The sequence below is a fragment of the Salarias fasciatus genome, chromosome 19, assembly GCF_902148845.1.
Source record: "Salarias fasciatus chromosome 19, fSalaFa1.1, whole genome shotgun sequence".
NCBI lineage: Eukaryota > Metazoa > Chordata > Actinopteri > Blenniiformes > Blenniidae > Salarias > Salarias fasciatus.
Genome location: NC_043763.1, coordinates 24,936,834 through 25,002,814, shown reverse-complemented (window position 1 = coordinate 25,002,814; position 65,981 = coordinate 24,936,834). Strand labels below are relative to the sequence as shown.

At 45.7% G+C, this 65,981-nt stretch overlaps 6 protein-coding genes and 1 non-coding gene across 16 annotated transcripts; 2 read left to right on the top strand and 5 right to left on the bottom strand.

Annotated features, from left to right (window-relative positions):
* Window positions 1-1,942: 1,942 nt before the first annotated feature.
* asmt2 (acetylserotonin O-methyltransferase 2) lies at window positions 1,943-3,975 on the bottom strand. The gene is made up of 8 exons (XM_030116292.1): window positions 3,873-3,975; window positions 3,519-3,693; window positions 3,298-3,427; window positions 3,159-3,227; window positions 2,951-3,069; window positions 2,545-2,682; window positions 2,310-2,432; window positions 1,943-2,156 (listed from the first exon to the last, which is right to left on the bottom strand). Exons 1-8 carry the CDS (start codon window positions 3,951-3,953, stop codon window positions 1,945-1,947), a joined length of 1,047 nt encoding a protein of 348 aa, XP_029972152.1. The 5' UTR covers window positions 3,954-3,975; the 3' UTR covers window positions 1,943-1,944.
* Window positions 3,976-7,297: 3,322 nt separating this feature from the next.
* On the bottom strand, window positions 7,298-12,338 carry pgrmc2 (progesterone receptor membrane component 2). Its single transcript, XM_030116291.1, has 3 exons — window positions 11,976-12,338; window positions 7,982-8,137; window positions 7,298-7,530 (listed from the first exon to the last, which is right to left on the bottom strand). Exons 1-3 carry the CDS (start codon window positions 12,316-12,318, stop codon window positions 7,433-7,435), a joined length of 597 nt encoding a protein of 198 aa, XP_029972151.1. The 5' UTR covers window positions 12,319-12,338; the 3' UTR covers window positions 7,298-7,432.
* A 2,583-nt stretch (window positions 12,339-14,921) lies between these two features.
* Window positions 14,922-39,478, bottom strand: larp1b (La ribonucleoprotein 1B). Of its 5 annotated transcripts, none has more exons than XM_030116282.1 (19): window positions 38,711-39,478; window positions 34,781-34,842; window positions 32,350-32,406; window positions 31,695-31,923; window positions 30,607-30,786; window positions 30,141-30,266; window positions 29,894-30,056; window positions 27,756-27,900; window positions 27,498-27,675; window positions 26,405-26,565; window positions 23,535-23,891; window positions 19,982-20,096; window positions 19,667-19,836; window positions 19,489-19,595; window positions 19,002-19,162; window positions 18,761-18,905; window positions 17,810-17,919; window positions 15,641-15,768; window positions 14,922-15,496 (listed from the first exon to the last, which is right to left on the bottom strand). In XM_030116282.1, exons 1-19 carry the CDS (start codon window positions 39,060-39,062, stop codon window positions 15,227-15,229), a joined length of 3,216 nt encoding a protein of 1,071 aa, XP_029972142.1. In that variant the 5' UTR covers window positions 39,063-39,478; the 3' UTR covers window positions 14,922-15,226. The 5 variants fall into 5 exon arrangements, with proteins under 5 accessions (XP_029972142.1, XP_029972146.1, XP_029972144.1 ...); XM_030116286.1 differs by having other exon boundaries at window positions 19,002-19,159; XM_030116284.1 differs by having other exon boundaries at window positions 19,982-20,093.
* Window positions 16,921-17,057, bottom strand: LOC115407358 (small nucleolar RNA SNORA5). The gene has a single exon (XR_003933629.1). It is a non-coding gene; the product is annotated as a small nucleolar RNA SNORA5 (small nucleolar RNA).
* A 1,450-nt stretch (window positions 39,479-40,928) lies between the features above and the next one.
* On the top strand, window positions 40,929-43,463 carry LOC115406980 (dr1-associated corepressor). The gene is made up of 6 exons (XM_030117283.1): window positions 40,929-41,078; window positions 41,780-41,852; window positions 42,033-42,126; window positions 42,306-42,422; window positions 43,062-43,161; window positions 43,411-43,463. Exons 1-6 carry the CDS (start codon window positions 41,037-41,039, stop codon window positions 43,435-43,437), a joined length of 453 nt encoding a protein of 150 aa, XP_029973143.1. The 5' UTR covers window positions 40,929-41,036; the 3' UTR covers window positions 43,438-43,463.
* A 965-nt stretch (window positions 43,464-44,428) lies between these two features.
* On the bottom strand, window positions 44,429-50,911 carry LOC115407099 (activator of 90 kDa heat shock protein ATPase homolog 1). The gene is made up of 9 exons (XM_030117460.1): window positions 50,697-50,911; window positions 48,442-48,632; window positions 48,142-48,224; window positions 47,953-48,070; window positions 47,056-47,147; window positions 46,838-46,969; window positions 46,651-46,752; window positions 46,399-46,450; window positions 44,429-45,229 (listed from the first exon to the last, which is right to left on the bottom strand). Exons 1-9 carry the CDS (start codon window positions 50,774-50,776, stop codon window positions 45,057-45,059), a joined length of 1,023 nt encoding a protein of 340 aa, XP_029973320.1. The 5' UTR covers window positions 50,777-50,911; the 3' UTR covers window positions 44,429-45,056.
* Window positions 50,912-57,386: 6,475 nt separating this feature from the next.
* On the top strand, window positions 57,387-64,251 carry cdca4 (cell division cycle associated 4). Of its 6 annotated transcripts, XM_030116807.1 has the most exons (4): window positions 57,387-57,582; window positions 57,662-57,738; window positions 61,872-62,012; window positions 63,039-64,251. In XM_030116807.1, exon 4 carries the CDS (start codon window positions 63,051-63,053, stop codon window positions 63,969-63,971), a length of 921 nt encoding a protein of 306 aa, XP_029972667.1. In that variant the 5' UTR covers window positions 57,387-57,582; window positions 57,662-57,738; window positions 61,872-62,012; window positions 63,039-63,050; the 3' UTR covers window positions 63,972-64,251. The 6 variants fall into 6 exon arrangements, with proteins under 6 accessions (XP_029972667.1, XP_029972666.1, XP_029972663.1 ...); XM_030116806.1 differs by lacking the exon at window positions 57,662-57,738; XM_030116803.1 differs by lacking the exons at window positions 57,662-57,738; window positions 61,872-62,012 and having other exon boundaries at window positions 57,388-57,582; window positions 63,042-64,251.
* The last annotated feature ends 1,730 nt before the right edge of the window (window positions 64,252-65,981 follow it).

Below are 65,981 nucleotides of genomic sequence, written 5' to 3'. Positions count from 1 at the left end.
CTGGTCTTTGGAAAAGAACCTTTGTTTTTGGAAATATTTATTTAGATAACCTAATACTTGAATGTGGTTTGACACCGTTTCCAGACTCCTCAGAGGAACACAGAAAAGTTGCACCTGTACATGTTCCTCCTCCTCCTTTTCCCCGTCCTTTCCTGCAGAGTCATCTCTTTCTCTGCCTTTTTCTTCTGCTCCTCTCCCCATTTCTCTTCTTTGTTTTTTGTGCCTAATTTAGGTGAAATGTGACTTTCTAAACATGAGTATTATGGTATAGTATTGGAAACGTAACACCTTTTCAGGAGCAGGTATCTCTTCGTTCTGGTTGATCTAAAGCCGCACAGCTTCAAAACAAGCTCAATTTTTGACACAAGACCTCCAACAGTTTCTCACATTCTCATTATAATTATTCAGACACATGGAAGGAAAGAGAACAGGAAGTTTCCACAGAACTGCAGGACGAACTCAGCTGCAGATTTCTTATTTATTATGACACAGCAGATTCACCTCAAGCTACTTTTTTAGGCAGGGTGCACAAGTTTATCTGTTAAAAAGGCAAGGTATTATCACTAAGAAATGACGAATGATCCCCCTGCGGTCAAAGCCCCCCTCGCCACGCATGCTTTCTTTTCTGAACAGGCACACGAGGGGCAGACTCAGGGGCCCGGAGGGGCAGAGGCCCCACACTGACTCAAATAACAGCAAGAAGACACACAATGTTCAGCAGGTACTGAGAACAAGCAAAAAAGACAGAAAGGAACAGAAAAAAGGAAGAAAACACCCAAAACAAAACGCAAAAAGACAAAAATCCATAACGCTTTTCACAACACAGACAGAGAGGTTAAAGTAGTTTTTATTGTTAAAGACTAAGCTTGAATTAAAAAAACTAAAATGTTTAATAAAAAACAAGCTCTTACAGTAAAAAAAATGCAAAGACAGATATAGACTGAGAACTTAAACACTGTTTCAGTAGTTTTTGACCTAAAAATGCTCCTTGAACACCCTGAAACTGGAGAGACATGCATGAGTTTTTAATTATATACACTAAAAAAAATCAGGATTTAAAATATGAATACACTTTTAAAGGAAATAAATATGTGAAGGGAAGAGTTAGAGTTTCGCCTTCTGACCCAGAAAAGAACGTTCTCTGAAGTTTCTGAGGTTTTTTTTAATATTACATCTCCACACTGACACGTTAAAAATAGGAATTCCAGGTTCTTCTTTTCAACTCATCAGCGGCTTCTCACTGCTGAGATGATTTCTAAAAGTTTCTACAGCATCAAAAAGTGAACACCATAAAGAAAAATCACCTGTAAATCAGCATAAATGAACAGATGCTTCAAGTGAAATGGATAAACTGAGAAATGTTGGGCTTCACTGAGGAAAATGCTTCGCTTTTGTTTCAGGAAAGGTTCACATTTACATGGCGACGGTCGACTGGCGGCAGATTACAGATGCAGTACGAGTTTGGATTTCTGTGACTTTTTCCTGCAGCCGCTTCAGGACAGACGAGACGCCGTGTTTACTGGACAGGCTGCGGCTCGCGGGTCAGACCTTCACTGTGTGCATTTGCTAATTTCTTTTAAAGGTTTGGAGCAAGCGATGATGTCATAAAAGACAAGATAATCATTTTAGCCATTTTAGATGTAATGAAAAAAAACATTTTGACAATAAATTGAATTAAACAAAGTTGGTTATTTCATTGTTGAAGCGGCATTAAAAATGCTTTGAATGTGTAATAACTGCCACCTAGAATGGAATCATACATAAACAAGATGGGATGTGATGACAATAATAAAGTGTTAACTGAGGTTAAATACTAAGCGTCATTGTTTTTTTTTTCTCTATTTCATTAGATCATTGGCAGGTTATGACATTTATAATGGCCAAAATGAAAACGCTCCTGGTGGTTGGTGCGAGTCGCGGTTTGACCCCCTGACCTCCAGCAGCTCATCTGGTGGCCAGGATGGCGTCGTAGGACTTCCCGGTGCGGCACAGCTGCACGCTGCCGAAGCCGCTCCTCTGCAGCAGGCGGGTGTACTGGGAGGGGGGGCGCTCGCGGCCCTCCGTCTGCACCAGCATGTTGAGGGAGAAGATCTGCGCCGTGACGGGCCCCCGCCGGTTCTCCAGCAGCATGGCCTCCACCAGCAGGACGCCGCCGCCTGAGGGCCGACAAACTGACCTTTATTTATGTTTGCTTCCTGGTTCCTGGAATATTTGACTCAAATAAGCCCATTTTTTAACAGTTAGCAAAACATTTTCTGTGTATTTATAAGAGAAACTCCTTCATTTCTGCCCCCCCGGTGTGAACTGGCCTGGTGGGCAGGCATCGTGGATCTTCTTCAGCAGCAGCTCACACTTCTCCTCGGACCAGTCGTGAATGATCCGAGCCAGAACAAACAGGTCCGCCGCAGGAATTTCCCCGCTGAAGAAATCGCCTGCACACACACACACACACACACACACACACACACACACACACGCTGGCGATGTCAGAAACTCACTCACAGCGACACACAGCCAGCGGCTGAGTGGACGTGTTGGGGTCACCAGCTTGAAAGTCGATGCGATCGTTCTCCTGAGCGAAGTGCTTCCGAGCCGTCTCCACCACCTGCGGAAGGTCGAACACCACGACGGAGGACGACGGGTACGCCTTCGCCATCTCCCGGGCCAGAGCCCCGGTGCATCCTGGGAGAGGTTCAGCAAACACTTTAGAACCTCACACAAAATGTGTGTGTGTGTGTGTGTGTGTGTGTTTGTCTCTGTGTTTTGGTGCAAACCCTTTTAATATCCTTCAAATGTTTCATGAGTCAGAGACAGAAGAAGAAAGTGAAGCTGTAGTTGAGATTCTCCTTCTCTTGCTGTGTAGAACCTTCAGAACACAGCCGTCTACGTCTTTCAGGAAATGCTGACCAGCGAGTGAAGAGGGGATGAGAGAGGATGTTAAAGGCTTCACCTCCCAGATCCACGATGGTCCGAAAGCCGGAGAGGTTGAACGCCGTCACGATGTCGTGTCCGTCGAGAACCCAGGAGGAGTTCATCAGACCCATGAACTTCAGCATCTCCTCCTCGGACCTGTCAGGAAATCACCAGCTGAGTGCGTCCGTCCTGAGGGGCGGGGCTCTGGCCGGGTCGAACCGCTCCTTTCAAACATGACCACCAACCTGTACATGGCCTGGAAAACCTCCTCCGCCGGCAGCCCGAACGTCTTCTCATTCTGGTTCTTCCCCTCTCTGCAGAGAGCGGGACCGTGAGGCGCCTGGGAGCTTTCCCTCATTCCCCCCGCCGTGTGAAAGCACTGACCTGACGGCGTCCACCATGTTGTTCCACAGCGGGTAGATGGTCTGCGACTGGTAGATGATCATGTCGTGGAGCGACTTGGCGCTGCCCTTGGCCAGGTACAGGTTGGCCACATCGGTGCTGCTGTACAGCGCTGTGGAGCAGAGCATCGACCACGGAGAGGATCATGGGACGGGGTGATCCACGCCGGCAGCAGCAGCCGGGTGGAGGCGTGACGTGCTCACCCGTGCCGTCCCTCTGCTCCACCTCCAGGATCTCGATGCCCACCAGCGCGTCCAGCAGCCTCTCCATCCCGTCCTGGCTGGTGCTCAGCTCCCGGGCCACGTGCACGGCGCTCAGGGGCTCGGCGGAGGTCAGCAGGAGGTCAAACACTCCCAGCTCGCAGGCTGAGAAGATCACCTGCAGGGAGACGCAACAGAGCTGCAGCACAACCTGAACATCAGGAACCGGGGGGGGGGGGGGGGGGGGGGGGGGGACGTCTGTGGATGCAACTGGGATTTCAGAAAGTCAAGAACTTTTCTGAGAGTTCTGCTGCGGGCCGAACCTCGTGCGCGACACCAGCTGTGGGGAAGACTCACCTTCGACACCCTGAAGCCGTTGAAATACTCCAGAAGTTTGAAGGGGTAGTCCAGCTCGCTCTGGGACAAATGCTCTGCCATGATGCTCTGCACAGAAGCCAGGAGCGCGTCACCGTGCGGGAATGCGCGTGAAGACGCGTCTCGCTCCGGATCCTTCTCCTCTTTACTCACCCGGTGCGGTCCACGCCAAAGACCTCCGACCCGAAGACCCCGCCGCTCCGGCTGCTCCTCCGGAAGCCCAGTCCGCGGAGCTCAGCGTGGCTTTCTCCCCGGAGAGAAGCCAAGATGTCGGAGGCGCTGATGCGGCTGCAGCCGGGATGAAGTGAGCGGTCGGCGGAGGAGACGCGTCTGAGTCCGGATGAGAGTGAAAGTGACGGAGAGGAGCGCGAGAGAGGGGGACGCACGCGCACACGCACGCACGCAACACTCACAGAGGCACATACACACACACAGACACACATGGTGCAGTACCGGGAGCGGCCGCAGAGAGCGGGGGCGCTGTGGAGCTGCAGAGTGAGAGAAGCGACAGAGCAAGAACGAGTGTGCGTGTGCGTGTGCGCGCGCCCGTGAAACAACAATTCAAAACAATTGGAGTCATGCAAACATTTTGATTCACGAAGAACAGAGCAATTTAAAAATATATATATTTAAAGTGAAATGTTTTTTCTCCTCCACCTATTACTACTACTACTACTTCTACTACTACTAATAATGAATAATAATAATAATAACAATAATAATAATAATAGTCATAATACATTATATGTAGATTACACAGTGAACATGTCAGAGACAGCTGAAAATGTAACAGAAACAGTAACAACATAAGACAACAATAATTTTGAGTTGAAAAATAATTTACAAAATATAAATTAAATGAGATTAAAAAGCTACATTAAGATAATAGTAATTTTTGTCTGGTTTTTACTCATAACAATGTTAATCGTTTTTGGGAGTCATAATGAGCAAAAAGTAAATCAAGCAACAAATATTTAACCGTTTCTCACTTAATTGCTATAACTTTGGCTCATAACAAATATATTCAATGTAAAATATTATATAAGTTTTGTGACATGCAAGGAACAAGAAAAAAATTGTAAAAAAAAAAATGTAGTTATAGTTTCTGGAATATGATTTGGTTAAACGTAAAAATAATTTGGTGAGGCGTAAACAACTAAATAATTAAAAATATTCACTTGCCCAGTTTTCTTTTACAATGAATTCATCAGTTATCGACAAAAAAATTACTTCACTTTTTTAATGTTTTTTGTGGGGGATCATAGCAGAAATAATATTTCTTTGTAAGTCAAAAATATATGTTATTTGTGATCTTTTTTTTTTTTTTTGACAGTGTGGAAAAAGGTCAGACGCTTCTTTTGGAGAGTAGCTCAAAGCTTGAGCATCTTTACCGGTGAGAACGGCTCCAGGCCACTGACTGGTGGTGAGGAGTTTGCATGTTTTTCCTGTGTATTTTCTCTTGCTCCTCTGGTTCCCTCCAAACATCCACTTGAGGCTAAATGCTTCAGCTTCCAGAGGATTGAAAACTGAAAATGAATTCCAAGCTGTTGGAAGTTTTCAAAGGAAGGAATTCCAGACGTCATTCTGCAGAAGTTGAGCAGATCTAGGTCAGAATTCCACAGATGATTTTCAGAGGTGGAGATGTGAAACCCAGGGCAGAACCTGAGCGGCTTTCTGGGCTGAACTTCTAAAATTAGAGCAGGAATTCAGAGTTTAAAGTCTAAAACTAGGAAATCCCAAAGGCTTAATGTATTTCTTCCTTCTATTTTTAAACTGGTGAGAAACAAATGCCTATGTACAACAGTGAGGGAGGGAAAAGGTTTTTCTTTTGACGGGATCATTGTCTTTAATGACTAATTAATGCCGAGGTGAAATCCTGGAGGCTTGACTCCGTTTAATCCTGGCGACGAGATTCAGTCGCCGCTCGTCCCGCCTTGCAGGTAGCGATCAAATCACGCCGCCTCTGAAGGCAAATAAAGCCCAGACGTCTTCAATTATTAACCAAATCGATTTATTATGCATGAACAAATCCCTTCCTGCCTCGGTCACGCAGACACGCACACACACACACACACCCAACATTTAAATACATGATGTGGTGGGAATTCGGCATAGCTCACTTTGTTGTTGCACATGCTTTTAATAAAAGATAGATATATTTACAGGAAAAGCAATGTCTCCGAAAAACAGAAGGAAAAAAAAAAAATAACAGCTCCCGGTCCCGCCCTGCAGCACTTTCAGAAACACTCCTATTTTTTGTCTTTTTCTTTTTTCAGTTTTCTTTATTTGGAAATTCACCCACGTTTAAAAAGAAGTTCAGAACTGAAGGGGAAAGGAAACACGAACAGTCGGGGGTTTGGCCAATACGACAGTACCATTATACGTATATGGAGTTCATCAACTACATAAATATGGCAGTAACACTGAGTAATTGATACGGTCTATTTACAGAGTGAAGTGGGGAGATCTGACAGTCTGCTGGACGACTGACACCTTTTCCTTCTCTACTGTTTAAAAGTCTGGGGGTGTGGGGGTGTGGGGGGTGGAGTCTGTGAGAAAATAACCGACGCCGCCGTCCCTCCGCTTGCGCCGCCGCTAGACCGCTCGCCACTGACGCAACAAACAAAATAAGGCACAATTAATACTTGGACCATTTTCCGGGGGAATCTACAGACTTGCAGCCGGCTTGTGAGGCATGTAAACAATTGAGTCGATTGATTGGGACTGACCTCTCACCTTTCCCTTTTGGATTCCCGATCAGTCCGTCTGATGTGATTCAAAACAGGTTTCATATGGCAAAGGACCCCTGGAGCCCCCCTAACGCCCCCCTCCCGGCCCCCCCGCCCTCTATGCTACTCAACAAGTACAATCACATGGTGACAAACGAAGAAAACTAGTAGTGCATACACTACAGAACACCGGAGGAGGAAGCCACGCCCCCCCGCCGCCTGTGGTTCGGCCTCAGCTCCGCCCCTTTTGACGGGAGGGGAGGGGGGGCAAAGACTGGAACAAAAAAATACGAACGAACAAAAACAAAAAAAAAAGAAAAACACGAGTGATTGATTGATTGACAAGCTGTCCGAAGCTGAAGCAGTTTCCTTTGCGATGTGACTAAACCAGAGATAAAAGAGAGAAATCCGCTTCCCGTCCCGATCCCGTCCGATCCGCCGCTGGTCTCAGACCAAGTGTCCCTCCGACCGGCCGCACGCCGGCCGCGCCCCCCCTCGCCTCCGCAACGCTTTAAATATTTTAGGGTTTAGTTTCACGTAGAGCTAATGGCAGCAGCCCCTCTGCGCCCCCCTCCCCTCCCCTCCCCTCCTCGTCCGGGGCGTCGGGACCGCCAGTCTTCCAGGGATGAAGAGGGAGGGAGGTCCGGACGGCGCGGAGACCCGAGTCCCGCCCCCCTGTCGTCCGTCCGAACGGCCGCGGCACCGGACAGTCTGTGGGGGAGTGGTGTGGGCGGGGGCGGGGCAGGAGGGGGAGGGGGGGCGGGTGTGGGGCCGGTCCGGCGCTCCCGGCTTTGGTCGGTGTGGTGGAGCCGCTCAGTCGTGCTTCAGGTGGTCCTTGATGTCCTCCTCGTCCGTGTACTCCGACGGCTCGTCCCCGGGCTTCAGCAACCGCCCCACGTAGTCGTATTTTTCTGCAAGGGAGGCAGAGACGCACAGGTCAGGGTTCAGGGTCATCGGAGGTCACGTTTCATCTGGCCGGGTTCCAGCAGGGTTCCTCTGAAAGCCAGTGAAACATCAAGAACCGAGGAGGAATTCCAGGCTTTTAAAGCCCCGCCCACTGGAGACTGAAAGTTTGAAAGCCCCGCCCACCTGGCTTCAGAATTCCAAACTTTCCTCTCTGTAGAAGTTGTAAACACTGAAGTTGGAATTTGAAGAATTTTTTGAGACATTGAATCTGAACTTCTTAAACTGTTAAAAGACCCTCTGATGTCCACATCCTGAGATAAAATCCAAAATGAAGACCAGAATTCCAAAACATCTCCAAACATCATTTTAAAATATCGCCCAAATATGGCATCTAACATTTATTTTGAAAAGGTGTGTTCCAGCTGTGATTCTGAGGACGAGGCGCGTCGGCCCTACCCATGAACTGCATCTCCCACTCCCGGACGCTCTCCATCTGCACGGCGTTCAGGTCCGACAGGTCGTCGTACTCGTCCCTCAGGGCGTCTTTCTCCAGGCAGAAGGTGGCCAGGCCTCTCGAGGCATCCCGGCCCGCGAAAATGCCGTAAGGACCATCTGAGAGAGAGACAGACGGAGTCAGACAGTCAGATCTGCTACGGAAGGAAAGAAGCATTTTTCAGGCATTTCAAGGCTTCACAAGACAAAACCAAGAGCAGGAAGAGAAGTTTTGAGCTTGAGATGCAGATCTGAAGCATTTTAATCCTTCACTGTTCAGAAAGCGCTGCTGTAGCGCCACCTACAGACCAGAACAGCCTGCACCGCTCAGGACGTGCACGGATCATGTCTCTGATCCCCCCAGACCTCGCGGGACCTGGACCGTCCAGGAACACGGCGAGTCTGAAGACGCCGCGCTGAGCGATGACAAAGCGCTGTGCATTTTGAAGAATGTGAGCCGAGAGGCGCTTCCTGTCGTTACGCGATTGATAAGGGTTTATTGAGCTTCAGAGGGGGCCGGTGTGTGACACATCTTCCCCGGCCAAGTCCTCTGACTTTCTGGGATCATCTGACGAGCATGTGAAGACTCTGCAGCGCCACAGGCTCCTCTTCCTCCTCCTCTTCCTCGTCTGTCACCGGTGCAGCCAGAGGCAGAGAGAACTCAGCGGTTCCCGTTGAACGAGCTGTGAAATCATCCATGAAGCACCTTATCGCCTCAGATTAGATGTGCTCTCACTCCGCACAACTGACACACATCTGACAGATAAGGAACGTCACTCGGCACCGCCAGCGGAGGGCGGCCGGGACGCCGGATCTCACAACCACGGTGCCTTGATTCCACGTCCTGAATCAGGAGTCTGCGGGGGGAAAGACCCCCGAGCCACAGGGGGGGGGGGGCCCGCAGTCAGCTGTGAGGGACAGCTGCAGCGGGATTCGAACCGCAGACCGAGGAGTCTAGACTCCAGATCACCGCCAGGGTTGATCTCAACATTTCACACATAATCTGAATGAGCAGAACAGCAAAAATTCATCCTCATTAATCACAAAATCTCCTCAGATCAATATGTTTCCTGATTTCATGCATTCATGGTGCAGAGGTTTGCTACCGTGACCTCTGTGAGTCAATCAGAGCAGTAATCTGATTACTTATTGAGTAAGTGGTGACGGTGTGAGCTCGAAGTCCAGCTGGAGGTGTGGGATTCGGTGACGGCGTGCTAACGCGGCCTCGACACACGAGCCAGCCCTGCGCCAATAATTATAGTTTATTACCGAGTTTGGCAGGAGGCAGAAATGCTGAGCGGCAGGCTAGACGGGCTTTCACAGAAATCGAAAAGAAAAGAAAAGAAAAGAAAAGAAAAGAAAAGAAAAGAAAAGAAAAGAAAGCGCTGCGGGAGGAGAGAGATGGAGAGCTGAAGGATTCCTGCACAATATTCTACACTGAAGCATCTGTCCTTCCAGTTCTTTCATAATAATGTTCATCTGTCACCCTGGCTTCCTGTTGGAACACATGTTGTGATTTGACTTGAGTTTGTCTGAGAAGATCTGTAAACCTCTTCGCTTCATTGATTGACTCTGAATTTATTCTATAATCATCCAGGAGAATTTGAAAAGGTTCAAAGGAAGCAGATGTTGAGAGGTTATGGTGACGATGAGCTGCGTATCTTCTCCAGCGTCTCGGGGGAAACGATGTCGAATCAGCAGTTAGCGACCACGGCTAAGAGCAACGTGACAATTCTTCAGCCTTTTGCATAAATAAAACTCACAATCTGAATAAAAGCTCTAGAGATCGACTAAACGTTCAATCTGTTAATCAACTAATCAAGATTCAGTAGAAACAGCTGTTAGCTGGAAAACAGCAGGAGATTAGCATAAAATCCTTTTAGCTGGATCCACACAGAAAGGTTTGGAGGAAAACTTCACATTTCAGATCAATTCTACAGATATATTAAGGCTTTACTTAAAAAATCTTCAATACTAAAGCAGCACCACTACACACAGTCTGCAACGAAGAGCCCAAAACTAATACAGCAACCAACAAAACTTATTTTGTCGAGTTGCAGTACTTAAAGATGAAATTAGTTTATAATGAATGGTTTACAAATGAAAATACTACAAATATCAGCATTTTTAGGAAGATATGGAGATTTTATTCACATTATAATGTCATGATAAACATTATTTACAGCTGATGTTGAGTAAAATCCATTGTAAACTGTCAAATTAAGCGAAGACACATTTTTAACCTTCTAGCTTTAAAAAGTTTCAAATGGTTTATTTCACACTGCATTTCTCAACACTGATATCCTTTACAGGTGTTAATAAACGGGTGTGAATCTGCAATTATACTTTTAATCTATGGACTTACTGTTCTAGTTTTTATAAATGTGCATCAGGAGTTAAATTAATATAAATTTGAGTCATAAATTGTGTTTTCTGATACGCCAAACAATGTGCTACAAATACTACATTTAACCAAAACCACAGGTTGGTTCTGAGCTGGAAAACTTTCTAAAAAGGACAAATTTCACTGTTTCCTCCATCCTGTTAACCAGCTGATTCACTGAGTTCATGTGCAGTTGACTGGAAGACTCAGATGCTCTGAATCTAACAAAAAAGCCAAAACTACCACAGTGTTTGTGCTGCTACGTGGTGTTTAAAGCATCTGAAGACTTGAATGTTTCCCTGTGGCTGTTGTGTCACATGTCTGATAAAAAGGTCAGAAACAAATACTTTTGTGTAACTTTGTGTTTCAGTGATTCAATCGACCTGCGCAGAAAATAAAACAAGGCGGTTTTTGTTGCGAAAGTGTTTCCAAGCTGCGATAAAACTCAGATCAGGCCGCAGCAGTGTTGGAAATCAATGAACAACACAAGAAGTAAAAGGTTCTCTTCATTTCACACATCGCTCATTTGAAGCACTTTTACACCACTTTGGTCTTTTAGATTCACTTTTACATTGAAGGACTTGTACAGTAAACATATCCACATTTACACACATCTCAGTAACCTGTGACTTTTTTTCTATTTCTTTCAATCTAACAACAGTGAGAAGTGTGTGAAGTAAAATATGCCTTACCTCTGTCAATATGTACATTATGTCTACAATCTATGAACATTTCTCAAAAAGATCCTGACATCTCTTCTTGTTTACTCTTCAAATGATAATAATTTTAGGGGAAAGGATCTTCAATTTGTGGGATTCTTTAAAGAATAATCAACTTAACTGGGACTTTTACTTGCATAAATCAAGTAAAAAAAAAAGTTTGTATATAAATATTTGAAGCCATAAAACTGAGTGAAGTGAGAGTTTAATCAGTTATACAACATCCACGTGACTTCATTGAGAAAAAAGTCACATTGTGGTGTTAGTTAACAGTAAATACGTGTTGAAAGGATTTTATTATAAACCCAGGAACAGATTTTAGACTTTATTGCACTGTAACTGATATTCTGATGTTATTCTCTGCTAACTTTACAAAGTTCACAGAAATAAGCGTTGATACGGTTAGTATCATCAGCCCAGAGTTGTATTTTGATGATATTGGGAGTTAATGCTGAGATGTGGAGGTTTTCAGGGGGGTCTACCGGGTGTAAACAAGCGGCGGCTCCGGACCACGTCCAGCCGCTAACAGGCTAACATTAGCCGGCTGGATCCTTCAAATCCTCCCGCTGCCGCATCTGGGCAACTTGAACCTCTGGAGAGAAGCGGCGGTTGCACACTGAAGTCCAGGTAACGCTGACATAACGGACGGGGCAGCTCTAACGGTGGCCAGGCTAGTTAGCTCGCAGCCTAGCATCCCATTGAAAAGCACAGACAAAGCCCCGCGGAGCTAAAGCTAACCGGAACGGTTTGCGCCCAAATGTTGATCCGGGACAGCTCACCACAAAGCCGGGGACGCGCGGCTGCCTCCCCGCCGCCGCCACGCCGCCGTCCCGCCCCGCACACGGCGCGCGCTCACCTTTTCCGTAAAACTTTCTGCCGCTGGTCACGTCGAACACCTTCATGTTGACGGCCATGAGGATGCGGGGGTTCTGGAGCCCGTCGTACTCCCGCAGCTGCTCCAGACTGAAGTCCCGTCTCCGCATCTTGGGAAGCGCCGAGGCCGCGTCGCCCTGGGCCGCGTCGGAGCCGAGCCGCCTGCCCCACCGCCGGTACGCCGCCAGACACACCGCCACCACCACAACCAGAAAGCCGATATTCAGCAACATCCCGCCGAGGCCCAGCCCGTCCGACTCCTCCGCTGCCCCTTGCCCGCCGCTGGCGTCCACTGGTCCGCTCGAACTGTCTCCATCGTCCGCCATACTGCTCGCTTAGCGCCTACCCGCCCCTGGACGTGCTGCGTTCAGGGCCTGTCGGAAAACACCACCCACCAGTTGAAAGGGAGGATTCACCACAGTTCACTGTCTTAACGCACTATTCTCGCCCAGTCATCTCCCTGGGAGTAGCGTCTTGCTCAAGGACACTTCGACAGATGGACAAGAGGAGACGGGGAAATGAACCTGCAACCTTCCAATTGAGCCAAGCCACATGAAGAATATACAGTTAATTTCTTATATTGTAAACACTTTTTTTCACGTAATTGTTTTGTACTTCATAATTTATTGTCATTTAATATTTCTTGTTCTTATTTTCTTGCAATGTGGAACTGTTTTGAATGTGCATCTGGTTACTGAAATGTAATATCTTACCCTATTTTTTAACAAAATCGTTTTATACATTTTGGATGATACAACACAACCCACCTGCATCATACATTTAATGGCATCAGCTGTATCGAGGCTTTATTACACTCCATTGCACTCAAATAGTTTAATTTATAAATAAGATCGCATTTAAATTATAAAGATTCTTACATTAACTTGTGCTGCTGCAACATTATGGAATAAGGATTTATTAGAACATGTAGGTTTACCTGATTTTAACTTTTATTAAAATGTCCAGCATAAACTGTAACGTACATTTTTAAACCAAATTTAGCCATGTAGCACTCCAAGATTAACCAATAAAATCTATGTAAACACAAACTTTTCTCTATTTTTTGACTGTCTGATGGTCTTAGAAAGAAAAGTACATGAAAAGTTGACATTTCCGAGGGAACCTGAAAGCGTCTAAACAACCGCCTGTTACGTTTCAATTCGCGACTTGGTATTTTTGGTCCCTCTCGGGATCCGTAGCACACAATGCACAGGGAAAGCAGCAATTACACGTTTAATATATTATTTTTAACATTTTTTTCCCTCAAATACGTTTACATAAACATTGAACTTTTTGTTGTGTCATAATATCTATTTTACCTGAAATATATCTTTACTTTTACCTCTTACTTGATGTTTGACCATTTACAAAAAATATTGGTAACATTTCAGAAAAAAAAAACATTTTCTAGAACATGATCACCCGTTGAGAATTAACGCTGCTTTAAAGAGTGCAGCTTAAAGTATCCAGAACAACATTAGTGTATGTTTATACTTTTTAGAGAAACCTACTTTAAAGTTTCAGTAGAAAATAGACTCCAGTCCTAGTTTAGGATATCTGGATCTCGTCTGAAAGGTTCGGGTCCATTTTCAGAAGTCTGGGTCTTGCTTAGAAATTTCTGGTCTGTGTTCATAAGTCTCGGTTTGTCCTAAAGAGTTTGAATCTAGTTCAGAGACCAGGACTGGTTTAATCGCTGTGGATTGGTCAAGTTTTAAGAATCCTTTTTCTTTTTTAAGAGATCGACCATTTGAAGCGTCCAGGTCTCGCTGAAAGCCTCTGGTGGTGTTGAACGCCGAGTCTGTTTGTCCCGTCTGCTCCGTTCCCCACGGTTCTGCCTGCGATAAGCTGTTTACACTGCGGCGAGGCCACACGTGCGTCTCAGAGCAGAAAGATGCAGTTTCACGCCCGGGCTCGGATCCGTCGCAGCTGTTTCCAGGAGGAATAAAACCTGCTGATCAGGCTGGATGGCTTCCATCCCGCAGCAACGCCCAAACAGAAGAAGTGCAGAAGCAGGACAGACCACACCAACACAACTCCTTACAATCAACTGGTGTTTTATATTTTTTTGCATTTTTACAATTCTTTAACATGCATTGCGTTAACCTAAAACACACTGAAAACCACACTACCGATAAATCACTTCTTAAAATCAAAAGAATTGAATAGCAAATGATTTTTTATAGTATTTACATTTTTTTCTTTAAATTCAACTCTAAAACCTCTCTTAAGTTCATTGAAGAAGGAAAGTTAACGATTAAAGTGCTCTAAAGCACCAAGCCTCAAACATAAAAGTAAACTTCAAGCTAAAATATACTGTAGTTTTATGATGCTAGCTCACACCCATTATTCCAGCAGAAACATCTTTTTTTTTTTCATTATATTCAACAGCAAAAAAAAGCCTTTAACAACTGCAATGATTATCTAAGACTATTCCATCAATCAAGTAAATGGTAGATAAAAATAAAAATAAAACAATAAATTATACGACCTCGGGGTGTAAAAGAGGACTTAAAGCTTCCCAGATATAACTCATCATTTCTACAGACTTTTTTTTTTCTTTTTGAATTTTAAATTAGAAACGGTTTGTAGCTGCAACATCAGACTGGAAAACATCTGATCCGGAGCCTCGGAGGGGAGGAGAGTCCAAATTTACCACTTTGATTGTCGCCATGGAAACGGAGCATGTTTAGGTGGCGGGAGGCCGGCGGGCTGCGTGCCGCTTCGCTTCAAACCCCGAACCATCAATTGGGAAGACTTGAACTGGGAGCATAAAGCAGAATTTGGACTTTCGTTTTTGTCTTTTCGGTGGCTGATTCCGACCTGAACCAGGTTAAGGCACACGAGACGGCCTGCAGCATCTCTTTTTCTTGGCAGAGGAGGATCACAGTTCAGCGGCTCCCGGCAGGCCCGGAGGCAGTGGAGGCTTCGCTCCATTTAAAATCATGAAGCCGCGTCGCCGAGGAGTTTGGCATCCGAGTGAAAAGGCAAAATGCAGGGAATGCATTTCTTTTTTTTTTTGTGTGTTTTTCTGTAAACGCTACGAGCCGTCAGGCCGCTCGCTGCCTACGCTTTGCTTTAGAATGAAATGCACTGATAAGAAGGATCAAATTAAGTCGACCTGGCTCAGCCTGCCTTCATCCTCTGAAGAAGACTGCAGCTGAGCTGAGAGCTGCCGCCTCGCCTCGCTTCGCCTCGCCTCTTCGCATCTACACACACGCCCAGCGGAGGGCCGCTTCATTTATTCGTGGCGCCGCCGTCCTTCTTGGCGGCCCGGGCGTCGCTCTTCTTGCCCTGGGTGGGCGGAGCCGCTGCCTTCTGGGCGTTGTCTTTGGGCGTAGTCTGTGCGGCGTCGCTGGAGGAGGCGGCGGCGGCGGCCATGCTGGAGGATTTGGAGGCTTGTGAGGACTTTGAGGTAGTGTTGGAAGGATGTCTCCGACGCCGCCCGTCGTCCCCGGCCGAGGATGAGTGGCGTCTCCTCCTGCCGCCTTCCTCTCCCATCGGCGGCTGCACACACACACACACACACGCAGACACACACACATTAACACAGCGTTAATGTCTGACCAGAAGCCCCGATGTTTCCAGAAAGTGGCGTTTCCCCCGTTCACACGACAACAGAGCGTTTTTTTAAAACGTGTGGAATCTCACCACCACCCTGAAGTCCTCCAGGTTCTTGAACTGGGAGAGGTGCTCCTGCAGTTTGGGCTCGATGGGCTGGTTCTTCATCTTGGAATACTTCAGGAAGGCCCAGAACTTCTCCAGACCGTACAGCTGACCTGCAGGGCCCCGTCAGAAAACCACACACCTCAATCCACAGTTTCTCACATTCATAAAGAAAACCTGGAATGTGAATAAAAAGCGCTGGAATCCATCTCATCTGCGTGCAAGTCTTTCTAAAGAAGATTATTTTCAATCCGTTTGAATAATGCCATAACTTCTGAGTTCTATCAGAACCAGATTTCAGAAGATTCATGATCTCAGACAACATGAATTCAGTGGGCTGAATCCAAACGGTTTTTCTGGTGATAAATTGAAGTGTTAAATCATAAATGACGGAGAGATTAAATAATGTGATTTCAGCAAAATAATCTCACAACTGCAATGGAAAACTCTTTGTCCGTTAGCGTACTGTACTGGTAGTGACAATAAAAAGTCTTGATGTTTGCAGTAACTTTTTGAGGTGGAAAAACACGCAAGTGTCACAAAATAACAAAAAAATGAGTAAAATAGAAACGAGTTTAAATATTACTGAAAAATAAGCAGCTCTTTTTACACTCATTTATAAAGTATGACGTTTTGTTGGAGCATTTTTTGAAAGGTCGTTGTGATAATATAATATTAAAGACTAAAAATTAAAGATCAAAATGATAAACTGAAACAAGAAGGGTTTGAAATATTCCAGAGTCTGTTTCAGGGAGATAAACCTCACGGTAGTTTGATTGGGAACATGAATTCCTCCACTGTGACCTCCCCTTTTCTCTTGGTTTTAAATTGAAACTTTTGGAGGATTCTGGTCTTTCTTCCTCCACATTTCTCTGCCAGATGTTCTCCGGTCAGAAGGAGAAACGCTCAGCTGGAGGTAAACGGCTGAAGTAGGTGAAGGAATCCACGTCAATCCTTAGTTTCATTTCTTTCTTCAGACAGTCGGAGGGGAATAACGAACCTTTCAGTCGGGATATGAAGGTTTCAAACACTGGAATTGTTTAAACTGTGTAGATACAGAAGGAAAGAGATGAGAGGAGAGCTGTAAATAGCTATCATCAGTCTGATCTGCAGCTGGAGGAGCGTTTCACTCAATGTATCCGGGCACTTTGTGTCTTTTTGCTTAAATGTTCATAAAAACTGCCTTTCTGAAAGAAGGGAATGATGTTCAGAGGAGAACTGAGCCTTAACCAGGGGCCCCATGTGTGAGCCCTGAGGGACGCCGTGCGTGTGTGCAGTGCATGCTTATCCCCGGCAGTGACGGAGGCGCACGGCGGGGCCCATGAACTGCAGCTTCGCTGTGGCAGCCGGTTGGGCCAGTGGCGTCCACCAAGCAGGACGCACTGAATTTGACAAGGCTGCGATGTGCGGCGACGTGCTCGCTCTGCTGCCGGGAGAAACTCCAGCCGGCTGCGCTCTGGGCTTTAATGTGTCCCGGTTGAACATGTGCTTGAAGTGAGGTGAGACGGGGGATTCTGAGCGCGGCGTCGCGGTCTGATCAGGACGGTTTGAGAGGAGGCCGAACACGAGGTCAGATCCTGGAGATGGAATCCGACATGGTCCCGAGAGCCTCCACGGAGTCCGGAGGACACCAGAACTTTCTCACGGATGACACACAGCTCGGTTACTAATCCATTAAACTCCCGTTGGACGTCCACGAGGAGCTGATTTCTACGGTGGCCTGCCAGGGTCACCTCGATGGGAGGCTGTTGTGCCGTTAGCTTTTAGTCTTAGCATTAGCATTAACGCAGGGTCATCCCTTCACGATGAGGCTTTAGCATCTGGGTCCTGGACGGTGGCATGTTGTGGTTTTCAGCCTTCATGCTGACACTGTTTAACCCTGCCGACCTCTGCATTCATATTTTGGGGCTTTCAGCGTTCTGAAGAGGAACGCAGCATCGGCGTTCGGATCTCTGCGTCCAGAAAACCTTCACTTCCGCTCAAAGCTGCTTTTGTTCATGAAGACAGAGAAAAGAAAACCTTTTATTTTCACTGTGTAGATATGGATGTGTCAAGATGTTGAGTTCTGGATGTTGCTGGAGGGACAGATGAAGCTTGGGGTGGCTCTGATCGTGTGTGTGTGTGTGTGTGTGTGTGTGTGTGTGTGTTAATTACCTCTCTCGAAGTCTCTGAGGGTTTCCTCCTGGAAGTCCTTGAACAGATCTAACCTGAATCTCTTCTCCAAACCGTAGCTGTAGTATCTGAAGAGGCACTCCAGTCCGTACCTGCAGGGAGAGCGACGCCGTGACGCCGTTGACTCAAACACACTCGTTTGTTTATTCGCCGCGACAGGAAGTGAGGAGCTGGAATCGTTTCATCTGCCTTTTCACCAGATTGGATTTTAGCGCCATGAAGCGCTGAGGCGGACCGGAGGGACCGGTGTGTGTGAGCAGCTATATAAACAGCTCATGGTTCTCACACACACACACACACACTCTTATTGATAATGACTGAGCCAAACAGGATATTTACATGATTTTGTTTATTATTTTATCTTAAATGTGTACTGTCGAGGGTAATTAGAAAATTAATAAATCTAATTTCTATTCCTTTTATCAATAATTTTGTAATGTATGTATTGTTACGGTTATTTCTCGTTATATTTGTCTAAAATAGTTTTTTTTTTTAGTTTTACCTTCCCGTCAGCCCTTATATCGTTACTATCCTTTGTTTTTCCATTCTTTGGTGTCTTTTTTGGTTTTATTAATATTTTTTAAACAATTTATATATATATATGTGTGTGTGTGTGTATGTATGTATGTATGTGTGTATGTATATATATACACACACACACACACACAATATTCATCTATTCAATTTATTCTTCATTGTAGCTTTATCGACCAAATTTCCTGTGATTTCTCATTTCTTGACATGATATTCTGTTTATTGTGAGAATGCAGCATTGATGCTGGTGTCAAATGACAAGACACTAGCTTCCAGCACATGACCGTTGAGCCTTTAGATCTCACAGGCAGAATGAGCTGCATGTGTGTGTGTGTGTGTGTGTGTGTGTGTGTGTGTGTGTGTGTGTGTGTGTGTGTGTGTGCGCGCGCGTTTCCTCACCTGTAGTTATCTTTGGCGTCTTCCAGCGCGTACTGTTTGAACTCCTCGTACATCTTCCTGTTGAAGTTGTCCCTGAGGAAGAAGGACCAGAACCTGAAGAGAGTGTTCATCTCCTGAGACTGTCCGATCCCCAACCGTTTCCTCTCTGAAACGACAGCGGCAGCAGGTCAGTTCCGTGCTTTGCGGCCCGGCGTGCAGCCCGGAGTGTAGCGGCGCGGCGCGGCGCGGCGCGGCGGCCCACCGTTGAGGCACCGTCGGCGGTACTTGTGGTATCCCTGCTGGGTGAAGCCGTTGTCCCTCAGCAGCTCGTGGGAGGGGTGCCAGAACTTGGGCAGAGACTGCGGCGTGCAGCCGTAGCTGCCCGTCAGCGGAGCGCCTTCGGACGGAGACGCGTTGGAGCTGCTGCGGCGGGACGAGACGACAAACACAGTGAGCAACACGGCAGGATTCAACGGCTCTGGCCACGGACGCAGGACCAGACAAAACTCCACAAACATGGTGAGAAGCCATGAGGTGAGGGTAACTCGTCTACGGAGGCCTGGACGGGACACAAAGGAGGAGCTCACTCAGGAGTTCTGTCTCCTCGCAGAATCCGTCCTTTTTTCCTCACCCATTAATTTGTTCCATCGCTAAACGCAGCGGAGTTCCAGGATACTGCAGAGTTTGGTTCTGCTGCTTCTCGCTCCGTCAGAAAGTTAAAGAGCGACGTTAACGGCGGCCGGTCGTACCTGATGGACGCCGAGCGCGGCCGGTGCTCACGGGAGTCCATCACCCAGCCGATGTGGGCCTCCTGAGGGGGGTTGGAACTGTGGCGGGTCTTCTTCTTCCTGGGCATCTGGAACAGACGCCACGAGGTGTTTGGATCTCTAGAACCAGCAGGAGACACCGCCCCGCCCCCCTGCTCACCTGTCCGTCGATGGCGCCGCTCTCCTTCATGACGGGGTAGAAACGCGGCGTCTTGTTGGGGTCCTGGCGTCCGGGGGTGCGGGGCGTCCGGGGGGTCCGGGGCTGCTGGGAGCTGGGCGACTCGGGGACCGTTTTAGGGAGAGAACGAGCCATTTCAGCTCCGCTGTCCACTGAGAGAAACAATAAAAACACACACAAAAAAAAACAAAAAAAAACAAACATATCCACTTATTACAACATCAAAGTGTCTCTGCGCGATGAGATCTTTGACCTACTCAAAAGGTCAAGGGTCAAATCCAGCAAACAGAAGCTGACCTGTCATGGGAGGGAGCGGGACTTCCTGGCTGGAGTCGACGGGCACTTTGGGGGCGAGGGTGTCGAACTCGTCTTTACTGATGACGTTCAGCTTCTTGAAGTTCTCCACGTCCTGCTGGAGAGCAGAGAGGCGTCAGGAGGCGTCGCACTCGGGGTTCTGGAACATTCCACTCTTTAACGTCTCCATTTTCACTCTAAAAGCCTAAATTTTTCCACATCGCTTAAAGACTGAATGTACCGAGCAGTCGGTTTCATCCGCCTTCCTTCTAATCAGTCAGCAGTAATTTGACACCAGCCTCACTCTGAATGAAAAGGCTCGTTTTTACAGACATTCAACTTGTTTCAATGAAACAGATCATTTTAGTTTGTTCACCAAAAAATGAGATGTTTTATCTTCTCTTCAAATAAATTCATATTAATTGCATGCTTGTAATTTGACCCCAGACTCACTGCAGCTCGGGGTGTGACTATAAACATGTAATGATAAAATTAACAAAGTCAATACTGAGAGGAGGGTTTAGAGCTGATTAAAACTGAAGGTTTCTTCTCAGTAGCGTTCATTTTTCACATTTTAGAGAGGAATCCGTGACTGTGACGTCAAGCGTGTAGGAACCAAAAAACTGAGGAAAGAGTTTCCTGAACGCGCTTCTGACGGGACGAAAATGACCAGAAGTCACGTAGCAGACAGAAACTGACGGACTACATCAGGAACAAACTTATTGCAGTTAGAATTTTTTAATCGAGCTAAAAATTAATTGAAGAAATGCTGCTGTATCACCCCATCTTCACTGCGCGCGTGTGTGCGCGCGTGTGTGTGTGTGTGTGTGCGTGTGTGTGCGCTGATAACAGATGAAGAAACGAGGCTGGGACACTCAGCAGATGTGCAGTAGACTCTGAACTTTACACGTCAGCGTCAGATAGAAAAAAACGCTGGTGGCCTTGGTAGAGAGAGAGAGAGAGAGAGAGAGTGTGAGTGTGAGTGTGAGTGTAATCAGGCGTGACATTTCTCACATGGGGAGACTTTATAGACAACCTTTGAGCCCAGAAAGAGCTGACAACGCAGAACTTTGTCTTTCATGCAGCATCTGAACAGGCCGATCTCAGCTTTTACAGCATTTCACAAATATTAAATGTTATTAATACTCTGCATTTCAAACCTTATTTTCCAGATTACATTTGCAGGGTTTTACATTCAGAACAGGCGAAGAACCGATTAAACTGAACTCCTGCTGTTGTGGCACTGAAGAACTTCAAAGAAGAGAAATGTTTGTTTTGGTTTTTATTTTTCTTCACAAATTGTCGTATTCATACTATTTTATCTGCTGTATATCCTAATTATTTAATATGTCCTTATATGTAATATAATAAAGCTGGAGAGAAAAAGTTGGAACAAATGTTCTATAAATAAAATGAAAAACAACTGGGAAACCAGTTTTTCTACTTAAAGTCTCTGCTTTTTAAAGACTAAACGGAAATGAGAGGTGTGCTGTGTTTGGGCCTCTGATGAGTTGTTGTTCCTCCTGTGAGGAAAGTAATTCAACAAAAGAGGAGACGAATGATCTACAAGCACATAAATCATGAATGGAACTCTGTGATTCCACCGCTCAGGAACAGCCGACGTGAACTCTCCGATATCTTCATGAACATCTGCTGCCGTTCAGCCCGTCAGTCAGATCAAGTCCTTCCACAGAGCTTCTCTTTCTCCTGCAACCCGATCCTCAGCGTTCCAACAGCGCTCCGCACGTCGGCTCCCCTTATAAATTAAGAGTTGCGTAACGGCGCGTAACCTTTCGTGGGTGTCAGTCCCTGCAGCTTCCCCCAGAAGCCAGAGGCCTGAAGCCTTCCGCTGAGTTCTGGAAGCAGCTGTGACACACATGTAGCCTGCAGGCTCATATAGTGGGCGATAAATAGTCAGGTGTATTTTTGGTGGCGGTGCATGAGCAGTGTGAGCTTTGACAGTTCCGTCACAAAGTCGTAAAGCGGGAGGGCAGCAGGGAGGACCGGCGGCGGCACCGGCCTCCAGTCCACCGGAGGAGCAGCACCTGAGGGAAACTTGATTTTTCTCCTGGCTGTCAGGAGTGAAAATCTCCATCTGTAAAAACGGCGTGGGGTGAGGGAGGATGAGAGAGAAACCGTAACCTGTTCTCCTGACATGCCCCCCACCCCCAGATCCATCTGAAGACCACTGATTGTCTAATCAGAAACCAGGGCAGACACACCCACTGAAACCCCCAGGATCCCCCTAACAAGTCCAAGTTTCTACCCTCTGCATTACGAGTAGAAAGATCAACTGGATCCATGACATTTTCCTTCACAGCAATAGTTTTTAATGGATTTTAAATCAAAATTCACAGCTTCTTGTGTGCAGGGAAGCGAGTGAAGCTTGAAAAACAAAGATCCCGTCTTCATGGATCAAACTGGGCTTCAGATTTATGATCACGTCTCTGTAAACTTTTGGTCTGGGACTATTTCTGTGCAGCCTGCAGCGCTGCACTAAAATTAAAAAAAGCAACCCACTGACCCACTGTCACAGAGTGAGACTGTCACTGGGCAAAGCCGGAGCGGGGGCGTGTGTGTGTGTGTGTGTGTGTGTGTGTGTGTGTGTGTGTGTGTGTGTGTGTGCGCGCGCGCGCGCGCGCGCGCATCGTCTCCATTCAGGATCAGGGCGGCTCAGATTAAACTGCTGTGTTTAGTGGAGAGAAAAAGTCACGTCTCCTCAAGTCAGGCTCAAACGTTTTGTTGGCGCTCAGGTTAGCATCAGCCGACAGTCGGAGGGGAAGACGGAGTGTTTGTCTGCTCTCAATCTGTGTTTGCCATCTAAATGCAAACTCGGCGATGTTTAAATATCTACTGCACCTTGGATCATCTTCTGTTTGAAAAGTACGACAGAAAGAAATTTGTCGGAAACAAGCAAATTGTTAAAAGTGCAAATAAAATTTAAAAAATTTCTTTAAAGACCGTCGGCCGCAGTCGCTCTAACCAGCCTGAGCAGCAGCAAAGATGGATATTTTGGGAATAATTTATGCTCCCTGCCAGTTTTGAGGAGGTGCTCTGCTGCTTTTATCTCTCAAACCTGGCAACCCTTCAGAAAACAAGCCAACTCACTGGACAGACATTTTTCTGCTTTTGCATCTGCTGAAGAGCGTCGAGTCAACCTCTGTTCTCCGACCAAGTCAAACTGAAGGACCAATGAGGAATGCTTCCTACAACTCTGGGCTGTAAAGGCGAGTGTTATTGAAGAAGTCAATAAAGCTCAGAGCTAAACTTTCAGGAGAAGATGAAACACACACGGGGCGAAACTGTAAAAGAAGCTCGAGCTGCTGATCTTTCTGTGCGTTAAAGGAAAGCCGACGTGTTCAGACGTGCAGCCTTTGCATTTCCAGCGCCACTGTGGTTCATTTTCTCACGCTGAGCAGCAGGCGAGCTTCAACACGACCGGACGGTGACGTGCTCCAGCCTTTAAATCACCTGTCAATCATCCAGCGCTGAGCTGAAGGGTCAAGGCTCCGATCGAGCCTGAACGGCGGCGAGCGGCGGCGACGGCGGCGCTCACCTTGCTGCACTCCACCTGCTCCTCGCCCTTCCACAGGTCCTGCTCGTAGTAGTACAGCCCGTCGTTGATGGCTTTGGCCAGGTCGGCCGTCAGCTTGGCGCGGGACTCGTGGTTCCCCGTGCGGTCGCCGCCGGGGTGCTTGCGGAGGTAGGGCGGCGTCTGGGTGACGATGAGGATCTTGTTGACGTCCTGGTCGTCCAGCTCGTAGTCGGAGTCGTCGTCGTCCGACCAGTCGGTGAACCGGTTCTTCCTGGGCGCCATCTGCTCCATCTCCTCGTCGAACATGAAGTCCAGCTCCTCCTGGTCGGGCTCGGGCTGCTGGCTGGGAGGTGGCAGCGGCGGCGGCTTGCTGTCGGCCTGGACGTCACAACACACACCGGGCCACGGAGGAGACACACACAGGGTGAGAAACACACTGACCGACTTCATGAGACGACTAAAAACACAAGCAACCGTCTGGGTTCAGAGAAGACTGAAAACAGGGAGATTAGCATCATTCTACCATGTTTACACCAGTCAAGACGCGCATCTTGATCAATCTTGTTTTGATTCCTGAAATGTTTCGTTAATCTCCCACACAAAACGGTCCAATCTAACCTGATGCAAGTCTCAGTAAAAATCTATTCATGTTCAAAAGGTCATTAAGGAATATAACACTGTATAAGTCAATCATTTTTGAAGGGAAGTTATACATGGATCAAGTGCTTCAGTCTGCGATGCTCAGTCTGTTTTTACTGTCCTGTTCAGGATTATCTAGTGGAAAACAGGATGTGGTGAGGTACTAGTCACATCTTCATCACCTGGTTTAGTTAGTAGAAGAAAGATGCTCTATAATCTGTATGTTAGTGGAGGAAGATGCTCTTTAATCTGATGTTAGAGGAGGAAGATGCTCTTTAATCTGATGTTAGAGGAGGAAGATGCTCTACAGTCTGGATGTTAGAGGAGGAAGATGCTCTACAGTCTGGATGTTAGAGGAGGAAGATGCTCTATAGTCTGGATGTTAGAGGAGGAAGATGCTCTATAGTCTGGATGTTAGAGGAGGAAGATGCTCTATAGTCTGGATGTTAGAGGAGGAAGATGCTCTATAGTAGGGCTGCACAATTAATCGAATTTTGATCACGATTTTGGCTGCCGCGATTAAATTTAGATGATCGTCGCGATTTAAAATTGAAAAAACAGATTCTGTTGCGTGTCAAATCAAGCACTTTCTAAAGCCAACCACCAGGGGGCGACCGAGGTTAGGGCCTCATCATTACGTTAGCCACCGATGAACGATTCCTTCGTCTCAAACATCAGTCGACGGGGCGCGATGTCAACTTCTGTATCGGTGGAAAGAAGATTTAAAAGCTGAGCGTCTCGGACAGAACGGGAAAAGCTGTTATTGACGTACAGTTCAGTATCTGAGCGGCGTAGCGGCGGCTTGGAGAGAAGGAGGGAATCACTGTTCTGGTAGGTTTCATTTCTGAGTTTAGCGCGGCTATTTACTGTTCTCTTGTTGTTTTATCATCATCTTGTTGCTCAGTGATCATCTTATTGCTCTCAGGATGCAGCAGGTGACGGTCGCTCAGCCGTGAGGCGTTCAGGTTCCAAAGTCATAATCCGGCTCTTTCCAGAACAGAGGTCTGGTCAAACATTTTTAAATACTCACAGTCGGTGCTTCTATATGTTCGTGTCTAAGGAAAAGCGATTGTTCACATTGAAATGGTCCTAAATAGTTGCTTAGATTCGAATTAAAACATCTTCGATTATGTGCGCACGCACGCCCGACATCGCTGAAGTGCTGAAGACCCACGTCTTCAATTTGAAGACTTGTTTGTTTTCGTTTTTTTTTTTTTAAAAGGTGCAATAAAAAGGTATGTTTTACCTAACATAGTGAATAATCGTGATGAATAACCGTGATTACAATACTGACAAAAATAATCATGATTATCATTTTGGCCATAATCGTGCAGCCCTACTCTATAGTCTGGTTGTTAGAGGAGGAAGATGCACTAATGCACAGAAGCTGTCCATTCGACCATCCAGTTAAACAAATTGTAACAAATGGCCGACAGGTGAAAGTAGCATCAGCTTAAGCTAAAGCTAACAGCTAACTGAGAATCCATGACACTCAGACTGCAGCTCTGTTAACAGTTTCAGATTAAACTAACAAACACGGGAGCATCTCATTTCATTCCAGTCTTTAAATCAGATTCTGACGCGCTCAGGCTAAAAGCAGCTTCATTACAGGATTGAACGTCTCCGTCTCGTTCAGCACGTTGCTGCTGAGTGAAGAACTTCAGCTGCGTTCAGTTCAGACGCATGAAGTAAAGAGGAGCACGACGGGATGAGAAGCAGAGAGGCAGAGGAGAGAGGGCGAGCTGAAACGAGCCGAAACGAGCCGAAACGAGCTGCGAGAGGAGGATTTACTCAACTGCACAGGGAGGGCAGTCAGGCTGGAGGTCTGAGGAAGGGGGGGGCAAGTCTACAGCACACACATCAGCACTGACAGCAGCACTGACGGGCTGGAGGAGGAGGAGGAGGAGGAGGAGGAAGGGGAGACAATGGAAGAGGCAGTGAGAGACAGACAGGATGAAGCGATGGAAGGGGGATTTATGCTCTTTCTCCCTCCTTCATGAGCTGCAGATGTAAGAGGAGATGGTGATAAGAGGAGGGTCTGTTAATCATCTACAGACTGGACAGAGCGCAGCTCTTAACCGCAGTTTTTAATAGTGGAGGGGTTTTTTTTTTTTGCTTCAAGGCAAGAAGAACTAGAACGTGATGAACCTGAGATTCTGCCTCTCATAGTTCCAGTTCAGGCTCTGACCTCAACTCTCTGATATCAGAGTCTCTACCCTCACATTCGTCCCGAGCGGCGCCTCCTTCTCTACCTTTGCCTTCCCGGGCGGCTGTCGGTGGCGTTTCTCCACCTGGATCCAGGCGTCGGGGTCGAGTTTGGGCGTGGGGGCGTCTTCGGAGGGGGAGGCGCCGGGAGCAGCTGGGTTCGGGGGCTGGGTGGAGTCGGGAGGGGGCTCCTTCTCAGGCGGCGAAGCTACGAACACACGGAGCAGAGACAGTGAGCGGCGCCAGCGAACGGCCCGGGACGACTTCTGAAAGTCAGAATCCACGATTTAACTCCGAGCTGCTTCAAGAGTCCAGTAAAAAAGGCCAAGCAAGAGTTACCACATCCACACTGAAGACGGAACACAGTATCTAAAACATGACTGCAAACAGAAAAGACTTTAAGTTATTAGAAGTGCTGCTTGTTGAAGTGAATTCAGTGTCTGTAACATTTAAAAAATGTTAAATCCAACAATTCATCAAAACTTTACTTTTACGAAACAGGAGTTCAACATGTAGTTAATTTGGGAGGGTTACTGTGAAAATGAATGAGAAATTTAAGAAAAACTAAGCTCAAGGCAAAACATAATAATTGATCCCATAATCCATCTCTTATAATCTTGTTAAACACTGTTGAGAAATGACACTGCAGTGATTCACAGCGCTGGATTAATCACACAATAGATTATCATTAACTGGAGCTTTAACTCCTCACTGAACGACACAAGGCAAGTTTCACTTCAGCTCCAGCTTTCATGCGATCAAAACTCTGTGAACCAAGCGTTTGTGTTCCAGCCTCTGGGTTTTGTGTGGTTTAACGGTGGGTCACGTCGCTGGTGAAGGTGTCCGCTTGTCAAGCTGCTCAGAAAACAGTTTATCTCAATATAAGAAGTGCTGCGAGGTGTTTGGGGGTCAGAGCAGACTCGTCCCAGCTGTGGTTAATCCACATTAGCTGCTCAGCTGGGCATGTGGGGCAGCGGGACGGTGCACCACACACACACACACACACACACACACACACACACACACACACACACAAAGAAAAGATGCTTGTAGTCGTATTTTGTTGATTCTGAATGAGGACGAAGCAGAAGGAGCTTGATCGCGTTCAGCTCTACAGTGAGACTCAGACGGAGGACTGACCCGAGTTGGTGGAGCTGAGGGTCTGTCGAGGGACGAACTCGGGGCAGTTGATGAGCTGGGAGAAGTCGGTGCGGGGGGAGCCCACGATGGGGGGGACGGCGATGGGCCAGCGCTCCGGGTCCACTTTGCAGCGAACCCTGTCGTCCAGCAGCTCCACCTCTTTGCTGCTCTTCAGGGCCTGAACAGCGACAGCGGGAGGCGGTGTTACCGCGAGAGCCAGCCACCGGGAAACATCTGAGGACGGGGCGAGTGTGTCACCTCCACGATGAGGCTGATGTCCGTGGTCAGGGCCTGGACCCGGTGGAAGCTGGCGATGAGCGAGATGGGCAGGAAGCCCTGGGCGTCCATCTTCCTCCTCAGGAAGAAGTCCCGCTCCAGGTTGTGGAGGCTGAAGTAGTATTCACTGCAGGACCGAACAACACACTCAGTCTGTGGACTTTACTGGGCTCACATACACACCGATGATCAGCTAAACACACACACACACACACACACACACACGAGATCACAAGGACTAAATCATCTGAATGTATTTCCACAGGACTCTGAAACAGCGCAGCATAAAACCATCAGCATCTAATTCAGATGTATCAACACTTTTTGGTGAAATCTTTAGGTTTAAAATGCAACAAAAGCTTTTTCCCCTCAGAAATCTTTTAACAGCATCTTAAACACTGGCAAAAAAATAAATAAATAAAAAATTCTGACCTCTTTAGCAACAGAAAACATGAAATGATCTCTCAAAAGGCTGCGGATACCTGCTTCTGGAAGGATGTTCTTGTTATTTAAAGTGAAAGGATCACCGTTAATCATATATGTCTTACAGCGTTAAAACTGAGTCACTATGAAGTTTTATAACATAATCACGGCTCTGCTAAGTGTTCAGGTCAATGGAAGACTGATAAATCTGTGATATGCAGTCCTCATCAAAACCACTGGTGACTGCAGGAGGGAACATTCAGTTACAATACATCCAATGAATTATGGGAAATATCAATTAAACAGGTCAGATCTAAGCTACTCCACACTTTATCTGACGCTCAAGAAAAACACGCAAATAATCTGAATAGTCAATAGAATTTCTTGTAAACGTAAAATAAATAAAAAAATTTATTTGCAGCACTAAGTTCAGACACACACACACACACACACACACACACACACACACACACACACACACACACACACACACACACACACACACACACACACACACACACACACACAGCCTGCAGGCGTGTGTGTAGTTCATGTGAAGTAACGATGGCTGACCGAGCAGCCTGAAAAACACCGAGTGAGACGAGAAGAGGAGAAGACAAGAACCCCCCCTCCTCCTCCCCCCCCTCCCCCTCCCTAGCACACTTTTTCTTTTTTTCATTTCCTTGCTCAGGCCTGCATATAATTCCTGCCCGTCCCCTCCGAAGCTCCGGGACTATATTTAGGAGCTCACCTCATCCTGAGTGATCTGCAAAGAGGCCAAAGCTGAGAGCAGAAACACTCAGAGCGCACGCTGCCCCCTGCAGGCCGCGGCAGGAAGCCTCACAGCACACACACACACTCACACTCACACTAATCTGAACTTTAATTAAAACCACTGCGCTAAGCTGCATTAAGAAAACACAGTAAAATACAGTTTCTGGAAAAAGAAATTCTCCCACAGAAACATGACAGAAAGCTCATTCCTGCATCTGATGAGCTTTTCATAAAGTACCATTTACAAATAAACGGGCCTCAACATGACTTGTTGCATTGGATTGTGAAGATTATGGAACTTGCACTAACTCCACATGCACAATGAAAATCACCAAATACATAAGGAAAAGGGTCAAAAGCATCCTGCAGTTCACGTTTCTCTGAAGAAAATCTTGTTCATCATTGTCACAAATTGTGCATCATTTACAATTTCAACGAATAATTCTTCTTAGTTTTAAGGTGCAGGAAGAAATGCTAAAGATACTCAATATGGTCACTGAAATGCTTTAAACGCCACAGAGGATCTACTTTAATAAAAAGAATATCAGAAAATAGAATCCATTCTCTTAACTGTAAATTTAAATGTTTCACAACTTCTTTTTCCTTCATAATTTCAAGCGAGTAAGTCATGAAAATCAAAACATTTTAGAAGAACCAATGCTTTCCCTGCTTTTCTTTAGCCAAAGTTTTTCACATTTTTTTTTAAATGTGAAGTTATTTTTGTGAATGTAGCATAAAGAGAACTTTACACAGTCAGGAAAAGATACTGATACACTCATGGGTCAAAAAGTATCAAAACTTAAGGGAAAACTTTGTTTTTTTTTAACTACAAAATCTATCAGAAAACTCATAAGTAAAATCACACTGGCTTCAGAACGCAAAACAAAAGAAGAAGAGGAGGCAGGTCAGTCATCCACACTCACATCTGCCGCTTGATGTATTCCTTCAGGAGTTTCTCGTCCACCGTGTACATCTGCACCTTGTTTCCGTCGTCGTAGTAGTAAACCATGTTGGTGCCGAACTCCGACGGCACCTGAACGTCGGAGGAGTGAGAGTCTCGGAAGCTGGACGAGTATTCGTAGCGACCTGCGGGAGGAGCGGAGACGGAAACGTGAGCGACGGGTTCTGAAGTCGGGGGGCAGAATCTGAACAGAGGCGAGGAGGCGGCACCTCGTCCACGACCTCTCCCGCGGCCGCGACCTTTCCCCCGGCCCCGGATTCCTCCGCGGACGCTCCCGCCGTCGCTCCGCACGCTGGAGGCGTCGTCTCCCAAGTCCCGCGGGTCTCTCCTCCAACCTGGAGAGACGGGCGCTCGCCGTCAGAACAGCCACTCACCACAGTCTAATAACGCCGATCGCTCATGGTTGTTCTGTTATCTTTAATGTTTGAAGGTTTAAAAGAGGCTTTAGCAGCAGATCTGTCTGAATAAAGAGTCATGAGCGATACGTCGACCAGGTTCTTCACCGACAGCAGGCGGACGTCACACACTGTAAACACAGAAGGGGCTGAGGAGCAGAGAGTGTGGAGCAAACAGGAGGGGGTGTGCAGAGCAAACGGCGAGCGTCGAAGCCCAGGCGGTGAGTGAACAGGCGCCGCGAGAGGCGGCCGGCCGGAGCGCCGGCTGCCGGACACTTACTCCTGCTGCTATCCGCCCTGCTAAGGTGGAGCGTTCGACCGGGCGAGGAGGGGTCGGCGGAGTCGCTGCTGGGCTCTGCGTCCAGGCGGGCCGGGCCGCCGCCGCCGCCACCCGATGTCTTGTCGCCGTCGTCCCGGGACACTTCCTCCAGCGGCAGAGAAACCCACTTACGTTTGTTACCTGGCGATGATTGCAGACCGAAAACAGACCTTTTGAAGAGTTTTGGACCCAAACACTCAGGAGACAGAAAGCTTTGTCTACACGGCCAGACGTCCTGAAACAAGCGAACTCTGATTATTTTATTGCTTTATTTGATATGAAAGGACTCTGAGCTGCGTTTGGAGGTCATTTTCACTACGAAAGACCAACAAGCTCAGAGGTTTTAGTGTTCACAGCTGTTCTACAGGTAAGGGGAGGAGAACGTGTTGAGTTATCAAAGCAGACCCTCGAGGAAAACATCAGCTGCGACTGTACATTTACTGCACACTGACCCGACCCAATACGTCACTTATTAACTCTTTCCAGGAACGTCAAACACTGGAGGTCAGTGGGAACCGCCTGGATCCGAGGCTATCACTCCTGGAGTCACAGATCTCCTGTTCAATTCAGACTAGTTTGATCATTATTCCACAGGAAGCACACCGGGTCAAACCAGCTGCTTCCTGCAGGATTTTAACGAGTTTCCTCCTATGTTGGTGCAAAACTCTTCATCCCGTCTCTGCTTTACACACCCAAGAGGCCAGGCAGACCCTCGTCTGTTATTTATTTTTCTGATTGATCAAACCTGGCATGCACCAATCGGAGACAATCAGCCAGCGGTGATCGGAGCAGTTAGAGACGAGCTCCTTCCACACAGCGATCAGGAAAAACAGGCCGTCACAGTCCAGTGAAAACACACCTCCACGTCCGCATCAGGTGGATTATTCAGACGGAAATCGTTTTGACTCAATGAGGAAATGATTAAAGAAGACTCTGGAGATCATGAATCTCACTGGACTGTGATGAAGAGGAGCTTCAGTCGGGATTCAGGCTTCATTTATTTGAACGGCGATGCTGAACATGCAGAGTCAAGAAGAAGGTTTCCTCACCCTCACCTCCTTTCTTCTTCAGGCCGGCGCTTCGGGCGTCCTGTCCCGCCCGGGACGCCTCGTCTTTGGGGAGGGTCTCCAGCGGGTCGGGCTGAGCCTCCTGGTTCTCTTTGCTCTCGCCGCCGTCGTGGCTGCTCTCGGACTTCCTGTCCGGACGCTCTCTCCTCTTGTCCTTCTCCCGGCGCGACGACGGCGGCTTCTTCCCGTTGTTCACCACATTCTGCTGCTGCTGAAGGACGAGAGGAAAACACGACTTCAGCGAACGAAAACATCTGCAGAGTGAAACACTGAGGCAAGGCTGCGGAGGTGATCAGGGATCAGAAACGCTTCTGCAGGATTTAACCAGGTCTGATTAAAACACACACACACACTGGGACACACGTGGACCAAAGACAGCACAGAAACACACACACACGAAACGCGCACACGCCCAAATACCAGAACACACGCACATTCTGGAGTCACATGCACACCCACATACCAGGACACGTACGCCCAGAAGCACGCAAACGCTGAAGGGCGCGCACACACAGCCAGGCGCTCACGCACGGCAGAATGCTGCAACGCACGCAGTGAGACAGACAGACAAATGCACGCACGCGCACATAGACACACACACACACACACACACACACACACACACACAGGTGAGTACCTCTTTGGCCAGCTCCCCGGGAGTCGGCCAGTTGGTAATGTCACTGAAGTCGCCGGACTGCGAACAAAACAGAGAAATGAAAACAATATAACGATCAGCTGATCGGCGCCAACGAGTTTCCCCCTGCCGATCCGGGCAGGTACAGGAGGGGGGAGGGGGAGGAGGGGGGTTAAAAAGAAGGTCAGTGCTCCGTGTGTGTGTGTGTGTGTGTGTGTGTGTGTGTGTGGGGAAACTGCAAACAATAACGATAAACCACAGGAGTCACTTTCCACCCACGCAAGCGTCGCACATTTGGACAAATCAAGGTTGATCAGAGAAAAGCGGCTGCAGCGCAGAAGGTCGTCCAGCGGCGCTTCCAGACGCTGCATCTGGAACCACGCGCTTTATTTCTTCACCAATTACATGTTAAACAAAGTTCCCTTCACTACGTTGAGACGACGCAGTTTTCCTGTGCACACAGCCAATCTGAAGATCTGCTGAACTCAGACAGACCATCGAATTCGTCCTTTGCCTTTTTTTTGATCAAAGAAAGAAAATAATTCTTTTAAATTAAATTTGGGGAATCGTCTGATTCTCACCTTTGAAACGGCGGCTGTGGAAAAAAACAGGTTGGAAAAGCAAACAGGAGCGCGGGACGGCAGCTCAAACCAGCGAACGCCGAGCTAGCGGCAGCTGCAGGGTTCCCATTCGCAGTGTGAAATAAACAAAAAAAAAAAAGGAAACGTGCGCCGGTGAGAGACGGCCAAAAACACACACGTTAGCCACCTTACCGGACAGCGAAAAAACGTCACACATTCTCACTCCTTCCAACTGGTTCTGATCCGATGTGCAGAAAGAGGCTAAAGCACATTTCAGTGGTAAAACTGACAGAACTTCCTAATGAAGTGAGAAAAATCTTAAATTATGCATCTTTTGGCTTTTTTTTTTATTTAAAACATTAAAATGAGAAACACGTTTCCTCAGTATTTAATATGATGTTTAAACCTTAGATGAGAGCAATAGAAGCAGGTATGGCCTCCTGGGAGAGACATCATAAAGAAACTGTTTATTTCCTACACAGTTCATCATTCTTCCTCTGGAGCTGTGTGAAGTTTACACAACAAAACGTGTCCTCAGATAAATACTGGAATTTTGGTCAATATTTACTGTGAGGATATCTTCATTCAAACACTTTTCTCCAGGCTGGGTTTACTGTTGTCTTCTTCAACCTAGAACTGAACCCAGTATTGATTGTCGACATGCGAGTAATTTATTATTTCCTCTGTAAACAGCTGATTTCTGACTTCATCCATCGTTCGTCCATCGAGCATCACATCACATTTTGCTCGCAAGCCGACTAAAAGGTGGAACCAAAATGCTAATTTTCATGGTGTCTATTATGATTATTCCTCATGTGTTCTACTGATGCAAAAGCTAAACTGAGCTCTCTTCTCACCTGTTCCGTCCAGCATCTGCGGTAATAATGTTGCCTCTTCAGATGAGGACGTTCGACCCAAACTCCCTTCAGGAATCAAACAAACCTGATCCTTTAACCAAACTGTTCACCTCCCTCTAAACTGCTCAAACAAGAAGGATTACACCTTTAAAATACTCCAAATTAAGGCATTTGTAATGAATCTACGAGGATTTCCACTACAGCAGAAATAGCGCAGGTTTTTGATAAATTAGGTTTTGTCTGTTATTTCTATGTTTGACAGCGCTGACCTCTTCCTGAAACATCAAAGAAGCAGCTTTTCATTTACTCAGTACGACAACAAATCATGAGGATGTTACTGTTTTTCTCCTGAACTCTAATCACTTTATATATTGATCCCATTTTCCTTTTATTTGTATGATTTAATACATGGATTACAATTAATCATACAAATTTTATCTATTGAAAACCATCAAACTTTTCTTCACTTATTGTTGTTTTGGGGATTTTTCACAAATTCTGACCTTCCAGGAAGCTCGAAGTCTTTGTTTGTGTCTCACAGCATACACTGGTTGGAACAGCTTGATTAGCACAGTGAAATGAATTTAATAAGAAAAATTGGCCTTCAGCAGAACAAGCACAAAACAACACATCTTCTTCACACTCTCGTCTGCGATCAATATCAATCGAGACGATCTGAGGAAACAAAGGACGCTGAAGAGCAAATGACATGGAGGAAGTGACTAAAACTGCTCAGCTTTTTACTGACCAGCCTGACCAGACCCAGACCCCCCACCCCCCCTCCGGTTTAGACCAAGGCGGCTCAACAGGTTCGTGGCGGCTATTTTTCACAAACTTAACAAAACTCCCCCAAAAAGACACAAATTCATGCTTTCAGAGCAGAAGCAGATCTTTTCACTGACATTCTGACTGGATTAAATGAAAACCTCTCTCTTGACTCTGGGTAAAGTGAGGATGTTTGTTGGAAGCAGGAGACAGAAACACGAAGGAGGTTACCTTGCTGGATTTTCTCGTCCTGGGCTTGGCGGCTCGGACCACTTTCAGAGCGTTCTGCTGATCTGCGGACACACAGTCGATGAAAGACAGCGGCATGGTCAACGTGAGGCAGAGCAGCGTCAATCCACAGGACTTTCAGCTCAAAGCGGGTCTGAAGTGTTGCTCTGCGCTGCAGCAGAAGACTCATCCGCTCTGGGACTTTCTCTCACTACAGCAAGCACATTCGCTGCCCTGCGACGCCCGAGGGAAACAACTTGTTGGGGGTGTTTTGTGTACAGCCAGCGGCTGTGTGTGTGTGTGTGTTGGGAGTGGCCCTCTGTGGCCTGTCAATCCCTATCGCTCAGAGGATGGTGGTATTGATAAGAGGGTCGGGGCTGAGGCGTCCTGGTGAATGCCTGCAGAGCCGCCGGTACAGTAACGCTGTAAAACGATGCCTGTGCTCTCGTCACGGCTGCACGCTTCAAATATAGCTCCGCCGGACGGCCGGACGGCCGCCCTGACACACATTCACAACTCAAATTCAGCTGAATGGTCTGAATCTGACAAAGCTGCGGTTCTGCCAAAGCAAAACCGATTCCAACATTCAAGCAGGAAGTCGGGGGCTTCTGGAGCCTCTGGGTGATCACAGTCGAATTATTTAACCCTTTAAAAGGCAAAAACAGCACGTCTGGAAACACACACTCACAAGTTCAACAGTTCATCAAAGATCAAGAACGCGTGAAATTTCTAGAATGTGTCAAAAGTTCTGCTGTCAAGTTTTTCTGAGTTCTGGAACATATCAGACCTCCTCTTGCTTCAGAGTTCTATCATCTACTGACGTTATTGAAGGTGTCAAGAGTTCTGTGGTCAAATCTTCCTTCATGTTAAGAGTTCCAGACTGAGTCTGTTCCATTCTAGAGTCGGTTAAAGTTCTTGAACATGTCAGACCAATTCAGCATTTGAAGATTTCTTCAACAATTCTGATAAAATTTTTGAAAATGTAAAGTTCTGTTTTGAGACACTTCAAGAGTCCAACGACGTGTCGACTATTGTTCACTAGAACGTGTCAGATTCCTCCAACATGTCAAGACTTTCAAGTTCCAGAACGTGTCGCAGTTTTCGTGTTCTATTCTAGAATGAGCCAGAGTTCTAGAATAAGTCAGACTTTCTCATTCAGTGCTCCATTCCGCAATTCCACCAAGTTCTTCAAGGTAGAGTTCTGTTCTCACACACGTCAAGAGTTCTCAATGGTGTCACAGTTCTCTCATGGAATTTTTCTAAAGTGCACGAATGCATCAGAGTGAAGTTCTAAACTTGTCAAGAACTCTGACATGTCACGGTTCTAGAACATGTCTGAGATCAGGTGTAGAATTCCACAGTGTGCCAGACGTTCTGTTCTAGAACACGGCAGGTTTCTTCATCATTCAGAGTTCTTTATTACATTTTAACAGAGTTCCTGAGAGTTCTGTTGTAGAATTTGTCTGAGTTCTAAAATGTCTTGAAACCTCCTCAGCCAACAGCGATGTCCAGGTACACGGCTGAGCACCCCAAAAGGGTCAAAGAACATGCAACATGTGGCAGAACCTCACAGGGAACTAAAGACCACATTTCCCATAATTCATCTGAAGCCTGATAGACATTCAGTCAGGCAGATTTTAAGTCCACACACACCCACACCCACGCACACTTCCCAGAAAGAGAAAAATGTTTCAAACCAAACTTTTTATTATTGATTTAAAACTAAATTTTAAAGCATGGCTTCAAATGTGCAAAAACTTCGTTTTTAAATGTTTAAGACAACTTAATGTCAAGTTAAAACTAAGAAAATAAAATGTACCTCTAATTATCTTTGTAAAGAGAGATAGCTCATGGCGGCTGTCAGGCCATGTCTGCCGTGGGTTTTATACCTTTGAGTTTCACATCCATGTTCAGGTTAATTCATGATTACTTTAAAAGTGACAAACTGATTCATACATTTCAACTGCAATTTTTTAAAGACATATTAAAGTAAAAATAATGCTAAACTTCCCTTAAAATGTGATTTATCATCTGAACATTGTAAATAATTCACTGCTGCATCTGAACACTTCACTGATTACAGGTTAATTCTGGGATGTCTAATCATCAAGTTTCAAGCTTTCACTTTGTGATTTGTGGCATTTTTAGGCGGAAGACATGAATTACCTCACTTTTGGACTGAATTACTATTTGTCGCTTTACAGAACGGCTTATTGATCTTCTGTAAATCAATAAAACTATTTCTATAAGGGGTGAGTGGCTTTAAGTTATTCTCAGTAAAGTAAAATTCTCAAATAACACATTTAAATGTGAATATTTTCTTTTATCTCCTCGACTATATTAAATGATTCAGCTTTTGCGGGACATTAAAAAGCCCCGTTAGAATCGTCTGAGGATGGAGAACAAGTTTGTCCTCATTAGTACACATTAGAATTGCTAACCGACGTCTTTATGGACTATAAAGCAATTAATTTACGCCATGAACCAATCTCTTACCACGTGGTTCACATGCAGTTTCACTTTCTTGGCCTATAAAGTTTAATTCATTTGGTCAGCGTGTCTTCACAGCTCCATTCACAGGGTTTAATATCGTCAATATAAAGGAGACAATTTAAGATGTTTGAACAGAAACACATTCAAGGTGAATATGAGGCTTTTATAGATGTATCAGAGGACTAGTTTTGTTTTTTAATGGATTTAGAGCCAAGCAGAGTTGAGAGTTACTTTATTAATCCCAAACTGGGAAATTGTGGAAAATTCTGAGGAAAAAGTACTTAAAAAAAAAAAGCGATTAAGTGTCTTAACTTGTTTATCTTTCATTATATTTAACTCTAAACTCTATTGCTGGTGCAGCCTGAACTCCTAACATTTTCATCTTAGTAAAATCGTACCTACTTAATTCAAAACCTTACAGCTAAGTTATTACTTAAAACTGTTTATTTATCCCTGGAGCTTGGTTAGCACGTATGTCTTGGTGTGGAGTCGACCAATGCACAATGATGTGCAATGGCAATAAAGACCTTATCTTACAGAGCAAACAAGTCAAACACTTTGTGGTTTTAGCTCAGTTCCAGGATTTTCCTCCCATATCTCAACTTTCTCAGGTTTTGAAGTTTCAAATTGCTTTACTGCTAAATTAACAGAACAAAATTGAATTAGTTAAATGCTTCCATGCCTCAAATCTCAATTACATGTTACTATGAGCAGAATCAGAGTGAGATTAGAAAAGTGCAGGCTGAGCTCAGAGAACTGGGGGGTGGGGGGCTGTTAAGTTTACTCACACATCCAAATAAAACATGTAAAGACGATAAAATGAGTAGTTTACACATACTCTTTCCACCTGTTCAGCCGCCCTGTACTCAGACTCGTGCTCTCGGTGGTGACAGAGAGGAGCTGGCTGGTGGGAGGAACTGCAGGCAGACAGGCCATTGGACATGTGGAACGTGCCTGAACAGCAGCAGCAGCAGGGGCAGCTAGCCTATCTACCTTAACCTTTCCCCTCACTGCGGGTCACCCCCGAGGGGGACATTTGGGTCTGATCTGGATCCACACCGAGCCCCAGTTGTGCTGCTTTACCCCCGGCCTCCAGTCCGAGGCATTTCCAGGCAGCAGCGGTTAGCTGGAGGTGGCTAAAGAAGTAGCAGTTGTCAGCAATCAACACGTGGTGCTTCGGAGCAATCCGAGCACAGGGGGGGATGGGGGCAGAAATGCCACCATCAACACCTCCTGACTGCGCTGACATTCAACTTAATGTGCCTCATTCACGTCTAAACCAGCCCGTATGAGGCCTGACAGGGTAAAATCAGAGCGTTTTTCTGCTGTCAAGAAGCTGCAGCAACGTGCGGCTGCTGGGGGGAGGAGGAGGAGCAGGAGGAGGAAGAGCATATTGTAACTCTCAATCTGATCCCATGTGTAGATTTAGGTGCATCTCACCTTTCTCCTGCGTGCTGGAGGAGCTGATGTTGTTCACTGGCACTCTGCCCGTGGTCCTCTTCGTCCACGGGTTGACTTTGGGCGGAGGAGCCTCCACCACTTTCCTCTTCACCGTCTCGGCAGCCGACTCCGCGCCGCCGCTCTGCTCGTTCTCTTTATCGTTTTCTTTGCATTTCTTGTGCGTGTCTGCGGGGCTTCTGGCAGCCTCGTCCCCGGCCGGCTTCTCGGAACCCCTCTGGCCAGGCTCGCCCTGCTCCGTCTGCAGGTGACCCTCCTCGGACTTGTTGTGGTACTTCTCCGCTGCTCCGCCGGAGCTGGCCGCTGTCAAACCCGAGTCAACCTCTGTGGACATCCTGCTAGTTTCCTAACAGCGTGCGGTGTTAAATCCAGTGTGCCTCTCTGGTCCCCGCGCTCTTATCCCAGAGAAATGAGAGGTGAAGCTCGGGGGGAGAGCACCTCCACAAGTCCAGGTGAACTTCAGGTAAACAACTTCTGGGCTGGACCTCGCTGCTAGCAGCTAGCCTAGCAGCTAACGCAGCTAACTGTTAGCAGGCGAGCCCCGAGCTAAAAGTGTTCGTTTTCCGCTCCGTTCGACACTTTCATACCAACAAATCGTTACCTTTGAGTCCGCACGTTGTCACCATGCAAACAACACGCGCCGAATCGACCCTCCTGCGAGTTTCAGTAACTTTTTTTGGATAAACTTCTACAGCGACCTCCTCTCTGAGAGTGAGCTCCACGCGACAGTCCGGAGCTCGTGCAGCCTGCTGCAGTGTGCCTGTAAACAGTTCCTCTGCCGCCCCCAACGGACACTCCGCGCTATTGCACCACCACGACACTACTCCTGTAAACAGTTCCTCTGCCGCCCCCAGCGGACACTCCGCGCTATTGCACCACCACGACACTGCTCCTGTAAGCGGTTCCTCTGCCGCCCCCAGTGGACATTCCGTAATACTACACCACACAAACTACATTGAATAGAATAAATAAATAAATAAATAAATAACCGATTAATCACAGAGACAAATTATTTTACAGTGTCGCTCCACGCAGAATATATCTTAATAAATATAATTCTAAAAGCATGAAATAAGATAATAGAAATTAAATAAATAAATATTAATATGTACAGTCCTTGAAGCATGGAAATGGACTGACAGTGAAAACACAACAAACAATGTTTACAAAGGAGAGAGCAACAGTCTGATGTCCACATGAAGGAAAGATCTCCTGGAACTCTGTAGAGGCCTTTGGTGGTATGAGTCTGTTGCTGAAGATGCTAGAGAGGATGAGAAACATTGTTCAGGATTGAACCAGACCCAGAGTCCATCTCCTCTTCCAACACATCACTGGCCTTTCTAATGAGGTTGTTGAGTCTGTTGGTGTTGGCTGCCACCAGCATTTTGCCCCAGCATTTAACAGCAGAGGATTATACTGTCCAGCACACTCATTATAAGCACAGTATTGTGCAGTATTTTACATAATATTTTTATAGTATTTTATTATTTACTTTGCAAATTAAATTTGATATGCCTTCTCAGTCAATTTAGATAAGTAATGGACTGATTAGTCAATCCATGGAAAATTATAATAAACAATTTGATGTTTTAAGTCTGAAATACCCTGATTTAAGGATTTAAAGTTGTTGATGTGATTATTTTTTTTTTAATTAAACAAAACCACCCAGGTGATCACTGATTCTCTAAGATCCCATTCATGCTTTTGGACTGTGGGAGTAAATCACCAGAGGAGCTCCACACTGAATGGCCTGCCTGGTATTTAAATCCGTGACCTTCCCACAGTGAGGCAAGAATGCTAACCACTGCTTCTCCATGTGACTTTACATTAGACACAAAATAGATGTCAAATCATCTGTAGGAATAAAAAGTATATAAGGAATAATGTGATTCTTTGATAATAAATTACAACAAACACATACTCTGTAATTTCATCCACTGAAATCTGAAACTAAATCATATAGATTTTAAGTCAGGAAGAACACATTAAATCAATTTTCAGAGAACACTGATTTTTTTTGTAGTGTATGACAGTTTAAAGTCCAAAAGCATAGTGAATGTTGGGAAAGGAGACTGAAGAATGCAAATAAAACATGAAAAATGAACATTTATTTGTAGTTTAATTGTGAAAAAGATGACTTTGTGGCGCGTGACTGTTAATTGCGGGTAGATGATTGGGTCCTGCGGGGCTGCCCTCAGGTGTGCCTGTTTTCTTCTCCCAAAGGTAAACAAATTTATGCAGTGTCGCTTTTCGCTAAAAAAAAAAACATGAAAAATGTGACCAAACGGGGTGGACTGAAGCCGCTAAAATGCCCGGACACATAAAGAAATACAGCGTACGGTTTTCTCCCGTGAGTATGACTTTTATTCAGTTTAAATTAATCCATTTTAAATGAGAAAATGTCGGTTAAAAACAAGCTAACGGCTAATTGAGTGTCTACATACGGACTCCAGCTGCGTTCATGGACTGTCGGAAATCTTCGGAACTACTTCGTACTTTAAATTAAAATGTGATTTCTATTTTATAACTGAAGTAATAATTAATGATCATTTGCTTGTTTTAGGTTCTGTCATTTGTAATCAAAATAAAAAGAAAACTTTCTCTCCTGTGTATAAGTTGTGATTGTACAAAAGAGCAAGAAATACAGTTTTAACGGATTTTGCTCTTTTTCTCACGGATTTGAAAATATTTTTTAACCTTTTTAACCTTTTAAGTTTTTTTTTTAACTTTTGTTCCTGTCAGTTTCAATGATCTCAGTTATGTTAACACACACACACACATATATATATATATATATATATATATATATATATATATATATATATATATATATATATATATATTATTTTCAAACAATATAATTTTTTTCCAAAGAAAAAAGTAGGTGTTCTGTTGATCTCAACACTTCGCTGCTCTGATTTGTGGGATTTGATCACATTTGTCTTGATACTGGAAATCATTTCAATCTCTTATTGTAACACAAGCTTGAAAAAATTTTATTTTACATTGATAAATGGAGTTTCTTAGTGGTTGTTCCCTTGTTGTTTGCAGAAGCGCATCAAGAAGATCATGCAGAGAAACACAGAGATCGGGAGGATTTCCATGGCGGTCCCGGTCATCATCTGTATCCTGCTCGTGTCTTTAGGTTTCTGGGCGTGCTCACAGTTCTTTCAGTTCCTGCTCAGTTCAGTCAGGCTGGATTGTGGGAATGTTTATGTTGTGTTGTGTTGTGTTGTGTTGTGTTGTGTTGTGTTGTGTTTAAGGACAGTTTGAGAGATGTGACATCCTGAGCGTTGGCCTTCAGCTCGGGCGTTGGAGATATTCCTCAAGTCTCTGCTGACCGAAACCTTCCTGGTAACTCAGTCTGACTTCAGCAGCACCGTGTTGGTCGCTCACATGTACGTAAGTCATGTTCCTGTCGACCCAGAATGTCCTGCTAACGACCTTCCGACCTGCTTATCAACCGACTGATCTACAGCTTTCCTAAAGCGACCGCTGGATTAGACTGCATTCCATCCACGAAGTGTTGCATGTGACGGTGCAAAGTGAAACGTGGTTGTGTCTTTCCATTGTTCAGGAGGCAGTGCATTGAGTCAGAGAAGGTTTTCCATTTCCTCAGAGAACTGGCACAACGAGGCAAGTCTGCAGCGGCTCCAGGCGACAAGAGAGGGATGAATATCTGGTCCTTCTACAGGTACAGACCACGGCTCAGTATTGATCAGGAATCGGTATTTTAGAAGGTATATCAGACCCAACTGAGCAAACCTGAGCAGTGTCAAAGAAGACAGAATCATTCAGCCTTTCTGATTATTTTCATGTCAAGATAAGATGATCTGAAGCTATTGAAATGTTAAACATGCTTTGTTTTTATTGTGATTGGAGTTGAACCCAGTGAAAGCTTTGGATGTTAAATGATGCTCAGGAAAAGAAAATGTATCTCGGAATATTTCACGACTCTTCCAGAATCTTCCTGTCTTTTCCAGAAACCCTCCATACAGCAGTCAGACTGTCTGTACAACACACACATGACTTTTAAAAGATTTTCTATTCATTATTGGGACATTAAAAAAAAATGCTGATATAAATGTAAGGCGGACCTTAATGTGTATTTTAGACTATTTTAAGAAAGAATTTCAGTTTAATTGAAGGAAAAATGATCAAAAACCTTCAAATTCACCAACGAATGAGAAGCAGCTGCACTCTGCTGAGGCTTATTGTGATATCTAGCTCTGTTTTTTGCTTCGTGTGTTGAAATAAACCTCCAATCTGTACTCTTACTGTCTGCCCGTCTTGTTTTCATGTAATTTTTTTTCTCTCTTTTCGCGTCTCCCAGGGAGGGACGGCAGGAGATCTGTGTGGAGAAGCCGTCGGCTTCGGCAGGAGTCGCAGCGCGACAGATGCTGGATTCTCTGGACACCAAGTCGAGCTCCAGCGTGGGTATTAACCTCCAACTGCAGGGGCTAAATACCCGCCGGAGGGAAGCGTGACAGCAGCACCCCCTTGTGTTTGTAGGAGGAAGTGCAGCGTGCAGAGAGGCTTCTACGTCGGTCTCGGGTTTCAGACAGTTTCCTGTTCATGGCTGAGGAAAACTCAGCTCTGGTGATGCTCTGGTTAAGCAGCTGACGGGTCGGTCTGGAGGGTCACCGGGTAATGTGGGTTTTTTTTTCTGTTCCTCCCTGCAGGAATCGGAGCTTTACATCTGCCTGTGACGTCTCTGCCGGACGAGGAAACCTGGACACACTTTTTGCTTTTCTTTTTTTTTTTTTTTTTTAAAGGAAATCACTTTTCTCATTCGTCTGTTGGGAGGAGCTCCGACGCTCCCTGATTAAGTTCAGTTGTTTTGCTTTGATTTTTATTTGTAGTGACAAGTTTTCCGGAGTTATTCTTATTTTTAGACGCCGCGAATCTTCAGTTGTAACTCTGACTACAAATGGATGAGTGTTTTTTTTTTTTTGTTGTTAAAAGTGAAGCAACGATCTTTAAAACCAAATTTAAGTGCTTATTTTACTGAATAGCGGCCTCTAGTGGCTTCTATTTTTAAAGCACTTGTAATTTAACGTTTTAAAAGACGAAAAAAGTAAAAGAAATTAAACTAAATGTAAAGAATTCTGTTCAGTGTGTCTGCAGTAGTGAATACTTTAGTATTCTGAGCGTCGGGTGAAGCTCAAGCTTTGGAATGTAAAAAATGTGAAAAGTTAAATAAAATATTTTGTGAGAGTTGATACCTATTTGTTTTCATGTGAAATCTAGAAGCGACAGTGACTGGTTGAAAAAAATAACTTTACATCTCATTGTATTCTTGAGATTTTGATTCTTTAGATTTGTTTGAAAAGTAATTTGAACATTTTTTTGCAATGTTTTTTCTTTTTCTCCACTTTTTCACTTGAAATATCAACACTGGAGTGTTTTGTTTTATTTGCGTTGCTATTTCAACTTTTTCATTCTAATTAAAAGTATCACTCAAGTGTCAATTCTTCAGTTTGAATTATTTCAACATTTTGGAATAAACAGATGATCTTATGAAATATTTGTGTTTTCAGATGAAACTGATTTCATGGTTTCCATGTGGCTTTAAAAACACACCGAAACTGGGATTTGAACTTATTCAATTCTGTCTCACATTTCAAGCCAGCGTCCTTCCTGCGGAGCAAGCCACTGTTTGTCTTAATGAAAAGAAAAGATCCGTGTTTTTGTTCTTAAAATTCTTTTTACTGGAAATGTACATGTTGAAGCTGAACATGGGGTCGCTTCCCTCCAGCCTCCAGCTGACGGGGTTCGAACCGTGACTGGCTCGCTGGGGCAGACGTTCAGTAGTCTCTTCCACGTGGCAGTTTAAAAATGAAACATGCATCGTCACTACAGTTACACTCCAAATGAGTAGAAAATAACACATGATCAAAGAAAGAAATCCCCCCAAAACAGAAGAAACTGTTTTTCTTTTTCAATTCTTGTCAGAATCAAATTACTTATAGAAGCAGAGGCCAATTTCTATATGTGGTTCGATAGATTCTTCTTTTCTTTATTCAATCCATTATGCAAAGGCACAGTCCAAACACTCCTCTGAACAACCCGGTTCAATACTGACGGAGGGGAAACGAACTCCGACCTTAAATAAGCTGAGAAATTAAAACATTTACACAAACAAAGAGACACGCAGGTGAGCCTCACCTCCTCCACTCCCGCCGCGAGTTCACAGCGGGCCGCTCTGAGCCACAGATCGGAGGACCGAAAGAAAAGTTTAAAAATCCAGACAACAGAGAAGAGGAGGGAGGGAGGGAGGGGGGGGGCGGAGCGGGGCATGAGGGGAGGGGGGGAGGGGCGGCGGTCTTCAGAACAGCCGCGCTCCGAATCCAAAAGTCTGTTTGATGGCCTGGAAGTAGTATCTCTTCCAGCCCTCTTTCGTCTGCTCCTCCTGGCTGTCCGGGACGCCGCGGCACTCCACCTTCAGCTCCGTCTCGCTGCTGCGGTCCAACAGCTGCATGCTGACGGTGGCGTAGTGCTCTGTGGCAAGAGGGGGACAGGCTGAGACAAACGGCGCCGCTCTGCTCCTGACTCAGTCTCAACAGTCCGAGGAACTCGGGTCAAAGCGCGGCGTCTCAGAAAAGCTTCATGCTCACAGGACGACGTTCTCAAAACTCTGCCTCGTTTCACGGCAACGTGAAAAGATGTAGCTGACCGAGCCCGAGCGTTTCCCTCCGTCACCATGGCGACAGAGCAGTTCTCAAACAGCTGAGTTCTCAGTGTGTTTGCTCCGTTGTCGTGTAAAAAGACGCCCGAAATGCAACAACAGTTCAGTGTTTTCACATGAAACAGTTTCTGCAAACGGAGCCTGAAGCTCTGTCTAATCTGTTCAAACTGTCTCCGTTCGGCAACACGACAATAAAACCAACCAGCAGCTGATGATGATAATCCAAACCACAGACGTTCAGACTGACGCTGCTCAAGTTGTATTAAAACTTTCTGATGTCAAGTTTTCACTTTTTCCACACTGTGTCATGTTACACCTTTATTCCAGAAAAAAAAACTCTTTTTTTTCCTCCTTGAAGTCGTCTCAGTTCAGGACTCTCATCTGAGCCGGGCCGGTAAAATAAAGTCATTTTGTTTTTCTTCTGTCACAGCGTACCTGAGATAAAAAATGTGGATTTTTTTTTTCCCTATAGAAAACGACTCCGATCTCCACATGAAGCCAAACCTTCTGGAGTTAAATCCAGGTAAACGTCCTCTGAACTCTCCCCTCACTGCTGCATTGTGGGTGCTGGCAGCCTGGCTTTGAAGCTAATGCTAGTTAGCTAGGCTTCATGGTAGAATCACTGACGTCTCAGTTGACGGTTTTGTCGATCAAGTCTAATTTCTTTGACATATTGAACGTTGGCTTGGTTTGTCGGCCGGATTGGAGCTTCTTGAGGGCCAGTTACGTCCAACGGGCCTTATGTCTGACAACCTTGACACTAAACACTGATTAATGACAATGGTTTTTTTTTGTTGTTTTTTTTAAACATTTGTAATTTATCAAACTAAAGAAGATTCAGAGCAGAATCAGGCTGCAGCAGAACACACTGTGGAAAAAGGACGGTTTCTGGATGTTTTGGAATACTTTTCCATTTTCTGTTCTTTCCCTCGCAGCTGGTTGTGAAAACTGTAACTGGAGGAGAGAAGAGACTTGAACGTACCACAGGGCCAGTTGTTATATCGCCACTTCATTACTATTTTCTCGTCCGGTACCTGGAGGAGAAACGACGGATGTCAAAACACGATTAAACATTTCAGGGTCCAGAAGGTTAAAACACGAGGACGACTTCACACTTCATGACTTTACAGACGAGCTCCTCTCGCTTCGAATGCGCTCTGATCTGATTTTAGAACTTGTCACTGTGGTTCTCGTCGGGTTTCCACGCCGTGAGGACCCGGAGTTTGAAACTCACCAGCTCTGTGAATTCACCACAAATATTTCCATCCAGCATCCGGAACTTCCCTCCTCGCTCTGCTTCCACCGTGGCCGCGCCGCGAGTGAACGCCTGGACCATCTGAGGGCGAGAGCATGACGGTCAGGGCCTGGGCTGCCGGCCCCGCCGGTATAACTGGGCCATGGCGGCGGCGGCGGCGGCTCACCTCCTGGTTGAGAAAGACTCTGTAGAGCTCGGCGGGGGAGGTGAGGAACGTCTCCCTCATGCTGAACTTGCAGGTGGGGATCTTGACGCCGGTGTTGACGGGCGCGGCCGTCCCGCTGCCCGAGGACGAGATCTGCACGGCGGAGGACAGACGGCGGGATTATTGACCGGCGGCGCCGTGACGACGAGGGGACCGGCGGCGGCGGCCGGAGCACCAACCTGAGTTTTATCCAGCTTGGCTTTGGACTGAGACGTGGTCTGAGGCTTGGCGACGCCGTTGGCCGTGGGCAGGATCATCCCCTGAGTGAACTCTGCAACAAACACAGCAGCGTCAGACAGCGAAGAGCGCCACCTGGCTGCAGCTGCACGTATCCGCTCCACTGCCCTCCTTCCGCAGCTGTTCCACAGATAAGAGGAGCAGAAACGCTTCCGCAACGGAGTGAATTTGTCTTCAGGCTCAGTGAAACCGTGACGCACCGCTTTCTGATTTCCAAATATTTGAATATTCCAGGTGGGAAATGTTTTTATGTAAAGTGTGACGTTTTCAGGAGTGTGTGTGTGTGTGCCACACACTCCTCAGTTGTTGCTGTCTGAGACTGACGGGCTGAATGTCGCTCACTGAACAAATTTACACGTCCAACATTTAAATCGACTCTTCTTAGAGTTTTACATCTAATTTGATTTTTCAAAGCGCATTGAGACAGTTTGTTAATCTCAGATTCCAACACTATTTAATATATTTTGTGTGTAAAGTACTTTAGAATTTGGGAAAAATCTCTAAGTCCAACACAAAACTAATAAAATGAAAAGTAAAATCAGATTAAAGTAGAACCCAAGTGTAATGGATGAGGATGAGGAAAGAAAACCCTACAAAGTATCACTGACAATGAAAAATAAAACATTTCTATTTCCTTTCTGTTGAATTTTGAGGATAAATCACCTAAAACACTTTAAACTTTGTATTTAAATAATCAACCGCCAGCTGTCGAAGCAGGATGTGAGTGATGGAGCTGCTGCAGCTGAGATTTCTCTGCTTGTTGCTAAATCACTGCTGTGGTGAGCGTCTGCGGGACGCCGCTGTCCCGGCCCGGTCCGGTCCGGTCCGGTCCGTCTCACCTGTCTTCAGGAAGCCGACGTAGCTTCCCAGAGCCTCGCGGACTTTCTCGGCTCCTTTCGTCTTCATCAGGCTGGTCAGCGGCGTCTCGGGCTCCTCTTTGTTGAGAGATACAGAAATCTGCGGAGGGAGAAACGACGGTCAGCCCTGCGCGTCTCGGCCGTCCCATCATGCAACGGGAGAACACTCACGTCCAGGTCCTCCATGTCGTTCTCGTCTGACAGGTTCGGGACTTCAACCGTTCCTTTATACTTCACTCCCGTTTTCGACTTTCCTGGAGGAACAGGAAGCTTCGGAGTCAGAGGATTACGGCCCGTCTCACTGCTAATAGTAGAGATTAAGCCTGTTCTGCTCTGATTTCCTCATGTCAGACTCCTTTAGGACAGAGATTTCAGGCTTCAGGAGTTCTGTCACTTTAGAAAACCCGCCGTCGTTACGGAGAGATGCTCCGTTCTGCGGCGCGTTTCAAAACAAAGCGCTCCTGTACGCACCGGTCCAGGTCGCCTTCAGGTTCCACTCGTAGAAGAAGATGAGTTTCCCTTTGCGGTTGTTAATCGAGGCTTCTCCTTCCAACTTGCTGACCTCCGTCACCTCGCAGCTGCCGTCCTCATTCTCCACGCTCAAACCCAGCAGCAGCGACTTCAGCTTCTCCGACGACCAGTTGGTGGCGTCGCGCTCCGTCCTGTGAAGCCAGCAGAGACCGGCCATCAGCGTTTGGGTGAAAAAAGCATTTTCTCAGGGATCTGAAGAGACTGGTTTACTGATTCTATTAAATCTGGATCCTCCCAGTAAAACCGTGAACAGAAAGTTTGCTTTAAAACGATGAAACACTCATTTTTGCTGTCAGTTAACTGAAGCAGGCTGAAACATTATTTGAAGACTCACACTTTAGATGGAAGTATGTTATTTTTAGCATGTCTGTCAAGTCCAATTTCTCATGAAAATGAAAAAAAAAAAATGTCATGCTAATCGGAAAAAACTGGCTGCAAAAACTGATCACATTGAGCAGCAAAAGCAACAACTGATTATAAAAATCTAAGTTTTTTTTAATACCTCAAGGAAAAGAGAGCTGCAGGACAGAAGAAGACAGACGCTGATCGTGATGAGAAACTCTGAAATCGCTGCTGTTTGTGGAGGATTTTCAGAATGTGTTTAAATATTGATAAATCCCGACGGCCCCGCTTTAAAGTTCTCACTGATCCGTCACGGATGCGTTTTTCTCTTCACCCAGGCTGCTGCAAAACGTCACCTGACAGCTGCTATTGTGATGAAAAGATGATCAAGTATGAGAAAATACAAGACCGGATTTATTCACAGCGCCCAAAAAACAAAACAAAAACTGTAAATGACACATTCCTTCATCAGAAAGACTGAAACACTCAGTGAGAACTAAATCCCACTGACTCAAGACCTGAAGCTGTATAGAAAATGTGACTGATTTTTGTTAGATCACCTTTTCAACAGTTATCTTCTCAAATACTTTAATTTATTTCAATAGAATCAAAACCAACAAAAATAAGAGAAACCAACAATTCCACACGAGCGAACACCAGAGAGGGTGGGAGGAAAACCCCCTTCAACAGGGAGAAGCCTGACTGAGAACCAGACTCAGAGGAGCAGACTTTCTGCTGCCTAATATTGGCGTTAGTGTTTTACTTTAGCAGCTGAAATTGTCCCTTTAAACAATTTTAGACACATGCACAATAGACATTTCAACGTATAGAAACATACAGCAACAGATTTATAGTGTATTTAAATGTGAAGCATAGAAAACTTCCGGATTTAGAATGAAATACTCACAACAGCTTCTATACTGGGCAAACAATTCAAACAATCCTGATTATTCACAGGTGAAGCCAAGCAATTCAATTGGGTTATTTCAGATAGATAAATGATGCTCTTTTCATCCTAATGAGGGGAATTTAAAGAGAATTTCAGCTCACAAAATATTAAAGATAACAACTGATAACAACAATCACAACTTAAACTCGCAAATCTGCTGATCAAGTTGGCCGATTGTGAATTATTAAATTGGAAAAACTTACATTGTGTCAGGTCAGATGAGGTTATTTACCCACAACAATCACAGCTCCTGACTGATAATTGATCAACGTTTCAGGGGCTGAAGCAGAAGACACTTCTGAGTGTAGACCATACAGCTGTGTTACCATGGTGATGAGCATTGTTACCATGCACAAATTACAACTGGGAGAGAACAGCTTGATTGTTGTAACGGGATAAAAGCAACGATCGTCCAGAGGAAGATGTGAACGAGCTGGGATTATTTTTAGCCGGTAAACTGTGAAATAAATATTTGAGTCACGTTGCCGGCGGCTCCGCCTCACGTGCGGGAGAATAACGGTTCCGACACGCTGCCGGCTACCCGTTAAGAACAACCTGATGACCGTGTTCTGCCGGGTTCTACCGGTGCCGTGCCCGACCTGGGCGTCCAGGGTCCGCCACGTGCTGGATCGGAACACTTCAGGTTACAGAGATGTTTCAGAGCAGCTAGCAGCCTCGGCACATGAGCCTCCTCAGCTAGCTGCAAGCTACAGCGTTAGCGCGGCTGTTTAATCAATAAATGCGACACTTTGTCCCAATAAAGCCGGAGGGGTAACTTTAACCCTCGCGTGGAGTTCCGATAAACGCAGTGACGACAACCGAGAAGCTAGACGCAGAGGGGATATCTGGGGGTGCAGCACTTAGCATTAGCTGGCGGTTAGCATCCCGTGTCCTTTCGCCTCACCAGTGCCAGTTGTTCACGTTCGTGGCGTCGGCTCTCTCCTCCACGATCCAGCGAGGGTCTCCTTCTCCCCACTTGGCCATGAGCTCGGCGAGATGCGGGTACCGACTCGGTTGAACGGAACGAGCAGGGAGCCGGTGCACGCTGTCTTCTAGAACCGTCTGACAGCCGCTCTGAGAGCCGGTGCTTCTGCGTCTTCTATCCGGCCAACGGTGGAAAGTGCTGGAAACGGAACGTTCGAGAACTAACAAGAAAGGAAACTTCCCCGCTCAAGATCAGTTCCGCCTTGAAGGAGAAACTGTAAATTTAAGTTTTATTACTAGCTACATAATTTAAATCTGAAATTTCTGAAAAATCTAAATAAATTATGTTTAAAAAAAGGAATATATTTTTCCAAGTTTGGTTTTGAAAGGAACTGTTTTGTACTTGGTAATACTTATTAAACACTAAAAACATCTGAGATTTACTTGTAAAATATGAAACTCTTTTTCTAATTGAACAAAATTACAATTTACAAAATCGATCTGCATAGTAACACCGAATGAATGAAAACAAAATATTAATTTTGAGCGTAAAAAATCAAATTCAAAAACAGATTTAAATCACTGTTTTACATTTTCTGTTAGGCAGCAGCAAAAGAGAATCACAAAATACAAGATAATATGTATCGGACAATTAAAAGATAAAAAGATTTAAAGGAAGAGGCTGGAATAAACAAACATAAAAACAAGATGGAGTGGAGAAAAAAGTTTCTCTGTTTGGTTGAAGCCCTATACAGTTCAAAGTTTTACAGCATTCAAAAGATGAAAAATAGTGATATAAGTTTGTCTGGAAATTTGGGTGAAAATTGGTAATTGTGGGCGAGCCTGGTAGTAACAGAGTCATTGCACCTTCACCTTTCTTCTGTTACACTTTCATTTTATTATACTGTGATAAATTCTTAAATGCATCGATTTGTTGATTCAATTTGATTTTGTGATTTGTTTACATTCTAAGTACAGAATTATACAATGATTACATTAAGGCTTCAAAAAATCTGCTTTGGAAAAAAGAAATTGTCTAGTTTTATCTTCATTATTTTATCTTCACCTGTTTACTTTTGTGCATAAAACATTTTACAGTAATAAAAATTGTGTTGATACCCAAGTCCATCAATAAAGTTTTTAACAGGTAAATAAAACATGATCTTTTCTTAAGGGTAGAACAATTGTCAAATTTGTAAAACAACCATATATGCAAGTCTACCCAAAAAGTATTTCCAAATAGTACAAAAGAGACGCTCAATTGTTTGAATGTTATTGTCACAGAAAGAACAACTGTTGTAATCAAAATTATCTAAGTCTCCAAAACTCAGCAGAAGGATAAATACATCTTATATATACTCTAAGTGGTTTAAAGTGAAATTTCTTCAGTTTTGGGGCCACAGGAAACTTAAAACGTGTCAGATCTACAAAGATATACAGATTATTAATTTAATTTAAATTAATTTGAAAGTCCTTTATTTGTCCCACAGGGGAAAACTGCAGTGTTCCAGTAAAAGAAATATAAATAGAATACAAATGTGAAATGTGAAAAATTTACAAAGCCCAGGTAAAGGTTGAAATGTAGGAAAATGATGACCAAGAACAAAAGAAACTGTCAGAGATGCAAACGAATGAAAATGAGCATCTCATAGAGACAGAAATTAATTACCACAGGTTCCACAAATAGAAGTAAAGTAACTAAAAAAGTCAGTGAATGGCCCATTAATGTATTTTTTCTGTTGATGATTACATGGTTTGCTCTGTCTGTCTGTCTGTTTTTCATGACGTTAACTTCAGTGAAACATCATGTTCATGAAACTGCATTGTAAAAACATGTGTTTGCCTCTTTACTCTGGGTGGAAGAAATTGACTTGCAGCTGTTTCACTGAGAAAACCCTTGTTTTGAATCAGCCTCATCAGTGAAGTTAAATGAAGTGAAGGGACACTAAACAAGAACTCATCCAGGTTTAGTGTCAAACACAGTTTAATTAGTGCACCTTGGAGACCACAGACCAGCAGTCAAGTCCATTCTCAGTGTGATGCTGTCAGGTTTCGATGTTAACAGAGAGGCAGATTAGGCAAATTACCGCGAGTGAAAACAAAACCCTCCAGAGGCAGAGGTAACAAGCATCATTAGGCAGGATAATTACTGATAATCACACCAATCACATTCAGAGGGAGGGGAGAAAGCCTGCGAAGGTGGCTGCTGCAGGTGTCTGACACTTGCTGAATACACATAACAGTCAGGAAAAGAGAAACATGGATATTCATAAACCATCAGCAACACAAGAGCAGGAAAACAAACCAGCAGGAGGGCGGCGGCGTGAAAGATCCAGAGAGATCCAGGTCAGAAACATTTTCCAATCATCCCTCTCCTGTATGGCTTGTATTTCAGAGTAGGTAACACCTTGCAGAGGGTCAGGAGGTCGTCACAGTGCAGACAGCCACACTTGCAGGACATTTATTGTCACCAGTCAACCAAATTCACAGGTCTTCTCTATCAGCAGACGTATAGCGGAGTTGTGGTCAATTGTGGAGCGATTGGGCATAAAGCCAATCTGCTGGGGACGACGGCGGCTTCTGATCGCTGGAAGGGCACGGTTGAGCAAGATCCTGGTGAAGACCTTGTCAGGGATGGAGAGCAGGGTAATGCCTCTGTGGTTTCCACAGACAAGCCTATCACCCTTACGTTTCCAGAAGGGCAGGATGACCCCTCTGTTCCAGTCGGTGGGCAGCTGCTCTGTTTCCCACACCTGATTGAATAGGTGTGTTAGCCACTCCACCATACCATCGCCGCCGGCTTTGAGCATCTCACCAGTGATGGCACAGATGCTGGGGGCTTTCCTGATGTTCAGCTTTTTCAGAGCAGCTCTCACGTCCCGGGGTGTTATAGGGTCTGTGCAGCAGGCGTCACTAGGGGGTGGAGGCAGCGTTTGCAGCCTCCAAGAGGGTGGAATCAGCCGGGATGGTGCGATACCGCTATCTGTATATCGGATTCATTGATCTGAAGGCTGCCTTTGACACCGTCTGCCATTCCTCACTGTGGAACATCCTCCAAACCCTCGGAGCACCACCCAAGATCATCGCTCTGTTCAAGCTGCTCTACAGCAACGCAGAGAGTTGTGTCCGTATTAAAGGCATATTCGAGGATTCTTCGCCGATTTCGTACAACGTGGCCAATTTGCCATTTTTGGACCGCTGCGCATGCGCGGCTCCCTCGACATGAGGACTGTGGGAGCACGCACGTCAACCACATGTCAGCTTGTTTACATCCGCGCAGCTGGAGCATCGTCTTTCCGCATAGGATTAAAACACATTTGTAATCATGTCAGACTCTTCTTCCAATCATACATAAGAATACGATTCGTAAAGTAGTGTCTTACATGTTTATGCAACAGAAACACATTTGAATGGGATAATAAGCATGTTGCCTGTCCAGCAGAAACTTCCCCACGTCGTGATCAGACCTCAGTCCCTTCTATGCTTTGAATGTCCGCCACCTCGAAAAGGATTCTCCGAGTAAAACACGCATTTTGCCCTTCTTTTCTATGGCCTTTCTTCTATCCTCTGCCATCTCAAACAATGTTTTTTTTTTTTTGTGGCTAGCCACTGATAGCTCCCACTGCATGTCACTTCCTAAACAATGCTCTGCGCATGCGTGGCTCGAAACCAGCGCGCGCACAGAGGCGGCGACTCGACATGATATGTCATCACGCAAACGGTTTCCCACGTTGATTGGCATTATGACTGCCCAATTATGATTTGGAACCAGACAATTCTGATTGGTTCTAAGGATCCTCCAGTATACCTTTAACAGTATTGAATCCAACTGGTTTACCATCTCCAGTGGCGTTCTCCAGGGCTGTGTGGGTCCTGATCTTTTTAACTGCATCATCGACCATCTGATGTCCAAGGTCTGCGAGCGCGTCCCTGGAGTGTCCTTCGGCAACTACCACCTGACTGACCTGGAATACGCTGACGAATCGATGGCTTTAATGGCAGGGCTCTGAGAACCATCGAGAACATCAGGTGGCCCCAGCGAGTTTCCAATGAAGTGCTCAGAGCTGCACAGGCCAGCCCCGAGCATCTTCCTTGGTCACACAACACCGCACCTGTTGGCTCGGCCATGTCCTTCGTCTACCCCCAGAACATCCGACACGAGCCATTCTCCAGTTTAACCCAAAGGCCGCGGGCTGAAGACGACCACGATGGAAACTCCAGACCCAATGGCTCAATGTCGTTGCGGGCGACCTCCAACAACACGGAGTTGCTGTGGAGGATGCAGAGCAGCTGGCACAAGATTGCCAACAATGGAAAAATCTGGTTCACCTGGTCAGCTCAACGCACCGGGACGGGATACCCTGACCCTCGCTGGAGCACTAAGTAAAGTAAGTCAACCAAAAACACGTCTTCTGACTCTGGGAGGGACCATGCAAACTGCACAGAAAGTCTTAACCACCACTGCACTGCCCCGCATGGAGAAACAACCAATGATTATTCCACTGTTTTTCCCCCAAAAGCCAATAACAATATTCTGTTCATGCAGCTGAGAAGTTCCCATTTCCCAGTTCAAGCCTCATTGTGAGGATGTGCCGAGTTGAGTCTTTTTGTGCACAGTTTGCATGTTCTCCCTGTGCGCGAGCCTTCTCCAGGTAAACTCTCACAGTGTGAAGACATCCTGGTGAACAGGTGACTGCTGGTCGGTCCTGAGTGGATCTGCCTTCACCCACAGCCAGCTGAGATCCATCCCAGTGCCCTACGACCCTGAACTGGACGGATAGACTGAAACATGACCCAATGAATGGATCAGCTTCATGTAGGCTGATATTGAAACTGCAGAGGGCAGAGGTCAACCGCTTGTTTCCATTTCATACAAAAATATGACAGGAAAACGGCAGAATATGGCTTTACAAGCTTTCCATATGAAATATTTTTACTTTAGTATTCAGAAAAAAGTTTATTTAACCTTTGTTTTACCAGGTAAGTTAATGGGGAACTGATTCTGATCCACAATACGGATCTGGTCAAGAGGCGACATACAGAAAGATGAACCGCAAAACAAGACACATGAACAATGTGTCACACAATATTACAAAACAAAGACTGATAAAACAGGAGGGCTAAAACAGCTGCAGTGGTCCTGAAGTGTTTAAGCAATTCGTTAAACTACAACGGCAATATGTATCAGGTGAGTTTTACAGATTGTTCAGAGAGTTCCAGACGTTCCTGGCAGAGAACTGGAACGAGGATTGACCGAATGTGGTCTGGACTTTTGGAATGTGGACGATAATGAAGCAGCTGGAACGGAGAGTCCAGGTGGAGGTTCAAATGGTGAACAAAGGTATGGTGGAGCTTTCTTGAGGGCGTAGATGAATGGAAAGCAGGAGTGAAGAAAGAATCAGTTCATCAGTGGTGGATGTTTTCAGGAGCTCCAGTAGCAAAGCGGATGGCAGAGTGGGAAGATAGCATCTAACTTATGGAGGAAGGTTTAAAAGAAATAAAGATGAATGCATACATCACCAAAATCAAAGAATGTATGTATTTGATGTTTGTCTGTTTAGTATTTAAAGACTGTTTAATATTTTAGAATTGCTTTAACTAAATCTTTAATCTCACTGACAGTGTAACACATATATAAATAATTTTTACAGGATGCACCTTCGAACTGCATTCATTACCATTGGTTTAACTGTTAACCACTATTTTAATTGCTGTGTTTTTATCATTGTTTAATTGTTGTACACCTTTTTAAACACAAAATAATTGAAAAAAGGTATTGCTAAAAGCTGAGAATGTCCCTTTGGAATGAGCTCTGTTCTGATCTAACAGTGATTTTGTGTTTTAAGACTCTGTATTAATATAAGGCCTGTTCAGAGGTGTAGTGGTTTGCACGCTGTCAGTCACCACTGGCCGTGCTCATATTAATATTTACTCTTTTGATTCTATTTGATATTTTAATATTCAATTCTATTTTGTGTGGAGCCACGCAGTAAACAATGGGATTAATGACGTATTTCCTCTTCAATGCCAGCCTCAGATTATATCTCTGGATCCAGATTGGGTTTTTCAGTGCGGGACATGCATGTTCTCCCTGTGTGTGCTGGGATTAACTGCAGCACCATGTGATCTGAGTTGAAAACAGAAAGGAATAGATTATGAGACAAATGTTCTCAAAAATAAAGACGAGGGCTGGATAACTGCTCTTGTAAACAGTTCGTTGTGTTATTTCTGTTCATTTAATTGTCCTGTGTTCATAACAGTCACTTTGGGGACTGTTCAAGTAGTGAAAAAGTACTGGAAAGTAAATTCCAGGTGTTTACTTATGTAACTTTTCTTCTGTCTGATTGATATTTTAACTTCTATCTATTCTGTTCTTTCAAAATTTTCAGATTAATTAATGCATTATTAACTTCACCATCTGAGATATGCTGTTTTAATGGTTAGATTTTGTTTGAATCTGGTGTAGAACATTTGTCCTGACATGTTGGCGGCTTCTCCTTCATTGTGCCTGTCAGCAGAAACACGTCCTCCATTGTTCGTGGAGTCTGAGCTCCGGCCGGGATGTTTTAATGGCTGCAGCAGCGGCGGGACTGTCTGCTCGCAGCGTGTGAAGCTTCAGCAGCAGCAGGAGGGGTGACCAGATCTGCTCAGAGCCCAGTGAGTCCCAGCCTCATGGCTCCCCTCCCCCTCCTCCGGCTCCCCTCCTCCGGCTCCCCGGTCCGTCCGCTCTGCTCCTCCACCACCAGGACTCGGAGGTGCTTCAGTTTTTGAAGCCGTGGCATGAATGATCTCATCTGAACCTGATCTCCGCTCTCCCTGCCGTCGATCCTATGACCGAGACGGGAATAAAATAACCCCAACACGAGGTGAGTGCGGCCCGCTGCCTCCCGGAGACTCTTCGGATGACCCGGGCTCCCGGTGACGGCTTGTTTTTCTGTTTTTTAGGGAACTTTAAGAGCCCGGCCGCGGAGAAAACTCTTGTTTTTTTGGGCTAGAAAGGAGGAAGGACCGCGGACGGATGGGTGGGTGGGCGCTTCGAGCTAATTAGCCCGCTAACATTCAGTCTTTTGTGGGGTAAAGAGGAAGCCGCCGGAGGAGGAAACCGTCTCTTTCAGCACCGTTTCACCGTTTTTCTGTGCTCATCTCGGGAGGGTTTATCCCGCGGAGCCGCTGAAAGAGCTCCGGAGCGGAGCTAGCTGTTAGCCGGCTAGCTGCTAGCTTCCAGTTCAAAATGGCCTCATTGTCGCTCCGGAGCCGAAAAGACAAAGCACGCGGCGGGGACGGCTTTCCGCCGGCCGCCGCCGCTCCGCCGCCCCGGCTCGGCGGCCGGTGGCGGCTGCGTCCCGGAGACGGCGGGGGGAAAGTGGGTTAGCGGTGTTTAGTGGGTTAATTTGTCCATTTAGCGCGGCGGGCTGAGAAAGTGCCGGAGCTCGGCGCTCGGTGGGGGATGGGTCAGCCAGCAGCGGCCGCCATTGACGGAAAGCGGAGCTGCAGTCTGCTCGCCTCCTGCGGCCGAAGCAGCCTCAAATTTACATTTTAACCTGTTTCAAACTGTCTCAAAGCAGCTGCCTAACTGTGTGGAGCTCGTCTCCAAACCTCACCGCTGTCAGGCCCTCACGGGGAAGTCTTAAACGCCACATATGTCAGCATTTTGTGGTTAAATCTGAGAGAAAACAGCTCCTGACATGTAAACACAACAGTTAACGCTTTGAGTTTTACACGAATAGGATGAATTTAGCATCTGCGGCTGACAAATTTGTCCAAAAATCAATACACAGGGTTCAATATGAACTACAATGCTTCAGACTTCTGACTCCCATTCACATTGTGTAATTGGAGGATATTTGGATTACTGAGACTCAGGAAAATAATCAACCTCAGATGTTTTTTACACAATAATTTTTGCAACAAAAGTGTAAAATTGACCAAAATGAAACTTTACAATTTTTTACAGTTTATAGGATGAAATTCTCACCGGGCTGATATGAAATCACATTGAAACATCCAATATGCCAACAATGTTTTATTAATAAAAAGAGATCCACGTATGATATGATAAACCTTATAGAGCTGTAAGAATTAAATATACTACCACTTTAACCAGTTTTGTTTACAGTCAATTTTAATAGATAACTCCTCCTGAAACAATCAAAATGCCAAGAATAGAGATATTGAACAGACTAATCAGCAATATACCAACAACCTAAGATACATTATCAATGATTTGAGTGTTTATATAAATCAATTCAGAAACATAATTAAAGTTAAATAAAAGATTAACCCAAGCAAACATAAAACCACACATTTTAAAATTGGAAAAGATAGCTGAATGCAGTATGAGTATAAAAAAAAAACAGATCTCTGATCAAGTCTCACAAGCAGAATGATAGTAAATATAAATCCAATAAATCAACTCTTATTCTTGTACTTTGGACCTTCAAAGTATTTGCTTGATTGGAATCAGAATCCAGCTTCTTGGCCGTTTTTGATACTGTTTGTATAAAAAGACACAAACCGGACCCATGAAGTGAGAATAATACTTTAAAATGTGCAGTTTTGTTCACACCGACTCGTCTGGGATTTTATTTCGTGCAATCTGATGTGACAGAGAACATGTCGGTGCATTAAAACCTCCACGTTTACCTTTGTCAGGCAGAGCTGTTGCGTTGGATTACATCAGATTGTACCTCAGAAGTGGCCATCGGCTTCCAAACAGAACTGAAATGTTGAGAGGAAATATGACCAACGGCATCCGTTACAACAGTCAATTTTTTTAGATATATTCTCAACATTTACGTTATAAACAGAACTGTGAGAATTTCAGTTTGGAAATTATTACAAAAATGACAATTAACCTGCCCGATTTAAATCAAACTGAACATTATCAGACCCTAAAGGCAAAATATATGATGTTGCTGTTTGACTGGATCCCATCAGATTGCAGCAGTTACCCTAATAAGTGGCCATCTGCTGCCTGTTATAACAGTAATAACTAAAATCCATGTAGGAAGTGAGCATTACCCGGAGTGTGTGTTATTATCAAATGTTGGGCCTGCGATACACTCCGAGGTCCCTGCGTGAAACAGCAATCTAGTGACATATAATTCTGATTCACTCCTAAAATGGCCAGTTTGAGACATTTCTGGTCATGCTTTTTCAGTTTTCACCTCAGAGGTGTTGAGAAGTTTAAATTTTTCTTGATCATCTGCACCAATCAGTGATTCCTCCTTGTTTAAATCAAACATGTTCAGATTTTTCCATCAGTTCAGTCACATTTGAATGATATATTTGAGCTTCAGTGAACTCGGATGAATGTGTGAAATGTTTTCCCATCAAGCGATTTTGAAACGTCCTTCAGTGGTTTTTATAAAGCGCGATATTAAAGCAGAAACGTCTTGTCTTGTTTTGACTGCAGTTTATCGGTCTCATTTTCACTTTCAGTAACAAACCCTTTGAAACATTTTCTAAACTGCTTATTTTCAGTTGCAGAAGCTGAAATTTAAAAACATCAGTGGAATGGTTGATGGTTAAAACACTGTTTTGTTGCTTGGGGTTGTGTTAATATCTGTGTTACTGTGATATTTGGCTCATTTGTACTTGGAATAATTTGTCTGCTTCAGATGCCTCATCAGATCAAAAATAAGACTGATTTATTATTTCCCAGGTGAAGTGTGAAGATTTAACCCAAACATGCTGAACTATTGGGTGTTGAAAGCGTGGCTGGGCGTCTCTCCATGTGAACAGTGTGTTTGTCTTGTGTGTGCAGTGAACTTTCCCTCAGGTTGTCACTCCTCCTGCTCGTGTTTGATTCCTCTGTTGATTTGAACACACTGCTGCTGTTTTCCTTTGAAGGCGGTAGATCTGTCGGGCTCAAACACACCACACATGTCCATCATGACTCTTCTCTCACCCTTTTTGTATTTTAGATCTCCGGGCACCTTCATTAAACGACCTCTTCCCCCCCCCACACTCTCTGTTTCTTCCTCTCCACTGTCAGGAGATGTAATTCTGTGAAAGCTGGGACTGGCAGACCTGCAGGCTGCTGTGTCACTTTAGAGCCACTTTCTGTCTGTTTGCTTTGGATTATAAAACCTACAAAAGTGCCGAGCTGGTTCAGAGCGCTCACCGGATTGATCGGGGGAAGATGGAAAATCTCTCCCATGCTGTGTAGGATTCTCTGAGTAACAAGGAATTCTACGCCCACAGTCATTTCACACTTTTGATTGTGTTTTTATTAAAAGTTTGAGTCTTGAATCTGCACCTCGTGTGAATGTTAAAGTGAGATGTAATTTGCACAGATTCTTACTCCTAAAGTGGCTGATGCAGGGATGATCGGGCCAATAAAGATAAAAAGATTAACTCAGGTTCCCAAAGATCTGATGAATAAAGGTGGTGGGGGCTGAAAACACAGAAAGAACGGAGCTTGAGCTGTTCACTGTTGGATTTCTGTGCTGTAAACCTGACTCGCATGTCTGAGTTTGATCCCATGTCCCTCTAATGTGACTGTTTTGTGATCACTGAACGAAGCGGCTCTGTGCAGCAGGTGGAGCGCGTTGAGCCGATGCCTTGCCCACAGGCTGCACACGGAGGAGACTCGGCCGGACGCCGTGCTCTGTGTCCACTTACATCCTGCTCTTTTTTTTATTATTTAGTGGGGGGGTGGCCTTTCATTGTGGGCCTGAGTGTTGTGTTCCTGCAAGACATCTGTGTGTGTTGACGTGGTGTTTAATGAGGAAGTTGACTCTACTTTTCTTCCCCTCCTCAGTCAAGAGAAAATCTTGTTCCACTAGTTTTTGAAGCATGGCGTGCGTAGACCTGGAAACCTGATATGCCTTGTAAACATTAGCGGCTCACGGTGGTATGTTGAACTGTGTAAATGCTAAATGCTCTTATTCCTTCTTTCGTTTTCACCCATCCCTTTGTTTTCTATTTATATACAAAAAACACCTTATTGATTGGGAACTGTTTTCTTGATCACAGGTGGCGGGGTGGGTGGGTGGGCGGGGGGGTTCTCTGATCATGTCTTTATTTCATTTCTTTGTCCATGACAGAAGGTCTGTGTAGTGTGTGCTTACAGCGTCCACAGTTAGCTGGTAACCATGCTATTTTCGGTGGCTCAGCGGTCTGTTAAAAGTGTGGTTGTTCCGCCCAGCAGGAGTCTTGCCTCAGACTGGCCTAAAATGGGCAGAACTGGTGCTGAACAAAAGCTGCTTGTCGCTCGTACAAAAGTACTTGAAGCGTTGCAGCAGCCGGGACCGAGCTGCATTGCTATTGCCTGTGCCTCTCAACAGGAAAGGTATAGCAAACTTTAAGAAAAAACCCAAATACAACCAAGCACTGATTTCCTACTGTTTAGCGTTTTCAGCCTGTAGTTTACTGATGCAGTCACAGCCTCTGTTGATCAGCCTGTAGCTCTTAGCTCCCTCATTTCCACTCAGATATCACACCACACATTGATCTACCGCACCACACTTCAGCAGCGTTCCAGTTGCCTCGGAGCTCGGAAATTCACACTGGATGAAAGAAGCGCCTCTTTTAGGTGGGAAACTCAATGACCGTGACTTCTGACCTCAATAGAAAGCATTTGATTTGACGAGTTTCTCTTGGTTTTTTTTTTTTTTTTTATTACTCGCCACAGCGGAAACAGAAAGCTCGGGGGTGTCAAACATAAGGCCCGCGAGCCAAAACCCGGCCACCAGAGGTTTCAGTTCAACCTCCATCAGTTATACGGCACAGAACACACACACACACACACACACACCCCAACACCACCCTTGTAAAACTGTATGACAGAGACAGGAAAAGGCCTCTGGGGTGGGGGTGGGGTTTCTGGTCACAGGAGGAAAAGTATCTCTATAAAAGAAACAGCTGATTGTTTTTCTTTTTTTGTGGCAGAACCACAGCATTAGTGTAGAATGAGTGTGAGCTGCGTCACTGACCCTGATACCCTCCCCCAAGCTGCCACCCGGCCCCCTTCACCACCAGATAACACAAAAACTTAACAATACAGGAGTTGAGTACAAACGCTAAGAGCTGAGGCGTACAGGTCTGGAACCGGGGCTGGTTTGTCTCGGTCATGTTCTGGGCTCAGTCCAGACTGGGTTTGACACCCCCGGTGCTTCTCTGTGCTCCAGTGAACGGACGTCGGTCTGAATGAGGCGTTCTGAGCTCGGAGGCAGCTGGACGCCCTGCTGCTCCTCTCACCATGTTAGATCACCAGGTTCACACATTAGGCTGTCTTGTGTTTGTCAGTGTGATTAACTTTGTGGACGAGTGTCTCCGCCGTGCGTCTGACTCTGTTTCTGTCTCCTCGCCGCCGCAGCAGAGAGACAACATGTTCCCGAAGGGCACCAAGCGCAAGTTCTCCGACTCCGGAGAGGAGCCGGCCCCCGGCGGTGACCAGAGCCCGGCGGCCGCGACAGCGGCGGCGGCGGCGGCCCGGACGCTGTCGTCCTCCTACAGCCTGCAGCGGCAGTCGCTGCTCGACATGTCGCTCATCAAGCTGCAGCTCTGCCACATGCTGGTGGAGCCCAACCTGTGCCGCTCGGTGCTCATCGCCAACACGGTGCGGCAGATCCAGGAGGAGATGACCCAGGACGGCACCTGGCAGATCATGACCCAGGCGCTGGCGGCCGCCCAGTGTCCCGCCGACCGCCTGGTGGCCACCGAGGTCCTGTGCAGGCAGACGGACGCGGCGGCGGCGGCGCAGGCCGGCCAGAGCCCCAAGCCCTTCGCCGTGGTGGGCCTGGAGGACGGGTACCACTCGGAGGAGGTGGTGATGGAGGGAGACGTGGAGGCCGAGGTCACCATGTCCACCCTGTCGCCCGTCTCCCCCCAGCTGCCCTCGGCCTCCTACCTGGCCGGCCCCTTCGGCATGGGGCCCTGCTGGGAGGAGGAGGACGACGACGGCGACTGCGAGGAGGACGAAGAGGACGACAGCGAGGAGTGCGTGTCGGAGGGAGAAGAGGCGGACCGGGACTCCAGGACAGGCGAGCAGGTTTTCGGGACTTTTGAGATCAAGCACCCGGCGCCGCCGCCCGACCCCGCCCTGGAGGAGCTCTTCTCGGACGTGGACCCGTCCTACTACGACCTGGATACGGTGCTCACCGGCATGCAGAGCACCCCCAAGATGGGGCCTTACGACCTGCTGGACAGCCTGTCCCCCCACGGGCCGTCCGCCCTGAGCCCCGGCGCCAGCTGCAGGGCGGACCTGAACGAACTGGACCACATCATGGAGATCATCGTGGGGTCCTGAAACCCCGCCCCCCCTACAGACTCCTCTCAGACCATGCACCGCGCTCGTGCATCTTCTGCTTGTGGTATCGTTTCACACGGAGACTGCTGGACGCTCTGTGGACGAGGTGGGAAACTAACGGCGGGCCAGATAGATTTCTGATCGGGGGGGCGTGGCTGTCAGAGATTAACTCCGCCTCCTCCAACAGCCACTCGGGCAAGTCGGCAGCTTTCTGTTTTTGTTTCTGAAAATTCACCAGGCACTTAAATGTTACCAAACTCTTAAACTGTTGGACTCATGGGTGGGGTTAGTGGGGGGTTAGGGAAGGGTTGGGGGGTTAGTGGGGGGGTAGGGGGTTAGTGGAGGGCGGGCAGCAGTTACTTTCCCACCTTGCAGGTGAAATCCAAACCGCAGGCATCCGTGAGAAGGCGAAGATAATTACCCATACCATGATGCATTCTTCTCTCGTACGCCTCCATGTTTACGTCTGTCATACATTCTGTGGTTCCCGCTCCTTCTGGCCGTTTTCTGTCCATTTCTATTTATTGTCACATGGACCGAGAAGCAGTTCATCATCACACTACATCACAAAACCAGAACAAATTGTAAATCCAAATCTATGAATCAATGCATATTTTCCTAGAGATTTGAGCAATTATGAATGGAATATATGTATAATGTACGTATGTGTATATAGAAATATATTTTTTGCATTATACAGCTGGGGGATTTTGCAAGCATCATTTGATATTATTATTTTCTTCCTCTCCCAAGCGGTTTTTAAGATTTTAATGTAGCCAGACTCGAGACAGTGTCTTCCCGTGGTTTGGTCTGATAGGTCGACTGTAACACGTGTCAGGACTGGCATTGTCACACTTTGTAGATTCCTTTTTGGTTTGTTTTTTTTCTTTCCTCTAAAGCTTTATGCAGAGCAGGGGCGTGACCGCCGGCTGGGGTCGGCGTGTTGACCCCGGCGGTCGCGCCTCTGCTCGGCTCTCAGTAACAACAGGTCCAATCAGCGGTGAGAAGCAGCTTCTTCCTCAAGCATTTGGAGAAACCCCGAGGTGACGACTGCATCCAGAAGCCATATTTCTTTTGTTCCCACAAATGGAGAATTCTGTGTGTGAACCCATCTAATTTATTGTTTTATTTATTGTATTTATTGTATCTAGGTACAGACATGCCATATTGACTTATCAATTCAACCACGAGGCCCGATGAAATTATATTTATCCAAATTTCGCCCTCCTTTTTGAATGCAGTACCTATTTATTCCTTCTTTTTTTATTTTTTTATAATTAGTAGTAGTACTATTAACAATAACCGGGTTACTCTTCAAATTACTATGCAGCTCTATCATCCATGTTTCAAACTAACTGTACACAGCTCAAATGTCCTTTAAGTCCTTTATGCAAACAGTTGCCTTCTCTCCTGAATATGTGGAAGAATCTGATGCATCTTTTTCTAAATTGTTCCTCGTATCATCGCGATGAAAAGATCTAACTCAGGCAAACACAAATGTATTGACGGAAATACAGTATTACGACGCGCTTAATACCTTACCACCACACTCCTGAAGGATGTCACTCTGTCTGAATGGGAGCTAGAACTTCAAAGACTAATTATCGTTGTAAAATGTATGCATTTTTTTATATTAAGAACAAAAAAACCATTGTAGCATCTTTGTAAATATTTTTTATAATAAAAGGTGCAACTATTGATTAGGTGACGAGGCTCTTCTCACTTATTTCATCTGGTGGCGATTTCTTGTTGCAGGATTTGGTGAGTTTTTCCCTCTACACTCAAACTGAAAGTTGTTTATGATTAGTCCACTGGTTCAGTTGCTTGAATTTTAAAGGAGCACTAATGATAATATGAAGACCTGGTTCCCATGACAACGCTTCACATTTTCAAAATTGTTAACTCTTAAACTAAAGGAGTGCTGAAAACAATGTAATTATGGTGCCAGGCCACTAGTGGGTGCTGTGTTTTGTTATGAAACCACACACACACACACACACACACACACAC

What these genes read in the sequence shown, in the direction of transcription:
- LOC115406980 (XM_030117283.1), top strand. Translation starts at nt 41,037, where the DNA reads ATGCCCGGACACATAAAGAAATACAGCGTACGGTTTTCTCCC. An exon ending in ACCGTGTTGGTCGCTCACAT is followed by an intron (nt 42,127 to 42,305) that starts GTACGTAAGTCA and finishes TCCATTGTTCAG; the next exon opens with GAGGCAGTGCATTGAGTCAG. An exon ending in ACACCAAGTCGAGCTCCAGC is followed by an intron (nt 43,162 to 43,410) that starts GTGGGTATTAAC and finishes TCCTCCCTGCAG; the next exon opens with GAATCGGAGCTTTACATCTG.
- cdca4 (XM_030116806.1), top strand. Translation starts at nt 63,051, where the DNA reads ATGTTCCCGAAGGGCACCAAGCGCAAGTTCTCCGACTCCGGAGAGGAG.
- asmt2 (XM_030116292.1), bottom strand. Translation starts at nt 3,953, where the DNA reads ATGGCAGAGCATTTGTCCCAGAGCGAGCTGGACTACCCCTTCAAACTT. An exon ending in AACATGGTGGACGCCGTCAG is followed by an intron (nt 3,228 to 3,297) that starts GTCAGTGCTTTC and finishes CGCTCTCTGCAG; the next exon opens with AGAGGGGAAGAACCAGAATG. An exon ending in TCGCATCGACTTTCAAGCTG is followed by an intron (nt 2,433 to 2,544) that starts GTGACCCCAACA and finishes GTGTGTGTGCAG; the next exon opens with GCGATTTCTTCAGCGGGGAA.
- larp1b (XM_030116282.1), bottom strand. Translation starts at nt 39,062, where the DNA reads ATGTCCACAGAGGTTGACTCGGGTTTGACAGCGGCCAGCTCCGGCGGA. An exon ending in GAAGAAGAAAGGAGGTGAGG is followed by an intron (nt 30,787 to 31,694) that starts GTGAGGAAACCT and finishes AATCATCGCCAG; the next exon opens with GTAACAAACGTAAGTGGGTT. An exon ending in CCGCGCTCGGCGTCCATCAG is followed by an intron (nt 19,163 to 19,488) that starts GTACGACCGGCC and finishes GTCCCGCCGCAG; the next exon opens with CAGCTCCAACGCGTCTCCGT.
- pgrmc2 (XM_030116291.1), bottom strand. Translation starts at nt 12,318, where the DNA reads ATGGCGGACGATGGAGACAGTTCGAGCGGACCAGTGGACGCCAGCGGC. An exon ending in CAGAAAGTTTTACGGAAAAG is followed by an intron (nt 8,138 to 11,975) that starts GTGAGCGCGCGC and finishes TCTCTCTCTCAG; the next exon opens with ATGGTCCTTACGGCATTTTC. An exon ending in GTGGGAGATGCAGTTCATGG is followed by an intron (nt 7,531 to 7,981) that starts GTAGGGCCGACG and finishes CCTCCCTTGCAG; the next exon opens with AAAAATACGACTACGTGGGG.
- LOC115407099 (XM_030117460.1), bottom strand. Translation starts at nt 50,776, where the DNA reads ATGGCCAAGTGGGGAGAAGGAGACCCTCGCTGGATCGTGGAGGAGAGA. An exon ending in GTGGTGAATTCACAGAGCTG is followed by an intron (nt 46,451 to 46,650) that starts GTGAGTTTCAAA and finishes TTTCTCCTCCAG; the next exon opens with GTACCGGACGAGAAAATAGT. An exon ending in ATATAACAACTGGCCCTGTG is followed by an intron (nt 45,230 to 46,398) that starts GTACGTTCAAGT and finishes CTCTTGCCACAG; the next exon opens with AGCACTACGCCACCGTCAGC.